Source organism: Trifolium pratense, linkage group LG2, assembly GCF_020283565.1.
Source record: "Trifolium pratense cultivar HEN17-A07 linkage group LG2, ARS_RC_1.1, whole genome shotgun sequence".
Classification (NCBI taxonomy): Eukaryota; Viridiplantae; Streptophyta; class Magnoliopsida; order Fabales; family Fabaceae; genus Trifolium; species Trifolium pratense.
In genome coordinates, this window is record NC_060060.1 from 53,687,846 (window position 1) to 53,745,298 (window position 57,453).

General features: G+C 33.2%; 6 protein-coding genes across 8 annotated transcripts; 4 read left to right on the forward strand and 2 right to left on the reverse strand.

Annotated features, from left to right (window-relative positions):
- Nucleotides 1–7,107: 7,107 nt before the first annotated feature.
- Nucleotides 7,108–11,473, reverse strand: LOC123906216 (E3 ubiquitin-protein ligase RGLG5-like). Its single transcript, XM_045956077.1, has 12 exons — nucleotides 11,041–11,473; nucleotides 10,558–10,905; nucleotides 9,576–9,660; nucleotides 9,351–9,491; nucleotides 9,140–9,253; nucleotides 8,959–9,056; nucleotides 8,562–8,641; nucleotides 8,259–8,364; nucleotides 8,031–8,158; nucleotides 7,732–7,927; nucleotides 7,554–7,610; nucleotides 7,108–7,451 (listed from the first exon to the last, which is right to left on the reverse strand). Exons 1-12 carry the CDS (start codon nucleotides 11,050–11,052, stop codon nucleotides 7,371–7,373), a joined length of 1,446 nt encoding a protein of 481 aa, XP_045812033.1. The 5' UTR covers nucleotides 11,053–11,473; the 3' UTR covers nucleotides 7,108–7,370.
- Nucleotides 11,474–15,206: 3,733 nt separating this feature from the next.
- LOC123906217 (serine/threonine-protein kinase AFC1-like) lies at nucleotides 15,207–19,164 on the forward strand. Of its 2 annotated transcripts, XM_045956078.1 has the most exons (12): nucleotides 15,207–15,438; nucleotides 16,001–16,190; nucleotides 16,722–16,748; nucleotides 16,844–16,997; nucleotides 17,089–17,137; nucleotides 17,234–17,348; nucleotides 17,593–17,684; nucleotides 17,892–18,048; nucleotides 18,236–18,300; nucleotides 18,396–18,493; nucleotides 18,585–18,687; nucleotides 18,763–19,164. In XM_045956078.1, the coding sequence occupies exons 1-12, from the start codon at nucleotides 15,352–15,354 to the stop codon at nucleotides 18,910–18,912; spliced, it is 1,287 nt and encodes a 428-aa protein (XP_045812034.1). In that variant the 5' UTR covers nucleotides 15,207–15,351; the 3' UTR covers nucleotides 18,913–19,164. The 2 variants fall into 2 exon arrangements, with proteins under 2 accessions (XP_045812034.1, XP_045812035.1); XM_045956079.1 differs by lacking the exon at nucleotides 15,207–15,438 and having other exon boundaries at nucleotides 16,055–16,188.
- An 8,450-nt stretch (nucleotides 19,165–27,614) lies between these two features.
- LOC123904939 (serine/threonine-protein kinase AFC1-like) lies at nucleotides 27,615–30,310 on the forward strand. The gene is made up of 7 exons (XM_045954545.1): nucleotides 27,615–27,673; nucleotides 28,755–28,830; nucleotides 29,038–29,194; nucleotides 29,382–29,446; nucleotides 29,542–29,639; nucleotides 29,731–29,833; nucleotides 29,909–30,310. The coding sequence occupies exons 1-7, from the start codon at nucleotides 27,615–27,617 to the stop codon at nucleotides 30,056–30,058; spliced, it is 708 nt and encodes a 235-aa protein (XP_045810501.1). The 3' UTR covers nucleotides 30,059–30,310.
- An 8,145-nt stretch (nucleotides 30,311–38,455) lies between these two features.
- LOC123906218 (protein-tyrosine-phosphatase MKP1-like) lies at nucleotides 38,456–42,223 on the forward strand. Of its 2 annotated transcripts, XM_045956081.1 has the most exons (2): nucleotides 38,456–40,857; nucleotides 41,730–42,223. In XM_045956081.1, exons 1-2 carry the CDS (start codon nucleotides 38,932–38,934, stop codon nucleotides 41,745–41,747), a joined length of 1,944 nt encoding a protein of 647 aa, XP_045812037.1. In that variant the 5' UTR covers nucleotides 38,456–38,931; the 3' UTR covers nucleotides 41,748–42,223. The 2 variants fall into 2 exon arrangements, with proteins under 2 accessions (XP_045812037.1, XP_045812036.1); XM_045956080.1 differs by having other exon boundaries at nucleotides 38,932–42,223.
- Nucleotides 41,633–48,545, reverse strand: LOC123906219 (coilin-like). The gene is made up of 13 exons (XM_045956082.1): nucleotides 48,243–48,545; nucleotides 47,236–47,300; nucleotides 46,892–47,152; nucleotides 46,329–46,508; nucleotides 45,934–45,970; nucleotides 45,227–45,364; nucleotides 44,797–44,968; nucleotides 44,647–44,678; nucleotides 43,600–44,007; nucleotides 43,311–43,382; nucleotides 43,062–43,223; nucleotides 42,234–42,429; nucleotides 41,633–42,125 (listed from the first exon to the last, which is right to left on the reverse strand). The coding sequence occupies exons 1-13, from the start codon at nucleotides 48,471–48,473 to the stop codon at nucleotides 41,935–41,937; spliced, it is 2,145 nt and encodes a 714-aa protein (XP_045812038.1). The 5' UTR covers nucleotides 48,474–48,545; the 3' UTR covers nucleotides 41,633–41,934.
- Nucleotides 48,546–50,146: 1,601 nt separating this feature from the next.
- LOC123906221 (protein PECTIC ARABINOGALACTAN SYNTHESIS-RELATED-like) lies at nucleotides 50,147–57,112 on the forward strand. The gene is made up of 11 exons (XM_045956083.1): nucleotides 50,147–50,660; nucleotides 50,824–50,874; nucleotides 50,958–51,048; nucleotides 51,552–51,628; nucleotides 52,310–52,398; nucleotides 53,833–53,952; nucleotides 55,252–55,368; nucleotides 55,477–55,620; nucleotides 55,711–55,834; nucleotides 55,934–56,125; nucleotides 56,365–57,112. Exons 1-11 carry the CDS (start codon nucleotides 50,370–50,372, stop codon nucleotides 56,722–56,724), a joined length of 1,656 nt encoding a protein of 551 aa, XP_045812039.1. The 5' UTR covers nucleotides 50,147–50,369; the 3' UTR covers nucleotides 56,725–57,112.
- The last annotated feature ends 341 nt before the right edge of the window (nucleotides 57,113–57,453 follow it).

The following is a 57,453-nucleotide window of genomic DNA, read 5'->3' on the forward strand; positions in this document are numbered from 1 at the left end:
TAAGTTGTATTAAATGAAGTCTGCTGCATACTCTTTAATTATTTGCAACCTGTCTCACTATCATTCGATTTTAATTTAATGCTTTTGGTACGCTGTTAGATTCATGTTAATAATGGTTTTTGTATAATTTCATGATCATTAATGAATAAGGTACACGTTATGAACTCTTTGCCAAATTCGATGAAGTTCGGGTATTCTCATACTCGCCACAATCTCGCCAAGGATAAAAAGTACAATTCTATAACTGATCGAATTCAGGTATCTTTGTTCAGCTACATCTCTGTATAAACTCATGTACTGAAATAGGGTAAAACCCAAATCTAGTCAATTTGAATTTTGTCCGTCAAAGTTAGGACAAATTCGATTGGATGCCCACAAATACGGGTTTGTTGTCAAACTTACTAGTGCCCCCTAAGATTAAGTTGTACACGAGAAAGATATTCGACTTCAAATCGACCACCCACTAACTATATTTATGGCTATGGGCAGGTTTGTTTTTTCAATCATATTTATTGGCATGGATACTCCTACTATAATGAAGTGCTCGTACTGGGTATGTGTATATGGTACGTATATGATACTAGTACGTATCAATCCATATTTATTTTTATTTGGTTGACACGGTAAAAATGTGGACTGTAGAAAAATAACAAAGTATTTTTTATTGAATTTCAATTCTCTCTTGATTTCGATGAAAATTATGCATGTTGGACAAAGCAAATATATATTGAAAGCATGATTAGAGAAGTGTGGTTAAAGCACATGGTCAATACTCAATACACAAATAGTTTGTTACTGTATTTTACTATTTTTTATAAATAATTGAATTTTTTTTTTTCAACATATATGTTTACACAACAAAAAGGTAGTAATTCAATAACAAAAATGTTGTAAATAAATAGTAAATATTCTATTATTAGGAGTAATCTTCTATTAGTAATTTGTATTTGGCCCATGAGCCCATTAGGTTAGAATAGCCTATATAAACACATTAGTGATTGTAAATTATTCATAACTTGAAATATAATAATATATTCAGTTTTCACATGGTATCAGAGCCTATCCTTGATCTATTGTTGGGCTTCCCGCATCGTCCACGCTTCAGGCCCATTGGGCCCGAGCGTGAGGGGGTGTGTTGGATATTCCGCCTTCATTGCGGTCCGCCCCCATCCGCCTAATTGCGGCATTTGGGTTGCCTTCATTGCAGCCTCCAACACCTTCATTGTGTTGGGTGTGAAGGGGTGGATTTAGTCCCACATTGCTAAGAGATATGGCCTGTGTAACGTTTATATAGCTTGGGCAACCCTCACCTTACAAGCCGGTTTTGTAGGGATGAGTTAAGCCCAATATAAAATCTCACATGGTATCAGAGCCTATCCTAGACCTATTGTTGGGCTTCCCGCATCGTCCACGCTTCAGGCCCATTGGGCCTGAGCGTGAGGGGGTGTGTTGGATATTCCGCCTTCATTGCGGTCCGCCCCCATCCGCCTAATTGCGGCATTTGGGTTGCCTTCATTGCAGCCTCCAACACCTTCATTGTGTTGGGTGTGAAGGGGTGGATTTAGTCCCACATTGCTAAGAGATATGGCCTGTGTAACGTTTATATAGCTTGGGCAACCCTCACCTTAAAAGCCGGTTTTGTAGGGATGAGTTAAGCCCAATATAAAATCTCACATGGTATGCTATTCTAACCTAATGGGCTCATGGGCCAAATACAAATTACTAATAGAAGATTACTCCTAATAATAGAATATTTACTATTTATTTACAACACTCCCCCTCAAGCTGGTGAATGAATATTTATCATTCCCAACTTGGAAACAATTCTTTCAAAGTTATTGCCGTTCAGCCCCTTAGTTAGAAGATCTGCAACGTTGCCTTGGGAAGAGACATATGGAGTGCAAATTAGACCACTATCTAATTTTTCTTTGATGAAGTGTCGGTCAACTTCAATATGTTTGGTCCTATCATGTTGCACTGGATTATGAGCTATGCTAATAGCAGATTTATTATCACAATAGAGTTTCATTGGTTCATCACTCTTTATCCTCAAGTCTTCCAAGATGCTTTTCAGCCATAGTAATTCACATATACCTTGTGCCATTGCCCTGAACTCTGCTTCAGCACTAGATCTGGATACCACGCTTTGTTTTTTACTCTTCCAAGTCACAAGATTTCCACCTAAAAAAGTGCAATATCCTGTAGTTGATCTCCTATCCACAATTGACCCTGCATAGTCAGCATCAGTATATGCTTCAAGTCCCACACTTCCATTTCGTTCGAACAAAATTCCTCTACCTGGAGTTCCTTTCAAATATTGAACAATTCGGAGTGCAGCTTGTAGATGAATCTCCTTTGGTTGGTGCATGAATTGGCTGACCAAGCTTACAGCAAAAGCAACATCAGGTCTAGTATGTGATAAATATATTAGTTTGCCGACCAATCTTTGATACATTTCCTTATTAACCGCAACATCTTCTTCTGCATTCCCCAACTTTATATTTGGATCAATTGGTGTACATGCAGGCTTGCATGCTGTCTTGCCAGTCTCTTGCAAAAGGTCGGTAATGTATTTTTGTTGGGATATGAAAATTCCTTTCTTAGAGTGAGCCACTTCTATTCCCAAAAAATACTTCAATTTTCCCAAGGTCTTAATCTCAAATTCCTTGGCTAAGTGTTGACTTAACATTTGCTGCTCCTCTTCATCATCGCCTGTTACGATAATGTCGTCCACATACACCAATAACACTGTGACTCCCCCTGACTTAGAGTGTTTAACAAATAAAGTATGGTCTCCTTGACTTTGTTTGAAGCCCAAACCAACCATAACTTTAGTGAATCTTCCAAACCAAGCTCGTGGTGATTGCTTTAGTCCATATAAAGCCTTTTTTAACTTACACACGGTGTTGGCAGCAATATCTTCACGATATCCAGGGGGTACATCCATGTAGATCTCCTCTTCAAGTTCTCCATGAAGGAAAGCATTTTTTACATCAAATTGCTGCAAGTTCCAATTGTAATTAGCTGCTAAAGATAATATCACCCTAACAGTATTCATTTTTGCAACTGGAGCAAATGTCTCAGAGTAATCTATTCCATAAGTCTGAGTGAACCCTTTGGCTACCAATCTTGCCTTGTACCTCTCAATAGATCCATCAGCCTTGTATTTTACGGTGTATACCCATTTGCACCCTACAGGTTTCTTTCCATTTGGTAGAGAGACCAATTCCCAAGTATTGTTCTTATCAAGTGCCTCCATTTCCAAATCCATGGCTTGTTTCCATTTCCTGTCAGACAATGCCTCAGACAAGGAAGTAGGTATTGTGGTAGTGTTTAGACTTGTGAGGAAGGCTTTATGGGTAGTTGATAATTGTTCAAAGCATAAGTAATTGGATAGAGGGTAAAGTGGCTTGTTGGTGCAGGTTCTAGTTTCTTTCCTATGGGCAATTGGGAGATGCGAGTCTTTAGAGTGTATTGGTGTTACTTCTCTTGATTTTGGTTTTTTATGTTTTATCGGGTTGGGTTCTTGTAAGGTTGAACTAGATTCTGGTACCTGAACAGGAGAAAATTCGGAAATTGAATCACTAGATGTTGAAGGGTCAAGGAAAGTTTCTTCATGTAATGTTGGATTGGATTCATGGATATGAGTAGATTCGGGAATGATATTCTTTTTCCTTGTGTATACTAAATTCTTCCCATATCTTACATCAACACCAACATTTTCATCTTTTTCGGAATCAATTTCAGTCTCAACATTGTCACCTCTAGTTTCAACATTTTTAGGATCAATTTCAGTCTCAACATTGTCACTTCTAGTTTCAGCCTCAACTTCTGGTCCGAGATTAAGGTCAGGAAGTATAAGAGACTCATCTTCCTTACTTGTGTTCTCCCCGTGAAGATGAGTTTGAGCGAAGTAACTTTCTTGTTCATGAAAGGTGACATCTCGAGAGACAAAGAATTTATTAGACGGTGGATGATAACATTTGTAACCCTTTTGGGTGGAAGAATACCCTATAAAGACACACTTTAAGGCTCTGGGATCAAGTTTCCCTCTACCATCACTATGGATATGGACGAACGACTTACACCCAAATATTCTAGGAATGAGATTACAAGAGGTGGACATATCAGGATAAAATGAGGATAGAACCTCCATAGGAGTTTTAGAGGCAAGGACACTAGAAGGTAAACGATTTATGAGATACGATGCGGTTAAAACCGCCTCTCCCCAATACTTCTTGGGAACCTTATTTTGGAATAATATAGCACGTGTTTGATCTAACAAATGCCTGTTTTTTCTCTCAGCAATCCCATTTTGTTGGGGTGTTTTGACACAAGAGGACTCATGAATAATACCCTCTTTTTGACAAAAGGAATTAAGTCCTTGATTGAAGTAATCTTTGGCATTATCAGACCTGACCCTCTTAATACTCACTCCAAACTGGTTTTTTACCAATGAGAAGAAATGTAGAAACACAGAGGTAACCTCGGACTTTTGTCTTAGTAAGTAGACCCATGTAACCCGAGTGCAATCATCGATGAAGGTTACAAACCATCGAGCACCCGATATATTTGGAACATTAGAAGGACCCCACACATCAGTATGAATTAAATAAAATGGAGAAGTACTCACTTTGTTACTGACCGGGAAAGAGGCACGTTTGTGTTTAGCAAGTTCACACACCTCACAACAAAGACTCTCAACATCTAAATTTTTAAAAAAGGAAGGAAATATTTGTTTCATGACTCTAAATGAAGGATGACCAAGACGACGGTGGTATAGAAAGACCTTATCCCTGTTGGTCTTAATTGATTCCGAAAAAAGTGAGTTGTTGTTGTTGAGTGGATTTGGGGGGAGATTTTGGTTATCCAAGTAATAAAGACCATTCCATTCTCTCGCATTTCCAATTGTCCTCCCCGAATGCTTATCTTGAAAAACACAAGCATTGTCATAAAAAATAGCATTACATGATAGGTTTTTTGTGAGTTTTTGTATGGAAATTAGGCTAGTAGACAATTTGGGAATGTGAAGGACATTTCGTAGGATTATAGATGGACTTATTTGGATATCTCCTTGACCTGCTACAGTTAAAAGGGTACCATCTGCTGTGGATATTTTCTTGTTATTGAGACAAGGTGAATAAGTGGAAAATTGTGTGGGTAAGGGTGTCATGTGGTCAGTGGCTCCAGAATCCAGTATCCAATATTGGTTATAGGGTTTATCCGAAGCATTAAATCCAACAGAAAATTGAGACTTACCAAGAGAAAGTGGAAACGGAAACATACCTGAATATGCCAGAGAAGTTGTAACCGTTGTTGGTGTCTCCAATTCACTAAGAAAAGATTTCAACCTCTTTATTTCATCTTGGTTGAGTGGAACAAATCCTTTTTTTGACATATTGACCGATGTCATGTGATTGTCTTAATAAGGAGAACAAAATAGCAAAAAAGCCAAGTTTTTTTTTTTTTGAATGAACAGTGACGCACAGTACGGTTATGAACAGTATGCGCGTGAACAGTGTCGTGGATGAACAGTGCCACGTGAACAGTGATTTCGCAACTGTTTGCTGAAACTGCAATAAAGGCAATAGTAACAAATCCTAATCCTGCAATGAAGGCAGTTAGGGTTTATGACCGCAATGAAGGCGGCTAGGGTTTATGCGGAAGCAAGGCCCTCAAAGAACGAGAGCTCCGATGCCATGTGAGATTTTATATTGGGCTTAACTCATCCCTACAAAACCGGCTTTTAAGGTGAGGGTTGCCCAAGCTATATAAACGTTACACAGGCCATATCTCTTAGCAATGTGGGACTAAATCCACCCCTTCACACCCAACACAATGAAGGTGTTGGAGGCTGCAATGAAGGCAACCCAAATGCCGCAATTAGGCGGATGGGGGCGGACCGCAATGAAGGCGGAATATCCAACAAAAAATATTTCTTTGATATTTATATTAACGTAATATTTCATTCTTAATTATAAGCAAAAATCAATTTTTCAGATTCATTGAATAATTTGTGTATTTGATTTATATTATAGACCTGATACATTAGTTATTCAATGGACGACGTGTTATTGGTACCGAGGTTTTGGTTCATTGGCTGGCTGTGCGCCCCTGGTGGTGTGAGAGTCCCTTTGGGATTTTGTGATTGTTTTTATAGCCTGTCTGTTGTTGATTGTTTTGCTGTTTTTTGGGTTTATTTTGTATGGCTTTTAATTGCCTCCTGTGTGCTGTTTGTCTGCTATATTATGCAGATTTTGTAACTTTCTCATCTTGAGTATCTCTTGTGCTTATGGATGAGTCACTAAATATATTAGCTGATTCAAAAAAGAAAAAGAATTATGTTACTGCATATACACCATTCCAGAGCACATAGTTTACAAAAAGGCATCTCGACTGAACTTGAAAATATTACTGATATATTCGCAATTTCCATGGCTTGCGAGAAGGTTAGATATGGCGTGCAAAGTTCTTGAGTTCTATGCCAGCCAATCAATATACAGCTGTTTCACTCAATGCATTCTTACAAGTAAGTGATGCAAAATATTGTGTTTCGATATATTGATCTTCTAAGAATAACTGATTCTGCTTTGTCTGCAGATGGGTGGCTCTGCTCTATTTAAAAGATATAAATCTCAGTTCATAAAGATGTTGAACGTCGTCTCAGTCAACTTTTTAGTTAATCTAAAATCACATAATGTACCAGAATCGAAGATTATTGCTGCGGATATACATGCTTATATAGAAGATTAAATGTTCCTTCCGGCACCAGAAGGAACGAACCTGTGTTTAAATACGTTTTCACGTGCCAGCATGGGATGATTTCCTATTTATGGATGAGTATGAGTAATATAAACTAATGTGATGTAAAGAATGAGGGTACCACCAAGTAGAAATTTTTTATTTCCTTCTTTGTTATTCGTTGAAGGCTGTTGCATTTGATTTGGGCAGAATAAAGTTTGAGAGCCGAGTTTGATTTCGTTCTTTCAAATATTTTCACAAACCTGAGCAAAGGCATATTTAAAATATACCGAAAGTGTGGAATGGTTAACTAACAAAATTAGGTACTAGTAGTATACTGTATATGATAAACAGATGTGAACAAGCTTCGCAAACAAAACAAAAAAGGTGTTCATTGAAAAAATCCAGACAATTCTTAGCGAGACAGTTTACTGAATAACATGATGCCTTCAATGCACACAAAAGGAAAGAGCGAGAGCGAGCACATATATACAAAAGGGTAACGCTCATTCTTTTATTCTTTATAAACAAAAACTCTTCCTTACTCTGATGTTCTAACCTTATCAAACCTTGATGAGTAACCTTAATCTGCCAATGAATGAAAATTTCATTGAAAGCAGCACATATAGCTAGTAAAGCTTTATCCTAGTACTGATTCTGCTCCGACAAATGGGACAAAATTCGAGGTCTTCTCCACATCCACAACAAGTCTGCCATGTGAGAAATACAAGGGAGAAGGGAAATAACTTAATATATATATTGACCCCTTAATATAGATAACTCAATATAGCAGCATGTAATTAAATTTTTACCTGATGCCCACAACCAAAAGCCATATCCTTCGCATCGGTAAGACAAATCGGGCAAACCTGCGGTCAACAATGATTATGAATGGTTGTGATGACATTAAAGTTGGAATTTGGAAAGGAAAACTATGTTTTAGTTAAATATGAAAGATGCTTCTCGCATTGGAAAGCATCGTCTCAATACCTTATTATCATGTAAAGAGCTTGTAGATGGTTGTGTGCGATTGTGAACACCGCTATCATATCCATAGTCAGTACTCCTAGGCACATTCTGCTGAAAACTGTTTGACCGAAAAGATTTTCCACTGATGCTGGAAGAAGTCCTATTATAAATTGGAGCAGGTAGAGGAACCCTATCTGGTGAATGTCCCCTCCGTGAACTAGTACAATGAAGACACGAGATTTTCAAATTCAGTTATAAGTTATTACACCAGTTAAACCTTCCTAGCAGATTTTAAGTGCCATATTTTAGTATTTTATTACCCCAATAGGCCAAGCTCTATGGTTGCCTTATATTGAGATGGTATCTCCATCAAAGCTCCAAGAGCAAACTCTGTCTCTTTCCGAGTTGGATTTACATTCTTCGACATTATCTTAGTAAAATTCACAAACTACATCCAGCCACAAACAAAATTATCACATCTTAACATAATAGGAAGAATATCATTTATATATGGCAGGTAAAAAAGGGTTAAGTGAATTGCACCAAACCTGGAAATTGTCAAATGCCCGAGAAGGGATGTTATCGTCAAATTCCTTCATCATCTCCCACGGTCCATCTCCAACTCCTACCAAAACTATTGACAGTGGATACTCACTGCAATTTAAAAAGAGTATAAGATTCTGAGAGTCTTCGGTACCGACATTCTAAGATGTAGAGGTTGAAACTGCTTATTATATAAAATAAAGGCCGAGACAGGGCCAAGCCTAATTCCATTGTGACAGGGTGCCATCCTGAAGGGAAGAATGCAGAAGCTGAATGGTTTCTACATGAAAGAAAACTAAAAAACTCACCTGGCTTTTACGATCGCATTTATTGTCTTCTGTTCCTGCGGACTTAAGTGGCCATGTTCTGTATCGATGCTTCTGGTCACCTGCGAAAAACAAGTCGAGCATCAGTTTTTGAAGCACTATCACTGAGCAGAAACAATGAATATCTACAGCAGACTAATTTCATTCATGAAAACGTTACAGAAATGTAAGCATTTAGTTTTCTATTGCAGCTAATAAGATATTGTGTGTAATATTATGAGCTATGAATGATATATATTGTTAGCATTTTCAAGGCAAACCTTGCAGTTTGTTCATATATATATATATATATATATATGAAAGTTAAGATGATTTATAAAGAAACAAAGACCTTAAAAGTGCACCTATGAACAATGTGAAATATGAATTCAAGAATTACCTGTCCATCTGCAATTATGAGAAGGACATGATATTGGCCAGCACTTTGTTCAACAATAGTTATGGCCATTTCAATAATAGGGGCAAACGAAGTCGGTCCTGTTTTTATGAATGCCACGCGTTATAACGAGTCTGATTAAAATAATAATCTAAGATAACAGGTGAATGAACAAAGGCAAAACCTGCAAGTTTGAGGTGAGGAACAATTTCTCGGTATCTTTCCAAAACTTCCTCAAAACCATTGCATAATTGTTCTTCTGAATAGAAGCTAAATACATCTTGATCATGTGTAGATGCTGAAAAATAACAGACAGAAATAAAACAATCATGTTTGCGCAAAGTGTAAAAAGAAACTACGTTGGAAAAAATATTTAGCTTCACATCCGTCGTTACCATCTCCAAATCCAAAACATGGAATTAAGTTATCTTCATCAAAAGTAGATAGAGTTTTCCCAATAATAGAGATTGCTTGTTCATAAGGGTTTTGACTACTTCCAATGTGATGTAAACTTTTTCGGTTGAATGAACTCTTCCCTGATAAAAAGAAGTATATATTTAGCTTAAAATTTACACACACAAAAAATATTCAAGCATGAAAATGCGAGTAAGAGATTACACCTGTCCACTCATTGCTCTTCGTGAAATCAATGCCGACAATGAGATTAGAAGATTCCAGCCCAGCATTTGCAAGAGCAGCAGTAACCTGTATTCAATTCACTTCATTATTTAACAATAATATCATGTATTTTCTCTCTAGAGTTGCAAAACAATAAATTTTGGTTGAAATGCTCAATGAATTATTTTCTCCTCATGATAACTTATAGAAACAAACAGCTTATACAAAATTAGTACAAGTTTATACTCATTTTCTTTTTGTTGATTATAAAAGCAGCTGATACATAAGTTCTTATATGATAACTATAAGAACTTATGAATAAGTGCTTAATTATGTTATTTATCCAAACACCCCTAAATCTTATATTATAAATTTTATTGCAAATGATTACAAGCTTAAATACTTCACTCCTCGCTGTTTAAGTGGCAGAAAATTGAACTTTGATTTCAGAAATAAAACTCAAAACATTTCCCTTTTACCCAATTATATTGAAATTATTAAATTGGTCCCCTTTTAACCAAAATATTGGGCACAAATGGTTAATGAGCTCCCCCTAGGACGAATCGTTCAGAAGAACCCGAGTTTGAGTCATGGTGGAAAAAATTCTTGGCCAGACTTTACTTACCTCGCGGCCCAACTCAGGATTACCGGGGGCGCTTCCCCTGGGAACCAGAAGGTTAAAAATCAATAAAAAAATTGGTCCCCTTTCCTTTTCATCTCAGTTTCTTTTTTTCCTTTTTTTTCCCCTTTTGCCTCTTATACCTAAACATCATACATGTTGCATTCACATTACCAAAGAGTATAATTGTTCAAGTCAATGATAAAAATTAAAAACAGTATCCAATAAGACTACTGATAATGATAATGACAAACAAAATCAAAGATCAAATCAAACAGTTCCTCTTACATACATATAACAAATTAAAAACAAATAAATAAAAACTACTACATGCAATGATAGAATTAAAATCTAATTAACATTACCTCATCCAGTGAATGATAATTATCAGCTATCCTTGAATACCTCTTATCTAACTTCTTTTTAGGCTGTGAATTCTCATAAAATGGAGCTGATGCAGCTTGATGGTGAGGTGTCTGATGATAAGGACTCTGTTGAGGATATGGTGATTGTGGTGGATATCCATATTCATCATAATTATTATTATTCCATGAAGATGAAGAATCTGAAGACCCTGAAGACCTATATGAAGAAACATGCTGCTTCTTCTTCCTAGAAGACCCTTTTGAACTACTCCCTCCCATAACAATCTCTTTCACAATAAAACAAACTATACACAAAAAAATTGCAACCAAAGCTGTCCAAGTTTCTAGCTGCAATTCATAAACATATACATGAATCAATGTTTATATAACTTAGGCTGAGAAATCAAAGTAAAATAACCATAAAAAAGGAAATTTCTAGGTCATTAGACAAAGAAAGAGAGTGAGTGAGACTTATTCATATACCTGATGATACATTTCTACAATAAGAAATTCAAGAGAAAGAAGAGTGTTGTTAGAAGGAACCCAGCAAGGTCAAGTCAACTGGTTTAACTTTTTCACTTCTTTCTTCTAGTTCAAACAAGTTTCAATTTTTTAAGATTAATCTATATCACATCACATAATCTATAAAAAAAGAAATTGATTTTTTTTATTAATGAGAAGTATTCACTAACTTTGTCGATAATTAATCTCTGTTTATAAACCGTGACCATCACTCCTACCATGTTTTTTTCTATCCACAATGTCCGAAGAACTTTACATAAGAAATTTGAGTTCAGTTCCACTTAGACAAACTTTAATTAAGAGATTTAAGATCAGTTTTTGTATAATTTTTATTTGTTTATGGGTGGGACACAATTTTTTATCAAAGAGTATATCCATAAACACATAGTGAATTAAATAATGTGTAGGAGAATGGTTGAGTTTATATGGACATTTCACATCTAAATGTTTGCAAGGAAAGGTTAACATGTATCTCGAATATCAGTTAAAGAATCAAATGTACTAAGGTTTTCTCAAAATTTGTGCAGTTAATTCTTCAAAAATACAAATAGTGATTTTCAAATATAAAAATTTACTTATTTTATTTCTTTAATTGATGTCTCGGAATACTAATTAGCATCAACCATTTTTATATATGAAGTTAACAAGAAACTAATGATTGTAATTAGAAGTAAGTAGTTTTGTATCATATCACAAAGTTGACATGGAATCTTCTTTAATCAATTTATAATAGATTTTCTCCACCGATGCTTCCTAGTAAATACGGTGCAATTTTGTACCATATCATAGTTGACAATGCCACACAATCAGAAACTACATAGAATGTGACCATGTTGGATAAAGTTTGGTTATTCTAGAACAAATAATATAAGACATAAATAAAAATTGCATAATATTATGTAGACTCAATGGATAATGACTTAGATCCGTAATGGTAATTTTCTCTCATGTCATCATCCTTCCTCCAAGTTAGGTTTTGATTTGGTTGGATGGATACAATAATGGTTTTGGCTAAAGCATAAAACGTTAAATTTGCTTATACTACATGAGAGTAACAAGAGCATACCTGTAAAAGTTGTAAATCTCAAATGTAAATGAATTTAATGAATATTGTTGTAGGTGGTTAGAGTGGTTCCCCTAACTCATTCCAGTTTCGAGTATATTGGTGGAATCAAAGAGTAGATCTGTTTATATTTAGGTTAATTCGGTATTTATTTGGATATGTATCCTTAAATCTTTGAGATTGATAATTCTGGTAGGTTGACAAATAGATTTAGTAAATTTTTTGATTTATCCACTCGACGTTATACCGATATATATCCAAATAATATGTGTACATGTATCAGAGTGTTACGAATATTTAACCAATCTTATAAATACTAGTGGGTCAGGCATCGGTGTCTAACTTATGTCAAAAAAAAATATGTGTTATGTTATGGTGAGTTTGTTAATAAAAGATTCTTGCTTCTAAAAAATATGTGTTTTTTTTTATAAAAAAATAATGTGTCTTATGTTATGGTAAGTTTGTTAATAAATTTTTTTGTTGCTACTAAGTAAAAAAATAAGGATATTGTTGGTATTATATATCAAAAGTCCACACTAAAACTCATGTATTCTCTTTATATCTAGTATAAATAAATATAGAATAGATACATTATCTTGTCTTGTGAAAATCAGAAAACAATGAGACTATAGATGAATCTAGAAAACTATTAAGCAAAGCCGAAAATATACACTACAGTTTGCCTATGTCGGCCGGAGAAGAAAAAAACACTACGGTTTACCCTCAACATTTAAGTGGAAAAAGTATCTCAACCATTCATTTTAATCTAACGGTTGTAATTTATTGCTCTCACAATAAAATATTCATCTCATCTAATATGTTCAAGGGAGGGAGGTAGGGTTGTAAATGGATATCCATGGTGGCGGATAGTATGATATTTGTGTGAATCCACTCCGGTGGATAAATATTTTATATGTGTTCGCTCCATATCCGTGCGGGTATCCACAGACTTTGAGATATCCGTGGATATTTTTAGATATCCATGGACGAAATGACAAATTAGGGTTTTTTATCGTAAATGAAAAGTTGCAAGTTGATGAATTTTTTTACATCAAAAGATGAAAAAATAACATGAAAAGTTTTCTATATTGAATATGAAGGGAAAACAAGACTATTTGTTTTAATAGGGACATTTAAGTAATTTTACTAATTTTGCGGGCACAGATAGTATTAAACCCGCATATGTATCCATTAGATACGGATAATTGAAATATCCATTTATTTTATCCGTGGATATCTATTAAACTATTTGCTCCGTGTTCGTGGCGAATTTTATCCGCAGATATCCACGGATACAGATATTTTTGCCATCGCTAAGGAGGGACCTGGTCCCCAACATGCCCCTCTTTAAGTTAGTTCCTGGACGGAATGAATTTGAAAGCTGTCAATTTTCCAAATTGTTTTTTTTTTTCAATATATTTTTGAGTTCTCAATATCCTAGAATTTTAGCTTTAACGAAATGAGAAAGAAAAAAACACTCGTAACAAAGTGGAGGACTATTCACTATCTTATTTTTATTTGTTCATTTACTTATTCTCAACATTCTATCCTCCATTTTCCACCAAACTCTCAAACAAATCTATAAGTCTCGGTACTTGACAAAAAAAAATTATAAGTTCATCTAAGTTGGACATGGACTCTTAGTTTGGTTATGAACCAAAAGATATCTTAGACTTGACAATGCAAAGGGCACTGAATTTCCTCCATATACATGTTCAAGTTGAACATGCCTTCTAATTAATTAATTGAGTTTATCTGATTGTGTATTCGAACTTTATAGGCATGAAAAACATTACAACTGAATGAAAATAATTAAAGCATTTTATATATATTCTCATGATTTTCTATACAAACATGATTGAGACAACACTCATTCTCATCCTCTTGACACAACAAAAAATCATAAGAATTTAAAGTCAGCCATCACCTGGCAACAACTAAAAACTTCAAGTGAAAAAGCAAAATGATAAGTCTAAAGTCGTCATCATTTAGACATCACATATGATCAAGGAAAGTCAAATCAACATTACACTCCATTGATTGGACATTTGCTGAAGACTTCACCCCGAAGTCAACAAAGATAATCTGGTAAAGTCAAGTCAACACTTCACTCATTCATCTATACATATGCAAGTAAATTTATGTCACCAATGAGTTAGTCACCCCCAAATAACTCTCAAGCCACAATCATATTGTGTCAGTTCATGATCTGCACGCAAGTTCAAATGGAAATAATTACTATCTCACAACGGCTATGTTGCAATGACTTTATTCATCTTCTGATAAAAAAAAATAATCCACTAAACTCATTGTGTATAATGTGTGCCGATTAGATTACAAGTGTAAGTCCAAGCATTGCATCCAGAGCTTCAAAGAGCACCAAAGAAGTGTGTTATCGTGATTGCTTGACAAGTGAGTATCATAAAATCTAGGTGTAAATGAATGAATATAAGTGCTTATGAAATGAACTTTTTGGATGTGAAGTATGCATCTTAGGATATTTGCCTAAGCAAAAGCACTTAGAAGAAATTTGAGGTCAAATGAATATGTTATTCTCTTATTCTATTAAAAAAAAAGCCTAGAATATTTTTTTTTACAAAGAAAAGAGCTTTGTGTTTTTCAAAATAATATATGATGTGTTGGTATATTATTGGATGCATGTGTAAAAAATCTTTACACTGACGGTACACAACAATTAAACTCAAAATATAATCTCCCCTAATTGAGTTAGTTCCGGGGTACAAGTGAATATGGTGTCATTACAGGGAAGTGTCGTAGTTTAATTTTGTCATTTGAAAACTGTAAGGTCAGTTATGTTTAGGAAACAGACCAATCGAGTAGCCGTGCCCGTGATTTAGCTCAAGCAGCTCATTTTAATGCTAATCACCATATTTTCAATTATTGTCCATCTTGTCCATCTTGTATCCAAATTACTATTATTATGAATAAAATGTATTAAGTTTGCTCTAGTAAAAAAAAAACAAATTTGGGTTTGCCCAATAATAATAGAATTCCAAACGGTGAGTAAATGGGGTATAGAAACGAACGGTCAAGATTAACCTAAGATGAAAAAATCGAACGACGTAGAGACGACTCAGGATGAAGAATGGCGATGATGGTGTCTGATTCCATTGTTACGACTCAAGTACTATACCAAAAAAATACAATCGATCGATCAAATTGGGATTAGGGTTTCACATTAGATTGAAATGGATTACTCTACAGAGTTTTCTATGGATCGTCGTCCTCGTAAAAGGGCTAAATTAGCTTGGGAAATTCCTCAAACCCACTCAAAGGTAACATCTTTCACTTTTTAGCACCATCATCAATTTTTGTTTTTTGGGGAAAAATCCACCGTCATAGCGATTTCAAAAAAAAAAAAAACTTATAATTTTGCGTGCTTTGAATCTGGGATTACTTTTATATTTCATACTGCATTATTTTGTTGAAGAAAAATTGGAAATTGGATTCTGTTTTTTTAGTGGTACATATCATGCATAGGTAATTAGCTGAAAATTGGTTCTATTTGCTTTATATTATTAATAATTAGCTGAAAATTGAGCATTAATTTTGTGCAAAAAATGTTGTTATGATTATGAATCTATTTTCATCCTGAAAAGAGTCTTTTTCATTATTACTTTATATTATTTTTCATTGTTTTTTTTAGCATATTATGGTGTTATGTAGCGCATAATTCAGTATGTGTTAAGAAGTTTTCTGGATAGATGTTCATTTCAGTAATTTTTAAACATTATAGAAAAAAAATTCTTAAAAATCAATGATTTAATAGAAAAGGGGTGGGGGTGCATTTTCAATTGCTGTTTCTGTAGTGTAGTATGAGTAAGTGATTATGTGTAGGTTCATTCGGGGATTTATTGTGGACAAGAGTTTGCTAATGCGACAACAAGCTATGGAACACTGAGGGTACTTCCTGACCATGCTGGTCTTGCGATAAAGGGATTGGCTGAAAGAGGTTCTCCTCAATGGCGAGATGATGACAAAGATGGACATTACATGTTTGCGCTTGGAGAAAATTTAACTTCTCGGTGTAAATGCATTTAACCGCTATTGAAATGTTTTTCTCTATTTTCGCTTTCCGTTAGGCGTGCTTTATGCTGCTTGCTGAACATTATATGCTTGTTATGGCTGTTGTTTATACAATCGGTGCAGAATTTTATCTATTATCACTTTTCCTACATTCGCTTTTTAGTTTCAAGACTATTTTATGATAAGTATTTTTTGTTGTATATTTATTTTGTTTTCTATGAAAGGATAAATTTTTCGACATGCATGCTCAAAATGTATATTTGAAGTTTGGTTAAGTTGCATGATTACTTTACCTTTTTTAGCCCCAAAAAACGTTTCATCTTCAATATGTAACTTTACTTAAATCTTCCTGTGATCTTGTATTGCTATTATATTAATAAAACCATTGATAAGATCTTTCCCTATAATTTTTCTTCTCACACTTGCCTATTATTTATTTTTTCAAAGGGGTTTTTTATCTTGATGTCTTAATTTGTAGTATTCATATTCAATATCATGTAATCCTAATGTGACTCTGTTTCTATACTTGCAGATAAGATCCTCAGGAAAATTGGTGAAGGTTATTATCATTATTATCTATACTTCTTTTCGCATTGTTTTGTATATAGAATTTCAGTATTTTCCCAACTTATGCTATCTGTTCTATGCTTTCAGGGACTTTTGGTCAGGTTTTGGAATGCTGGGATAGAGAAATGAGGGAGATGGTTGCCATAAAAGTTGTGAGGAGTGTTAAGAAATATCGTGAAGCAGCAATGTTAGAAGTTGATGTGCTCCAGTTGCTTGGGAAGTATGACAGGAGTGGCAGCCGGTAAGTTTTTTTTTTTTTTTTTCTGTGTATAATGTACTACTAGCTGTGATTTAAAGTTTGTATCAATTTTGATTCATTTTATCATATGCAGCTGTGTTCAAATACGCAACTGGTTTGACTACCGGAACCATATTTGTATTGTGAGTATCTTATTGACATATGACAACATTATTTCTAAACATCACAAACATTTCTGGGGGTTAAGACTTGTCAGTGAAATTTTAATGGTCTTACAGGTATTTGAGATGCTTGGACCGAGCTTATATGATTTTCTCCGGAAGAACAACTATCGCCCGTTTCCGGTTGATCTTGTCCGTGAGCTAGGAAGACAATTGTTGGAAAGTGTCGCATGTGCGTAATTGTTACTTTCACAATTTTTATTCTTTCCAATGTTGAGGATGGCCTACTCCAAAGTCATATAAATGACACTGTTTTTTAGGGTAGTTATGAACTTATGATGGTTACTTGGGGATTTAATCGATAAACTTCAACTGTTGACTTATTTGTCCCAATAATACTTTTATAAATCGTATGATTTATAATTTAAAACCATTTTTATATGATATTCATGTTGACTGTGTTGCTAAACTGGCAGTCGTGCATGATCTGCGCCTCATCCACACTGACTTGAAGCCTGAAAATATACTTTTTATTTCCCCAGAATATGTAAAAGTGCCTGACTACAAGGTATTTCTTCCTTCTCTTTTTTTGATTGAATTATATATTTTTTTTATTGATATTTCTTCTTTCTCTGTGGTCAATTTTAAAATTGTATTTTTCTCGGTTCTTCAAAAATGTGTTTGTGGTGGTGGAGCTATGATTCTGCTTTACAACATCACATGCCTAAACGTTTGCTAAAGCTTTGTCAAATTATCACAAAATCTTAAACCGCAGGTCATGTTCCGGTCACCAAAAGAGGGAACCTCTTATAAGAGGCTGCCAAAGTCAAGTGCAATTAAGGTTATCGATTTTGGTAGTACGGCCTATGAGCACCAAGATCACAACTATATTGTCTCTACTCGCCATTATAGGGCACCCGAGGTTATTCTTGGTAAGTTTCTATTTCTCCTATTTTCTTGGTAGTATGGCCTATATTGTCTCTACCAGGCACTATCAAACCAAGATCACAACTATATTGTCTCTACTACACCTATGATCTTCGTATTCACAATTTTTTAAAGCTTTTATTCTTTTGATACAGTTCAAAAGTAATTGTAGCTTGTTTAATTTTTTTCTAGGTCTTGGTTGGAATTTTCCTTGTGACATATGGAGTATTGGTTGCATTTTGGTTGAGTTGTGTTCGGTATGTTGAGGTTCTCAATATAGTGATTCATTAGCCATAAAATTTGATCAAAATATACTACATGAACAATGTTATGAACTGCAAAACGGTTTCAGGGAGAAGCTTTATTTCAGACGCATGAAAATTTAGAGCATCTAGCCATGATGGAGAGGGTTTTAGGCCCAATACCTCAGCACATGTTGAAACGAGTAGAGTGCGTACCATTCCAAATTAATGAATTAGTATTGTTTTGATTCATTTGTTGATATTCTCTAACTGCTCTGTCTCTTGCTTTCCTTGCACAGCCGTGCCGCAGAGAAGTATGTCAGAAGGGGTAGACTGAACTGGCCTGAAGGAGCAGTCTCTCGAGAAAGCATCAAAGCTGTCTTGAAACTACCCCGTCTTCCTGTCTGTAACATAATTTAGTTATCCAGCACAATTTTTTCTTATTTTCCACATTCTAAGTGTTTTTTTTGCTTCCAGAATCTGGTGATGCAGCATGTGGATCACTCAGCCGGAGAACTTCTTGATCTCTTGCAGGGTCTACTTCGGTTTGACCCCATCAGCAGGATGAAGGCTCATGAAGCACTCAGGCATCCCTTTTTTACCGGGGAGCATTACCCGAGGTATTGAATATAGGGTTCATCACGTCATCGGCAATAGATAATTGGTTGTTGTGTTGTGTTTGGCTATAGATAACCGAAACATCTGTAACTGTAAGTGTTCTTTGCTTGTTGGTTCTTTTTTCTTGATATATCACCGAGTGTGGGGGGTTAATTACCCCTTTATATTTGCCTACTTTTGTAGATAAATTTATTGTGGAGGATATTTCTCCATCTCCATTTTTGTACCATTAAAATGTAATTATAAGCATTTTATTTTCGACGCGATTCTGTTTTACCAACTTGACTGTGTGGTGATTGACTAGATATTGAACTTGTAATTATCACTTATTCCCTCTAGTTTCAAATATAAGCAAAAAAACGGTTTCAAGATTCATTGATTATTCAATGAATCTGGAAAGCAATTTTTTTTGCTTATTTTTGAAACCAGAGGGAGTAAGTCATTAACAAGAGATGTTTAAGGAGAATTTGGCTTACAAGTTACACCCAGGTCCCAGTGGCTGATCTTCAAGCTAAGGTGTGTTTTGTCTGTGCTTAGAGATTCTTACCTATTTCAGGAGTGTCATGTTATTTTACTAAAAAGTAAGAGTAATATACACATAGCACTGCATAAGTATTCCCCTTGCTAGATTTAAAATTATTTATTTTCAAAATTAGATTTAGATGATTTCAAATCTCTCTAATGAAGGATATTAGAATTTGAGTTGTTTTCATTAAAATAAAATAAAAAATGAGACATGTCTTGGAAAGTGTATTGCTAAAGAAGAGAAGCAGAAGGCTAATATAATACTATGGCTCAACAAAATGCATCAACAGGCAAAAGGAACATAGTTCTTGATTTAATGGTCTAATCAAAATTTGGTAATAATTGTTTTTCTTTTGAGCAAATTATGATTTTTTAAATATTTTATTATATTTTAAGTCTTCACAAATAATAATAATATTAAAAAATGGAAAAAAATTACTTTTTTTATTAAAGAAAATGTAAATAGAATATTAAATAATAAATATATAATATTGTTAAAATATAAATGGAATTGTTGTGCTTTTTCTTGTAAACTTATTTATTCAATTTTTTATATTTCAGTGACAAACTAGTTAAAAACCCGTGCGTGCGCACGGGACGCGCCTTCGGCGCGTTATATTGCGTCGGGGCGTTAGGTCGTAAGGGGTCTTCGGCGCGTTGCACGCGCCTTCGGCGCGTTAAAAAGTTGGTTTCAACGAAATTAATTTTATAAATAGAAAGAATTAGTTGATTTAAATTGTTGTGTTATAATTAATTGAGGAGTGTGACTTTAACCACAACAACTCACGTCATGTGAGAAATTTTAATGTTATAATAAAAAGTCATATTTTGACTATATATGTCATCATATTGCAATTCTAGTTTATAATAATACATTTATATATGTAGATTAATAAACTCAAACTACTTAAAAAGTTAATAAATTTATAATTTAATCAAAGTACAAATTTTAATATATGTAAATAATTATAGTAGTAAAAATATTATTCATATTAACTTAAATAGGCCGGCCTAATAGATTAAAAGATTTTAATGGCCTGCAACCTGACCTATATAACTAAATAGACTTATAAAAATATCTTGCCCTGAGTTTATGCTAGGCCATAGCCCCGTGTAGGTATATCGAGGTCTTATATTAATTATGACATCGGCATATTCCCAAATTTCTTTTTATATTATCAAATAATTTTTTATATTATTAACTTATGTGTATATTATTATTTTTAAATTCTTTTATCAAGAAATTTTTTTCTGTATATGATAAATATTTTAAATTATTTTTATAGTTAAAACTGTTAATTTCTTTATCGTTAAGCATGAAGGAGAAGGAGTGCGATGCGTTTTTTTAAGCAAGAAGGAGTGAGATGTTATCAATTTTGATTTTTCCTGTTGCAGGAGAGAGGAGTAGTATATACTGCAAAAGTGTTTTAGAGTGAGACTTTGACCGCAACAACTGATCACATCATGTGAGAAATTTTAATCTTATCATAAAAGTCATATTTTTACGATATATGTCATCATATTTCAATTCTAGTTTATAATAATACATTTATATATGTGAAAAACTTATGTAGATTAATAAACTTAAGCGACTGAAAAAGTTAATAAATTTATAATTTAATCAAAGTACAAATTTTAATATATAAATAATTATAGTAGTAAAAATATTATTCATATTAACTTAAATAGGTCGGCCTAGGCTAAAATACTTTTTTAATGGCATGCAGCTTGATCTATTTAACTAAATAGACTTATAAAAATATCTTGGCCTGAGGCTATGCTAAGCCATAGGCCCGTGTAAGTATAATGAGAGCTTATATTAATTACGACATCGACATATTGCCAAATTTCTTTTTATATTATCAAATAACTTTTTATAAAATAATTCTTTCTTTTTTTATTATTAACTTATGTGTATATTCATTTATTTTTTAAATTGTTTTATCAAGAACAAATTTTCTGTGTATGATAAATATTTTAAAATTTTTTAATAGTTACAATTATTAATTTCTTTATCGTTAAGCATGAAGGAGAAGGAGTGCACTGTGTTTATTTTAAGCAAGAAGGAGTGCGATGTTATCAGTTTTGTTTCTTCCTGTTGCCGGAGAGAGTAGTAGTAGCTACTGCAAAAGTGTTTTAGAGTGAGAGTTTAACCGCAACAACTCACATCATGTGATAAATTTTAATCTTATCATAAAAGTCATATTTTTACGATATATGTCATCATATTTCAATTCTAGTTTATAATAATACATTTATATATGTAAAAAACTTATGTAGATTAATAAACTTAAGCGACTGAAAAAGTTAATAAATTTATAATTTAATCAAAGTACAAATTTTAATATATAAATAATTATAGTAGTAAAAATATTATTCATATTAACTTAAATAGGTCGGCCTAGGCTAAAATACTTTTTTAATGGCATGCAGCTTGATCTATTTAACTAAATAGACTTATAAAAATATCTTGGCATGAGGCTATGCTAAGCCATAGGCCCGTGTAAGTATAATGAGAGCTTATATTAATTACGACATCGACATATTGCCAAATTTCTTTTTATATTATCAAATAACTTTTTATAAAATAATTCTTTCTTTTTATATTATTAACTTATGTGTATATTCATTTATTTTTTAAATTGTTTTATCAAGAACAAATTTTCTGTGTATGATAAATATTTTAAAATTTTTTAATAGTTACAATTATTAATTTCTTTATCGTTAAGCATGAAGGAGAAGGAGTGCACTGTGTTTATTTTAAGCAAGAAGGAGTGCGATGTTATCAGTTTTGTTTCTTCCTGTTGCCGGAGAGAGGAGTAGTAGCTACTGCAAAAGTGTTTTAGAGTGAGACTTTAACCGCAACAACTCACATCATGTGATAAATTTTAATCTTATCACAAAAGGCATATTTTTACTATATATGTCATCATATTTCAATTCTAGTTTATAAAAATACATTTATATATGTGAAAAACTTATGTAGATTAATAAGCTTAAGCTACTGAAAAAGTTAATAAATTTATGATTTAATCAAAGTACAAATTTTAATATATAAATAATTACAATAGTAAAAATATTATTCATATTAACTTAAATAGGTCGGCCTAGTAGGCTAAAATACTTTTTTAATGGCATGTAGCCTGATCTATTTAACTAAATAGACTTATAAAAATATCTTGGACTCAGGCTATGCTAAGCCATAGGCCCGTGTAAGTATATTGAGAGATATATTTGAAAAAATAATAATAATTGCATTTAAAAATTTGTAGAGGGTTTATATATTTAGGGATACTTTTTTTATAAAAGGTTCCCATAATTAGGAACAGAGGGAGTAATATTTAATACCAAACATAATTACAATATCAAAATATATGGTTAAATCTAAAAGATTACTTCAAATATTTAGTTATATTGATAAGTCCAAAGTTGGTATTTTTTTAAACTCTACGTACTTAGAACATCCACAATTGAGCACTATAACTTTGAGTACTTAAATGGGTCTCATATAGACACATCATTAATTTATTATATTTTAATAATAGTACCTAATAGGTACTCAAACCCTCCAATGAAGCACTCCTTAAAAAGTTCTAAAATGGGTCTCATCAATAACCTCACATCATTACAATAACTTATTATTTAATTATCTATTTTATAATATAAATTGATTGAATGATAAAATTACAAAATTAGTATGTACTATTTTTTTTATAATTCAAAAAAATAATTAAAATTTGAAATTTAATTTAAAGTAATATTGTCAAATTTTAAGAATTACTCAATTAAAAAATAATTTAAAATAACATTACATAATTTCAAAAATTGTGCTTTTGTGATGTACCAAAAAAAATTGTGTTTTTTTATAAATATTCATTAATTCAAATTGAATATATAAAATAAAGTGGGTCCCATGAAAAGAATATTTTAATGAAAAATAAGATGGGTCCAAGAGGAGATAAAGAGTTCTTATTTTAGAAGTGGTACATAATAAATACTCAAATTGGTGGTACTTCAATGGTAGTACCTAATAAGTATCATAAGTACCTAATAGGTACTACACCATTGAAGATGGTCTTATTAGCTAATTTTTATTTGTGTGTTTCCAACACACACACACACACACACACACACACACATATATATATATATATATATATATATATATATATATATATATATATATATACACACCGTAAGTTTGTATGATTTGATTGAAGTTCAATATTTTACCATTCCTATTTCTCAAAATTGGCACCAAGCTCAACTCTATCCGACCTAGAAGTTAAAATGAGTTGTATTAATATTTTATTTGCTTATAAAAAAGTCACTTTTATTTAGTTACAAACATTGTATTTAAAAGTCATATTTCAAGTAACACACATTGTTCTGATGAAACTTATTTTAAGGAAAATACAAAAAGTCGTATTTCTCATTATTATATTTGACTTTTATTAATAATTGTGATTTTTTTGTTTATAATAGAATTTAATTTATATACACCATCGGTATAAAATTATCTTACACATACATTCAATAATATATTGATATCTCATATAATGTGTTTTAAATCACATGACATATAACATTCATTAAACGACATGACAACATATTATTATATACATGTATAAAATAATTTTACATTAACAATGCACATAAATTAAACTCGGGATGGAGGGAGTAAGCTTTTTTTTTAAGTAGGAGTAAGTTTTTTTTTACAAAAGAATTATGAGTAAATTATTAGTTTTTTTTTTTTTGACAAAAGAAGTAGGAGTAAGTTATTGGAGATTGGAAAAAATCAAATAATGGAGGGAACTTTGACATTTTTTAATTTGGCTCTTCATAGATGATTTAGTGGTTCAAAGGTTGTCCTTGTGCCTTGAATTGATCAACTAAGGAAGGTAATAATTTACGTAAAGTAATAGTGCTAAAAGGTGATTGTTTTCTTCGGTAACCGAAGCCTGTGATCAAGGTAGGGGTAAATCCTAATCTGCTTTTATTAAATGCATAGGAGAGACTGGTGTGACTAATGTGAAGTTGGTGTGGAACAGGGACAATAAGTCGTAGTTGAAGAAATGAGAAATTGACATATATAAAGGAGGTTAACAAAATAAATTAAATGAGAAAATGTAAATTTGAAATATACCTAATAGAACTTACTTGATCATGCCAACGAACAATTGAACACGTGTCTCTTTCGGTATTTGAAAATAGAGGGATTGAAAAACCAAAAAAAAAATAGTAGGATTAAATTGGCCATTTTTTAGTAAAGACCCTTATAATTGAAGTTAATATTGTTGGATGTTAAGACCCTACTCGAGTTGCAATTTATGGAATTAGATTAGGTGCATTCAAATTTTTAGTGCAGTTATTTGATAGGCGTCCGATCACGATCGGACAGTTTAAATAAATATTGTAAAAAATACCGTTGTTAAATCATGATCGTCCGATCTTGATCGGACGATCATAAAGTGATTGACTGCATGACTACACAGAATCCGGGTCCGCAATTTATAGATAATGTCTTGTTGTAACTAATGTAAAAAAAATTATTTTAAGAGTTTTTTAATTTTTATTGTTTAGGACATATGTTTATAGTTTAATTGTTGTGCACTTAAATATGTAGAAAGATTTTTTACACATACATTAATGATGCGTTGCCACATCATGTGTTTTTAATTACCATACATGATGTGTCGGTATATTATTGGACGCATGTGTAAAATAACTTTACACTAACGGTGCATATAAATTAAATTCATATGTTTATTAACGTGAATGCAATATAACAAACATTGAAGCCCAATTATTTACCATTCGTCTACCACTATTGCTCAAAAACATGTAGTGCATGTATCTAGTCTATAATAAAAATGATCAGATATATCGGTTATTCAATGAAATTTGAATGTGAACTTTTGATTATAATTTGTTTATTAACAATAATTTTAAATTTATATATGCGATAACTTGTTTCGTCGCGTTAGTTTAAATTATAATTAGTCCGATACGAATTAGTAGTATTTAGCTTTTCCTAAATTAAAAAACACTGTAGATCGGCATGCTTCAGCAGGATTAGATGAATATCATGTAAATGACATTTGTTGTTGTCTTTATTGCATTGGATAAGTCTTATCAACTTACTACAATTATTTAATAAAAAAAATATATGTTTACTTTATAAATCACAAATATCTTAAGTAATTAAAAAATAGAAAAGTTTAACTATATTATTATGGCACATGTTAACAGACTCGATAAAATAAAATCTTAAAAATGATACATTCAATTTTTTAAAAGTCAAAATAATATTTCTCTTTCCAATACAAAATTTTCACTTTTAGATTTCTTAAAACAATGATTATATATTGAGTAAAAAAATTGACTATATTGATTCAAAAACAAAAAAAATGAATTATATACAATTTAGATAAATTAACATTTAAATTAGTTAGGTAAACTGAGTTATATATTTATATTTGAAATTTAAACGAAATCGAATTTATAGGGAGAAAGTGAGGGAAAGGAGAAATTTGAATTTTAATATGCAAAGTAATTAAAATCAACGAAGTAGTGTTCAAGAAAAAATGAAAATAAATAATGAGATTGGATGTGTTAGAGCATAAAGTATGTGTTTGGAACAACTTCTATATCACCTATACGCACGTCTAAGTTCTTGGAACGTGAATTAGTAGTAAATTGAGATGTTTGGCTTTAATATATATGAATTGCTTTTATCCTTGAACGTGCGTTTCCGTGAAGCTTCAATTCCTAGCTTCTCCGTTGGACCAAAATCAATTATCTTCTTTATGCTACAGTGCTTATTATATTTTTACCAAAATACCACATAGTACTATAGTAGTTGTTTGAAACTAATATATTTATTTATCTTTTATAAAAAATTATTAAAATTTTATATTTTAAAAATACTCGTCGAGACAAATTGAATATCTTATACGATAATATTTATTTTTATATAATAGTAGAAAATTACGACCAAAGTAGATTATATAAATAGTGCGCATGATTCCCAAACGACAAATAAAAAGAAAGTATTTTTAGTAAGTATTTTGCCAATTTATTAAAAAAGTTTTTTTAGTAACCTAGTGACTATAAATTTCATCTTAAAGGTGAATAAGTTGAGTGTTCAGACTTTAAATCCCGACTTCCATATAATATATGTAATGTCCCTAACAACTGAATTAAGCTCATGGGAACTATTAAAAAAAAAATTCTAAAAATAATTATATATTAAAGAAGAAAAGTTGCATTAAAAAGTCCCATTTTTTTATATAATTTTGTACCACCTATAAATAAATTACCAGAAAGCAAAAAAGAAAATACATATACAGACAAACATGAAATTTATAGATACACTTATATAAAACCCATTTTGGTAATTAGTCACCCTAAAAGCAATTTTGATCTAAGTTAAGCAAACAGTATAAATTGGTGAAAATCACTTTTACTGAATGTATCCAAACATAAATCAATTCTGTTCAACTCACTTTTAACCAAACTCAATTTTCTTAAACTCAATTCTATCAAACTCAATTCTCTTCGCCGCCAAACCAAACATACATAAAGTAGTATGCTATTTTTCCATTGGGTTTGTTTCATTTGCAGAAAGTAGTACTTTTGGAATGGAAATTGGACATAGTAAGACTTGTGGAGTGATTTTTTTTACTGTGACAACTCAAATGTTGCAGGAAAAAGGGCATAGGGAAGGTCAATATTCTGACCTTGATTGAAGTAAAATAGAATAAGTCAAAAAGATATTCCTCTTTGGAGTATAACAATAATTCAAAAATTTGTAAGGTAATTTTAAATTGGGTGCTGTTAACATGTGCATATAGGGCACATGTTAAGGTTTCTATAATTAGAAATTTGCATTTAATATTATAAACGAAATTAATGCTTAAAAGATATAATACACATGTTTCGAGAAAATATTTCTATACATGTATTCTTAACATGTGCCTTAGGTGCACATGTTAACATTTGCCTTTTAAATTTTATCAGCTTCTCCTGTAAATTTTATCGGCTACTTTGACTATCTTATTTTATAAATATATAAAGATAAATATTAGTATATAATATTTTGTTAGATTTGTATCGATATTTCAAAATATCAACTTTTAATAATTTTTAATAATACACAATGAAAGATAATAAAGTTCTAAATTATGGATCGGCAGGTGTGCACCAATACAACTTCGACACTTACTTTGGGATGGAGGGAGAAGTAAAATACTCACTATGTCCCAAAATAAATGACCTATTTTGACCACCTTAACGTTTGCCGATGTACAAAAATATTTAATCATAAATATTTTAAGCTATCTATTATTAAAAATTATATATTTTAGAAATATTCATCGAGATAATTCAAATATCTCATATGCTAATATTTGCATATACATATTAGTAGAAAAATATCGTCAAAGTATATCATATAAATATTAATCGTCAAAGTTATGGATCGACGTGAAACGATCAACTGTGTCACTCTTTGTTGGGACATAGGGAGTAGTACGCAAAGTAAATATTAGGTCATTTATTTTGAGACGGATGAAGTATAAAAAAAAAAGTAGTTTTTTTTTACATAAAAATAAATTAAATAAAAGTCAACCTCTTTTATTACTTTTCTTTTACGGTTGGTGAACCGTGAACCTGTTTTCACTATTACTACTATTATTTATTTATCCCTTAGAGTAGGAGTACTTACTTTAGTACATGGTTATAAATTATAATAAACTTTTACATAGGATTAAACAATCTGCACTCAGTTCGTCAAAAAAATAAAACAATCTGCACTTTAGTACAACAGTGTGATGTATATCACACTTCAACATTTAACATTATCTCTTTCGTTTTTCTTTCTCAACTCAAACGCCTTCTTTCTCTCTTTCTCTCTTGGATATCTCCAAACTCAACCCAAACACCCAATTTCCGGCCAATTTTTCCGGTCACCTTTATGCAAAAAAAATTACATAGTTTTCATCTTCTCATTATTCTCAATATTTCTGTCCAAATAGATTTTTAAAAGGAGCTTAGCTTGAAAAATGGTTCATTCTCCTCTTCATGTTTATTTCAAATAGATTTTACACATTACAATTTGATTGAATTTATGTACTCCTTCCGGTCCTAAATATAAGAGAAAATTTACTTTTTAGATACATTGAGAATGCAATGTATCTAGCCTATAATATAAATCAAATACATTAAATTCTAAATAAATCTAAAAAGTAAATCCTCTCTTATATTTAGGACCGGAAGTCCAAGTACGCATTTTATTAGATACATTGAGAATGCAATGTATCTAGCCTCATCCACACTGACTTGAAGCCTGAAAATATACTTTTTATTTCCCCAGAATATGTAAAAGTGCCTGACTACAAGGTATTTCTTCCTTCTCTTTTTTTGATTGAATTATATATTTTTTTTATTGATATTTCTTCTTTCTCTGTGGTCAATTTTAAAATTGTATTTTTCTCGGTTCTTCAAAAATGTGTTTGTGGTGGTGGAGCTATGATTCTGCTTTACAACATCACATGCCTAAACGTTTGCTAAAGCTTTGTCAAATTATCACAAAATCTTAAACCGCAGGTCATGTTCCGGTCACCAAAAGAGGGAACCTCTTATAAGAGGCTGCCAAAGTCAAGTGCAATTAAGGTTATCGATTTTGGTAGTACGGCCTATGAGCACCAAGATCACAACTATATTGTCTCTACTCGCCATTATAGGGCACCCGAGGTTATTCTTGGTAAGTTTCTATTTCTCCTATTTTCTTGGTAGTATGGCCTATATTGTCTCTACCAGGCACTATCAAACCAAGATCACAACTATATTGTCTCTACTACACCTATGATCTTCGTATTCACAATTTTTTAAAGCTTTTATTCTTTTGATACAGTTCAAAAGTAATTGTAGCTTGTTTAATTTTTTTCTAGGTCTTGGTTGGAATTTTCCTTGTGACATATGGAGTATTGGTTGCATTTTGGTTGAGTTGTGTTCGGTATGTTGAGGTTCTCAATATAGTGATTCATTAGCCATAAAATTTGATCAAAATATACTACATGAACAATGTTATGAACTGCAAAACGGTTTCAGGGAGAAGCTTTATTTCAGACGCATGAAAATTTAGAGCATCTAGCCATGATGGAGAGGGTTTTAGGCCCAATACCTCAGCACATGTTGAAACGAGTAGAGTGCGTACCATTCCAAATTAATGAATTAGTATTGTTTTGATTCATTTGTTGATATTCTCTAACTGCTCTGTCTCTTGCTTTCCTTGCACAGCCGTGCCGCAGAGAAGTATGTCAGAAGGGGTAGACTGAACTGGCCTGAAGGAGCAGTCTCTCGAGAAAGCATCAAAGCTGTCTTGAAACTACCCCGTCTTCCTGTCTGTAACATAATTTAGTTATCCAGCACAATTTTTTCTTATTTTCCACATTCTAAGTGTTTTTTTTGCTTCCAGAATCTGGTGATGCAGCATGTGGATCACTCAGCCGGAGAACTTCTTGATCTCTTGCAGGGTCTACTTCGGTTTGACCCCATCAGCAGGATGAAGGCTCATGAAGCACTCAGGCATCCCTTTTTTACCGGGGAGCATTACCCGAGGTATTGAATATAGGGTTCATCACGTCATCGGCAATAGATAATTGGTTGTTGTGTTGTGTTTGGCTATAGATAACCGAAACATCTGTAACTGTAAGTGTTCTTTGCTTGTTGGTTCTTTTTTCTTGATATATCACCGAGTGTGGGGGGTTAATTACCCCTTTATATTTGCCTACTTTTGTAGATAAATTTATTGTGGAGGATATTTCTCCATCTCCATTTTTGTACCATTAAAATGTAATTATAAGCATTTTATTTTCGACGCGATTCTGTTTTACCAACTTGACTGTGTGGTGATTGACTAGATATTGAACTTGTAATTATCACTTATTCCCTCTAGTTTCAAATATAAGCAAAAAAAACGGTTTCAAGATTCATTGATTATTCAATGAATCTGGAAAGCAATTTTTTTTGCTTATTTTTGAAACCAGAGGGAGTAAGTCATTAACAAGAGATGTTTAAGGAGAATTTGGCTTACAAGTTACACCCAGGTCCCAGTGGCTGATCTTCAAGCTAAGGTGTGTTTTGTCTGTGCTTAGAGATTCTTACCTATTTCAGGAGTGTCATGTTATTTTACTAAAAAGTAAGAGTAATATACACATAGCACTGCATAAGTATTCCCCTTGCTAGATTTAAAATTATTTATTTTCAAAATTAGATTTAGATGATTTCAAATCTCTCTAATGAAGGATATTAGAATTTGAGTTGTTTTCATTAAAATAAAATAAAAAATGAGACATGTCTTGGAAAGTGTATTGCTAAAGAAGAGAAGCAGAAGGCTAATATAATACTATGGCTCAACAAAATGCATCAACAGGCAAAAGGAACATAGTTCTTGATTTAATGGTCTAATCAAAATTTGGTAATAATTGTTTTTCTTTTGAGCAAATTATGATTTTTTAAATATTTTATTATATTTTAAGTCTTCACAAATAATAATAATATTAAAAAATGGAAAAAAATTACTTTTTTTATTAAAGAAAATGTAAATAGAATATTAAATAATAAATATATAATATTGTTAAAATATAAATGGAATTGTTGTGCTTTTTCTTGTAAACTTATTTATTCAATTTTTTATATTTCAGTGACAAATAATGGTCTCGTGTATAATTTTTAATCAAAAAATTGGAAATTTTATTAGAAATATTTAGGATAATTTAGTAAATTTGATATTTAATAGAAAGATATTAACGATATTCTCATTTTATGTATTCATTTTATGTTGGCGGGTTTCTTTGTATGTGTTGTCCGGAAATAGGAGGACTCAATGATTATTCGTTCGTCATAACCAAAAGAAAAAATATGATGTAACATTGAAGGAATCACTTGTAGTTTATAAAACTCAAAATAGAGTATATGAAAAAGACCAATGAATATACTCTTAGTAATTTGTGACTACTTGTAACTACTTTTAACAGACTCCAATTAATTTTAATAAAGTCCGATTTATTTTTAAGATTTCATTTTGAATTCTTATTGATCAATAAATTTTAGGCTATGTTTGAAAGTTTGGAGAGAAAAAGAAGAAAAGATTTCAACCGGAGTGCTTAATAGCTTGGATCCCTATAATAGAGATGGCAACGGGCGCCCGTGGGTGCGGGTGTGACACTTACCAAACTCACACCCGAAATCATCACCCAAACCCAGAGGTTGTTCGGGTGGCAAAACAACACCCATGCCCACATCCATTGGGTTCGGGTTTTTTCCACCCAAACCCGCAGCACATTTGAAAATAATTTGCAAATTTAATAAATTAAATTTCAACATAAACTTTAAATTAAATTACAACTAAAATTAAGGTCTTCCAAGGAAATTCAAACATAGACTTTCAAGAAATTACAACACAGACTTTCAAGAAATTAAATTACAACTAAAATTTAAGGTCTTCCAAGGAAATTGAGGGAGACTATGGGGGTAATTAGGTAATTATAAAATATTTCGGGTGGGTGTATGAGTTTCGGGTGTGGGTTTGACTGATACTAAACTCACACCCATATTATCGGGTGTCACCCGAACCCAAACTCAAACCCAGTCAAATCGGGTTTCGCCCGTTGACTTGGGTTTAGGTTTGGGTAGGTCTCTCGGGTTTGAGTTTTTTTTGTCATCCCTAGGTAGTAGGTAAAACATCTTCTATTATTATTATTATTGTTGTTCTAATAACACACATCATTCAATAAAGGGTAAATAGAGTTTTACCCCCCTGCAAAATACGTGAGATTTGCTTTACCCCCTGCAATTTTATTTTTTTTGATTACCCCCTTGTAATATCAAGATTCCATCATTTACCCCCCAATAGACACTTAGGCTTTAGAATCTTTACTTTTGATGATGTGTCAAGCTTAGTTGGAATTTAATTTTTTATTATTAATTTTTAATGCCACATGCAATTTATTTTATAAAAATATAATTTTCTTAAAAAATCAAGATAATAAGTTATATATTTTTTTCCCTGATTTAAATTTGTTTTAACTAAACTCAAATAATATTTTTTTAGTAAAAAAAAAAAAAACTAAACAAATTATTTTCTCACGCTAACTTGTCTCCTTCACTTCACCTTCATCTTCTTCTTCCCAATCTTAAAAATCATTCCTTCTTCCAATTCTCAAATTCAATTCCATCATCGCACCACTTTTCCCCTCTCTCATAATTTCTATTCAAAAGATAACTTAATTCAACCAATCAATTTTCAATCACCAAACCCTAATAATATTGGAAGGTGCGAGCGCCACTTTACGGCGACGACAATCTTGGATTTTCTGTTTCACATTGTTGTTGCTAACATCTATACAAAACAAAAGTTTGATTTTATTATTGATTATACTGCAAAACTTTTGCTCCAACTTCTTTGTGAACTATTGAGATTTTTTTGTTACTATATGTTGTGCAGAATGAGGGGAAAAAAAGGGGAAAGTGAAATCCAAAAATAATTGAGTAAGAACAAAGAGAAACTCTTGGGAAGAAGAGGAAAAGTTTTGTTTACTCATTGGAAGCAGAAGTAGGTTTGAGTAGCAGTTTTGATTTTTGGGTTTTTTGGGAAGAAGAAGCAGATTTGACGTTTGAGAAGAAGCAGGTTCTGTATTTTTTGGGAAGAAAAAAAAGCAATTATCAGTGAACTTTGATTTTCTAGATTTATGGGAAAAGGAAAGAATTATATTTATAATTGGATCTTATTATGTCTTCAAAAAAAAAATTGGATCATATTATATAATTATATATTTATATTAATAATTTTTTTAATTTCTTTTCTTTTAAAAAAATAATTATTAAATTATGTGACACAAATTATTTTCATAAAAAATGAATGAAAAGCCACATAGGCGTGCTACATCATCAATTTTGTCAAGTCAGCGTCCAACTAAGCTTGACACATCATCAAAAGTAAAGATTCTAAGGCCTAGGTGTCTATTGGGGGGTAAATGATGGAATCTTGATATTACAAGGGGGTAATCACAAAAAATAATTTTGCAGGGGGATAAAGCAAATTTCACGTATTTTGCAAGGGGTAAAACCCTATTTACCCTTCAATAAATTCAATAAGATATGCCCTATTTTCACTTTCACCCATAGTTATGTTCCTTACCTCTGAGTAGTAGGTCTGAATTTTTATATGTCTGTATTATATACAAAAGGCTTTGATAACAAAAATATTTTTAAGGATTATAGCATATATATACTTTCAAAATATTATTCTAATTAAGCTAAATACTAGTAAAATAACATGCCAGATTTTTTGTAAAAAGAACGGTCAGATTTAATATTTTAAATAAATATCCTTTAAAAAAAAAATCGAGTAGCCTAGTAGATAATTGAGGTGTCTTAGGTTCGAATCTCGATTCTTACATATAAAATGTAATGTCCATATCAACTGAGTTAAACTTATGGATTACATTCTTAATTCCTCTTTAGTTGTGGAACAAAGGTGTTATTTTGCAGTTACAAAAATAACTCAAAGGACAATGCAAAATGAACATACGTAAAAACTAATTGTGCAAATTAAATGTAATAAAAAAAATATCAATTTGAGGAGAAAAAAACAACTTATAATAAGACCAATCCAAAATGAAAGTCAAACTTAAACATAATTTTGTCTTTATTTAAGAAAAATTTCCTCTATCCAATCTACCTCTTTTTTTTGTTTGTAAAAGAAATATAAAATATCATAGAAATTCATACACAATACAAAATTTCAATTTCAAATATAGGAGAGTGGAACGTTGTAACAAAAAATAAAGTAGGAGAGTGGGTGAGCTTTGGCACCGTATAATGTTGTGGACACGAGAGAGTGAGTACCTAGAAGGAGACTTAGTAGAGGACAAAGTAAGGGTTGTTGAATAAGTATATTAATATTAATTATACTAAAAATAATAATAAGGTTGTAATGTAGAGGAGTGCTAGTAACACACTCTTTAATAAACACACTCTAACACACTCTTTTTTATTGGTTAAAATTTATATGGGACCCATAAAAGTTATATGGGTCCACATTTTTTTATGGGACTCATGTGAATTTCAACCAATAAAAGAGAGTGTGTTTGTTAAAGAGTGTGTTGCTAGTATTATTCTTGTAATGTAATAAGGATGTAATGAAAAATATGGGATGATGTGAAGAGACGTGTTTACGAAGAAGATTATTCTAAAGGCGGCTTCTAGTTGCATCGCCACCCTTTTTTGACCCTTTGTTATTTTAATTCATTTTCATGCACTTCTTCTTAGTAATAGAGTTAGCAATTTCCTATTTTATTTTTAAATACTAATATAATGTTTATTTCTTTGAACCGAAAAATTCACTCACACAAGAACAACCCTCCCTCCTTCCTTGACCATACATGAAAACGACTGCATATTTATATAGTTTTGGCATTTGCCTGAAAACTACGTACGATATGTATATGTATGATAATGGTTATGCTTTTAAGTATTAGTAAGACACCCTTTCATAAAAAATATTGGTACGACACAAATATATATAAACCATTAATCTTGACCGGTCTTAATAACATGTCAAACGATTTTAGATTTTTATAAAACTTAACATAAATGATCTATACGATATAAGTTTTCAATCCAACGGTGGATTTTGTAAAATTTGTATTCGTTAAAGCGTTATTGAGCAGTGTAACATTACTCAAATGTTACAACGATGTAATTTGATATCTCCCCATATATATATATATATAGGGTAAAAAGTGTTTTTCGTCATTTTAATTCGGGTAAATTTAGGTTTTAGTCTCTAAAAAAATATATTTCGTTTTGCCTTTTTAATACAAGATTCCTTTCATTTTAGTCTTTCGTTTAGACATGTCACACAAAAATGATGACATAGCATGCATTTAATCTGCCACGGGTACAAGGAATGATGATTTTACATATATATTTTTCGGGCAAAGTATGATTTTTGTCCCTGTAATGTGGGTGAATTTGGATTTTAGTCCCCTAAAAAGAAAATTTATTTGTTTTCCTTTGTAATATTAGATTTGTATCGTTGTATTCTCTCTCATTTTGACACATCACACAAAAAAGTTGACATGACTTCTATCTATTGACTGGACCACTGTCATGTCTGTTTTTAACACTGATTCAATATTTTTTAAATATGTTCTCTCTCTAAACTTACCAAAAGGAACATAGATTTTTCTTCTTTTGCCAAGAAAAGGGACATAGAATAAAATTTCTTCTCTCAGACGACCCTAATATACTTGTAGAGAGTTTTCATCTTTTATAAAACGATTTTAGGTCTTTGAAGTTAAACCTTCTTATAGACTGTTGTTCACTCCAATGCGCCTCTAGGGCGTGTCTATGTTATAGTCCTCCTTTGTGCTAATGACCCATATGGACCTGATCCATTGCAAAATGAGCCTAGGTCGAATCCAAAACAAAGTCCTTCGAAAAAACCTACAAGTTAAACATAGTAAAAAATCATTCTAAGATGTATACATAAATTTGTGGAATAATGAAAATTGTTTCAAGAAGAAGTTCTCACTAACAAAAAATTACAGGGTGCAACACTCTTTGTTCATATGTCCTATGATTCAAAGATCAATTGCATTGATTTCATCTTCTTCACTCCAAATTTGGTTCGTATTTCATGCCCAGAGTTTGTTTTAGCAAATAATATGTCCTTGCAACACAAACTCTAATATATATCGTCTTTCATTTGAGTGCAACAGTTGCAACCTCGTTGTGTACCTCCTCACGACTACTTGTTTTTTGTGGTTTTGTGAGTTATTATTGAATTATTATTAATTAATTATTTATTTTGCTTTAAATGTTTTATTATAATATCTAGATACTTGTAATTAATTAGTTTGTTAATTGATCTTTTTTTTTTTGATAAGATAAGGAATATAAAAAACTAAGGACCGACTACATAGGAACAAGCTTCCCTTAAGTCTTTATCAAAAAGCAAATTAATACCAGGACTAATAACATCTAACATAGAAGGGGAAAAATCTGCTTGATGATCCCTTAAAGCAAGAGCGTCGGCACAAGTGTTTGCTTCACGATGAATGTGATTTATACGAATAGTCGACCCTGAGAGGTTGATAAGGTTTATGATCTCCTGGAGTAGAGGTTGGAGATGAAAAATGGAGGTATGACGATTCTGGATCATATTGATGGCATGTATGGAATTTGTTTCAAGAATGACATTTTAAGTTGCATCTCTCTCATTATCTGAAGACCAAGGAGAATTCCTTTTAATTCTGCAAAGAGAGCATTTCCTGACCCAAGCTTACACATGAAACCTTTAACAAAGTTTCCATTGTGATTTCTGATAATTCCTCCGCAAGCCGCTTGACCGTGTACATACGATCCGTCTGTGTTTATTTTGAAAAACTCAGGAGGAGGCTTTGACCAATGCATGTATTTCCGGCACGGGTTTAGAGATCGAGATGCAAGAGGGGACTTCATCTCTTTTTCAATCTGATAAGCTATGTCTATGATTTTTGAAGTGAGATGCGTTGCAAGCTCTGTCTCTCTAGAAAATACTAGTTTATTGCGATCCTTCCAAAGAGACCAAACCGAAACACCAAAAAAAGTAGGTCAATCCGTGTTGCTAGCTCCAATATGTTTAGTAGTGATGTTCCATTCCAGCCAACCGTACAAGCCAAGACTGAAAAACTTGGCCCAATTATCTTCCGTGATGAACTGGTTCCAGTAGTTTTGAGCGTCCTCACAATCTCGAAGCATATACATTATGGTTTCCGGGTAAGATTGACATCTGGGACATGTATCATCTGTTGTCATCTGGCGGTGTGCTCTGACTACATTTGTCAGCAATGATCCATGGGCTAGCTTCCAAAGAACAACGCGAATCCTATTTGGACCTCGCCACTGCCAAACCTGATCAAACAAAGGACTAACATTAGTATTGTCATTATCATTACTACTAAGAAATTTATAAGCTGAGTTTATACTAAAATTTCAATCCGTGGACATATTCCAATTGGGAATATCACTATTTCCGACAATAGGTGGCTTCAATTTTGCAATCAAATTACAAATAGACTCTGGGAGACGAGTGGCCAACATATTCCAATTCCAATCCCCGTCTATCACATAACTAGATACAGAATACTCGATTTCACCGATAGGAATAAGGTTTGAGTATTGATCCTCCAAGACACCACAATTTGGTATCCAAATGTCCTTCCAGAAACGAGTTCCATGACCATCATTTATCATCCATTTGATGTGAGGGTTGACATGCTCCCATGCTTTAACAATAGCTTTCCAAATGTTTGAAGAGTTACTTCGAGCGATAATATTATGGATAGACAGGAAACCACAATTATATTTGGCTCTCATAACTTGAACCCAAAGCTTATCAGGATCCGCAAATCATTAGTTTACTAATTGAGTTCATATATATGACATCCAGAGCTTAATACTGTAATTAATATATTTGACATATAATATAATAAAAGTTTGATATATTAATTACTCAATATATTTAAAAAGTAATCATTCTTTTATATTAAGAATCGAAGAAAGTATAATAATATTTCATGTACTAGTTTATGATCTTTCTTAAGAGAAAAATATGAATTCTAATAAAGTTTTCTTTCTATCAATCTGTCATGCTTACTCATTCTAAATCCTAAGAGATGGAATATTCATCTCTTTTCTTTTTATGACATTTTACTCATCGACTTTTCCAAGTCTAATAATAAAAATCGCATTGATTACCATTTTTCATATGTGTGCATTACCATGCTGTTACTACTACTAAACGATGATGACAATGAAATTAGAAAAAAAATGAAAAAGTAGCCATGAGGACATGGCACTTTGACTCATTCCATTGCATGTGTGTGTGTGTAAGACCATGACTGTTGACTGTTAGAAATTCTTAGGTGGCATGGCTATGGTTTCATGTGGTCTCCACTTAACCAAACTATAAACTATAACTACAACCAAATACTTATACAACTATAACATAACATGATACTCTTTGTGCTCTCTTTGTTTCTTTTTATGTTCTTGTTCTGTTCTGATGGATTAGACAAGTTCCTAAAAACAACATGATCCTAAGCAACAAGGTCATTCTATTTTTGTAGCTGGCTATTGTTGTGTGTTTGTTTGAACTTTGAATTTTCTTATTCCATTTGTAGAAGAATGAGTCAGAGTAGACAAAAACAAAAACAAAGACAAAAACAAAGACAAAGACAAGGTCAATTGTTTTAGGTGGGAATATGGAACACAATTGTAGACTCAAAAAAACTGCAAATAACTAATTTCCATTTACTATGTATGTCTATGTCTATTACCAATCTTTTGAACCACCCAAATTCATTACCTACTCAATAGTCAAAACTATAGCAAAAATGCTTTAATGGGTTTGGATCAATTTTCAATCTTTTTCATCACCCTTTTAGCAATATGTTAGGAGAAGAAGGAAAAGAGAAACCTTCCCCTATCAGGAGAACCTATTCACGTTCAGTTTCATGGACAGATCGTTCTCCGAATAGCCGTAAACCGCCACCTGGAAATAGTAAACCAAGACCACTTTTACCACCTCTTCAACCTCTCTCAATCAACAAACGTAGCGTTGAAGAATGGCCAAGTGCTGGATCTGATGATCTTGGTGTTTGGCCTCTTCCACAAACTCCAAGAGGTTCTATTACAATCAATGAACCTACCAAAGATTTTCAGTTCAAAAGGGATAAGTTAGCTTTCTTTGACAAAGAGTGTTCAAGAATTGCAGAACATATTTACTTAGGAAGTGACACGGTTGCTAAAAACCATGAACTTCTTAGACAGAAAGGAATAACACATGTGCTTAATTGTGTTGGATTTGTTTGTCCTGAGTATTTCAAAAGTGATTTTGTTTATAAAACACTTTGGTTGCAGGATAGTCCAACAGAGGATATAACATGTATTCTCTATGATGTGTTTGATTACTTTGAGGATGTTAGAGAACAAGGCGGTCGCGTTCTTGTTCATTGTTGTCAAGGGGTTTCTCGATCGACCGCTTTGGTGATTGCTTATCTCATGTGGAGGAAAGGACAAAGCTTTGAAGATGCTTTTCAGTTTGTGAAAACTGCTAGAGGAGTCACAAATCCAAACATGGGTTTTGCTTGTCAACTCTTGCAGTGTCAGAAACGTGTACATGCTATGCCTGCAAGTCCTAGTTCTATTCTAAGGATGTATCGAATGGCTCCTCACTCTCCTTATGATCCTCTTCATCTTGTTCCTAAGATGGTTAACCAACCAGGTTCATTAGCACTTGATTCTCGCGGTGCTTTCATTGTTCATGTTCCTTCTGCTATTTATGTGTGGATTGGGAAAAATTGTAACTTGTTTATGTCATGCAATGCAAAGAGTGCTGCTTTTCAGGTTGTGCGTTACGAGGGAGTAAAGGGTCCAATTCTGAGCATCCATGAAGATCAAGAATCACCCGAGTTTTGGGTTGCTCTTTCTGACGAGCAGCGTTTATCAGATGATTCTGATAAACAACTGGTGTTGTCTTCTGAAAAGATGGAGATTGCTAGTCTAAGGAAAGTTGATGCTTATGATTTGGATTTTGAGATTTTTCACAAGGCAGTGTCTGGTGGGGTTGTTCCGCCTTTTTCTGTAGCTAATGCTGGATCAGAAACTTGTCTTCCTGCTAAAGAACATGGTTGGGCAAGATTGAGGAAGAAATTTGCCAGTGGTGACATGAAAGAAATCTTAACCTCCCCTAAGTGGAAGTGTGATGTGATTATGGAGGAAGAAAAACAAGATTTTGTAGATGATGATGATCCTTTGTCAGCTTCACCGTCATCAAATCATCCCAGTGACTGTGGTTCCCCGGATTCCTTTGAATGTTATCCAACCAGCTTAGGCAAAGCAAAAGATACTGTTGAAGACATGGACTTGTCTGATCATGGTGTTGCTTCTTTGCTGCCACTATCTCCTTCTTTTCCTTGTTTTCTAAGCAGCAGCCCAAAATTCAATTACAAGTCGCCAACACTTTCACCTTCAAGTTCTGATTATGCAAGTTCATTTACATTTTCACCTTCCTCTACCAATTGGTCAGACCTGTCATTCATGTCTTCTCGGCAGCCATCCCCATCTGGCCACGAATCAGTTGAACCATTTTATGTTAAAGATGTGTCTTTCTCAACAAATTCCTCTTTACTTAACAGAGAAGTTCTCTCTTTGCCGTCAGAGTCATTTTCAACTGATCACACCTTGGGAGGGGAAAACTCCTATTTGCCATCGAAAGGATCTTTTCTCTCTATTGCAGCACGAAGAGGGAGTCATATACCACCTCCGATGTTGCTAACCTCTGTCAATGAATCCTCTAAAGTTCGTAAGAACCTGGTAAGATCACAGTCATTCCCTTTGCCTGATTTAGATGTTAATGTGATGAAAGATGGTAGTTGCAATAAATCTGATAATGAAAACAGTGGGAAATGGCTAATAGCAGATGATGCTATCATTAGTTCAGGTGCTGAACAACAGAATGAGATTAATAATAAAGAGGATCATGGTATCATGTTGTGTAACATGATGGCTGAGCTTGAAGTACTGGAGAAAGTGAATGAGATCAGTTGAGCCAGAATTGGCTAATTTTTATATGTAAATTTGGACTCATGCTCAGACTCTATTCAGTGCATGCCCAATAAAGATTCTGTGTGCTGTGCACTGATTCTGTTGGAAGTACAAAACAATATATAATATATAAACAAATATTAAATTTAAGTGGAGAGCCTATATTTCTTTTGATTTTATACTGTTTCATCTGTTTTCCTATTCTTGTTGTTCATTCATCAATCCAGCATGAAGATCTTGCTAGTAATGATGAGACAAAGTTAAACATCAATTCATCAAGCACTAATATTGAATTTTATGTATTATACAAGCAACTTATGAAGGAAACGATAGCAGAACTAGGTTGTATAAAGATCCAGTTTTGCAAAATGTTAATATCAATCTGTTACTGATCACTGTTTACATTGATAAACAAAATGAAGTTTCAGTTTGATTGATTGGAACAATTGGTTTATTTTAACATGCTTGGTCTGAGGCACAGTCAACTATTAGTTTGTCTAACTGAAATGCGTTATATGTATAAATACGGTAGACAAACTAAATATACACAATATTAACAGCAATAAATTATGTGCCACTAAAGAAGCGACTGTGTCCAAATTTTGTCTAGCAATTGATTTGATTTTTTGCTTCATTTTCAGGAGGAATGCACCTACTAACACCAAAAGCTGGACTAAGAATAAGCCCCCGAGTATTTTTCCCACTAGCATACTGAAATCAGGACATGTAGCTTGCATTACAGATGGAAATATGGGTGATTTGTTCATATATATATATACCCCCAAAAAACATGTAATACTAATCCGCGGAAACGGGACATGCAGTAAACAAGGATCAGGTGTATGATTATTTCTTAAAGCCATTCTGCGACCTTAAAAGTGCCATTGTGGGACCAAGTGCGCTGCATCTCGCTCTCTGAGACCATGGCCTATTGCCTGAAGTGTCATCTTTCTTCCAGCGATCCTCCTGTGCCAGCCTGGCCTTCTTTGCTTTTAATGCCTCGTTGATTTCCTCCCAAACGTTGACTTCTCCATTTTCTGTATATAGAGAATCAACATATGTAAGTGTAGTGCAGGTGCATCAAGATGCTTTCATATTTATATACAATAAACCGTGTATTTTAAGAATCATAAAATGTACATTACCTTTAGTAGGGGCATGGCCCTCCATTTGTGGCTTTGAGCTTCCCGCAGCAATTTGATTACCCGCAAGTTTTTCATCAGTGCTATTGTTAGTTGCTTTTGTAGGAGTGACAAAAGCATTGCTAGAAGCAACTACAGTTGCCAAATCAGAGTGGCCATGCTTAATAATTCGAACATCAGCTAGAGATACATAATCGATCTGTAGAAGTAAAATACTTTGTCATTTTCATGCAAATACATGTTTCTTTTGTCAATAGACAGGTCTAATGGACATTGATTGTCAATAAGGCTTTTATGCTATGTCAGGATAGAGAGAGTAATATAAAATTAAATTATTTAAACTCAGAACAAGATGATGGTAATCTAAGGAGGAAAAATTTCTGGTAAGATTTTCAATACATCTTCTCAACTTCTGGTTTATAAAAACATAAGGACAAAATTTAGGTGTGGTTCCTAGAGTGATGTTTCGTTTTTACTATTCTTTAATCACAATTCAACTCATGAACAGTATAAATAAAACCATTTTAAATTTACATTTAACTATAAAAATTAACCCACGTAGCATTTGTTCTTAACATAAACCTTGGTAGTATTTGCGTGCTATATCGGGCAAAACTCACATGCCAATTGGATAAACTTGTAGAAACCTTTCTAAATGCGCTTTTTTTAAGGGAAGAGATAATAGAATCTTTTTTTTGTGGCACTGGTGTCAACATTTGTTCATCCAGTGCATAAATTCCAGTACATCTTTTTCAAGAATTCTACCCCATTAATTAAGCTACTAAGCAAAATGATTTGAAGAAAACAAAAATTAAAATGGAGTTACTTTACCTCTAAAGAACCATCTTCCTGATAAGGGGATGGATCATACTGTGCAGGTGATATGTCGTCATCTATGTCATTTATTTTCTTCCTAAAATCAAATGGAAATTCAGAAACTTGCTCCAGCCATATCTTGTTTGATTTACTATCATACTGCGTTATTTTCCCAACCTACAAGGACATGAAAGTAGTACATCTTACTTCTGATGCAAATAGTTTTGTACAAGATAGTCCAAAAGCAAACTTGATAATAATTACTCTGAAGGAGGAGATCTCAGGAGTCCAAGATTCTGACAATTCAATCAATCTATAAGCAATAACATTGCCTTCCTGCAGTATATGAAGAAGCTAATTAGTAGTATATCAAAAGAATAAAAGGAAACACAATTTACAGATTCATAGCACTGAATAAAATTAAGAATTTGAATGGTATGACCAAAGCAGCTGAAAAAACTTCAAACACATAGTTGCCGGTTGATTAATTTCTTGGGTACTTAGAAGCATGAAACATGCCACAAGGACACACTTAGAAGAAGAAAATAAATACCTTAGGCAAGTCTGTATAAGGTGTAAGCTTTTCAAAATCTACGGCATCGAATGTCTGTTTTTTCCCATAATTCTGAACAGTAGGACAGTTTTGACTGGGTTGCTCATAGTCATCCTGTTTATGGGATGAGGTCAGCTCTTTACCCCATTTCTGGCCCTTATTGCTGGTAGTACCATTCCACTGAACAGCAGAACAGTCTTGACTGGACTTCTCATAGTCATCGTGTTTATGAGATGAGGTCCTCTCTTTACCCCATTTCTGGCCCTTCTTGCTGATAGTACTATTCCACTGAACAGTAGAACAGTCTTTACTGGACTGCTCGTAGTCATCCTGTTTATGGGATGAGAACTCTTTACCCCATTTCTGGCCCTTCTTCTTGCTGGTAGTACCCTTCCACTGAAATGTGTCCTGAAACATACATATAACATATACACATCAACAGGCCTGCTATGATCAAATGGTAGCATACCTTTTGAAACTCAAAAATCAAAGACAAATCCTTGCTTTCCGCAAGGTTTTGACCTTATGGTCAATCAGACATGGAATTACCATTATGAGGTAAATTCTTGAGTAAATAATGAACATGGCCAGTTAAACTATCTGAACTATTCGGGGCCCTTCAGTTAGAATTAAGATATGGATTATGGATTGCATGAGCTGTTTTAAATGAACTAAATCAATCAAGTGCTAAAATAATGATATTAGGCAACAGTTTGATTCTTTCCGAGGTAAAGAATTTTAGCTGCTCCCAACTCTCTCCATTTACCCATTACGAACCTAGAAAAGGAACTAAAAGTAACAAGAAGTCTATTTTGGAAATTTTGTACCACGAGATTTCAAGTCACTCAAGACTGGAACATTCTGTATCCTCCATCAAGCTATAGTCTAAAAAACCCAAATAAATAAAAAACAAATGATGATACTAATGTTCAGTACAATTTTGTGCAGATTGATTATATCACATAAACATATTTGATGTTGACTCTTCAGAATAGTAAGTTAAACACAGCCAAAATTGTATATGTTACAGAGGAAGGTCAAACAAACCACTGGGAGCTGATTCTCTGGCATTGCAAGATCTGCATCAAATAGACCATAAATATGTATCATATAATCAGATCATGAAACCAACTCTAAAGTCGAAAAACACAGATACTAGTTTATAAATCTATATAGCAAAGAGGGTTCTTAAAAAACCTTTTCCATGGGGAAGAAACCGAATGTGCCCTGGCCTGATTTCCACAGGAACCATGTCATCCTCTGCTCCGCTTTCTTCATCAGATTGTTTATGCACATCAGAAACTATGCAATCATTATCTTTGGTAGGTAATTGATGATCATCTTTTTCAAGTACCTGACTCGGATGAAGCTGAAAATGTAGAGAAAATATTTTCTTTCAAACAAGTGACATAAGACAAGTGACCTTAAGAAGACTGATGTATAATTTCCACCCTTGCAATATTATGAACTGGGCATCTTACTAACCAGACTATACACATATAAACCAACGAGTAAACAAAACCATATACAGCAATTATCAGTAATAAGTAGTATCAAGAGTAACCCATTTCCAATCTCCATATAAAAGGGAAATGACCTCAGCAGTAATATTACTAGATCAGATTACCTTCTCCTTCTGCTTCTCCTTATCGTTATCCTTCTCCTGATTGTTATCCTTATCCTTCTCCTTCTCCTTCTCCTTTAATTTTAGTTCCCTCAACCATTTTCTCTTGGCTTTTTTCCGTCGAGCACTTCTGCTAGGCAACTGAGAAAATAAAATAAAATCAATAAGTTAAAGCGTATAAATTTGAACACCCCCTCATTCTGTGAAGGGATGGGCTGGCAAATATAATATGAAGTATCTAGGAAGATGGTCCATGAAAACATAAATAACTAATTTAATAAGCATCAATAATCTCCAAGTGCCATAGTATACTTGCTTGAACTAAATATGAAATACTGCTTTTATTATCTCGGGAGATGAGTATTTTTACTGGACTAAAATTGACCCTCCATATACACAGAGGACATCCAGTCTCCGAACGAATTTTAGATATCAATTTGGTCACTCAATGTTTCAAATGGAGATCAATTTACTCCCTTGTTATCTCTTATGATATCAATCTAAGCACCGAGTTAATGGTGATTTTACACTAGAGGACAAAACTTGTGTTCAAGATCTTTGGAGTCTTGATGCCTTGTGTGTCTTTGAAGGCTAAATTTCAATTTGAATATTTACTCTATTTTATTTAAGACCCATTGATCAACTAATCAAGGTAATAGAAGCTTAGTTAAATGTGTATCAAATTTCAAAACCATTAAATAAAACAGTACCTTTTTAGTTTCACATTCATCGTGGGGCTGAAGAGACCTACATGAAATATAGAAGAAACAGATAAGGTCAATCTTATTTTCTACTTTCAATATGCTGGAAACATACATCATCATTGTGAGGAACAAGGGTCTAAATTTGGAAGAAAACAAAGGATTCAATAGGAGGAATCCAGGAATAAAACAGCTTATACATGAAAATCGATTTCTTACTTCAAGAAAGCACATCTCTCAATCTAAAAACATAGATAGAAAAACAAGCACGCAACAAATTGCCCGTGAAATTTTATCAGTTAACTATCTTGCCCAAAATGGACCAAATATACACTGTAATTCACAATTAGAAATGGAATATGTGTGTGTGTGTGTGTGTGTGTGTGTGTCTGAGAAAAATGCACCTTGTTTCATTGCTTGTTGACCCATTTTTGTCTTTTTTCTGACTAGATAAAGTGGATGACTTGTCAATGTCCTTCTTGGCACGACTCACTTGGTGGTGAGAACAGTCTTTAAAATTTCCATTTTCCTCCTCAGGAAGGACAGCTGTGTTTTCGGTAGTAGACATCTTAATCTTCTTCTGACTGAATAGAAAAAGAAATGGAATCAAAGTATCAAACTAAGAACTCGATAGTGTTTACATACACAAATAACTACTTCATAAATTCCAAAGTCTAAACTAGCGATAACTACAAAAGGGAGATGCGAAAGTAATGTATAAACTTAAAACTTGAAAAAAAATTAAAATAAAAGTGGAAAAATAATGCCTGCTGCTCAATATATCCCCCAAACCCCAGACAAAGAGATTGGCCAAAACATGTTACATAGCAAACATATTATAAAAGCATCCTTACAAAATTCATCACTTCAATTAAAACTAGATTCTATATAAAAGATGAAACTCATACAGCTCGACAAGTCTGTAAGCTTGCAGGCACTAACAGTTAGAAAGTGCAAGGAAACAAACCTAGGACTCTTGAGTTTCTTCGACGCTTTTCTCTTCTTTGAGTTTGCATTCTCATCCGGTTTAGTTTCCACATAAACTACATCTTCAGATTGATCATTGTCACCGTCATCATCTTCGGAAAGACTTTCATATTCTCCCTTTTCCTCTTGAAACCCCTCAATTGCGAGAAGCTTTGGACCCTCTATAGATTGATTCTCGTGTGTGTCAGATAACAGCATTGCAGATTTACTAACAGTCAACGAGCTTCCTTTTCTTTTCACACTACCATATTCATACACATACATGCAATAAGCATTAAAACTATATAGACAGCATAAGAAATCCAACCATTCAATAAAACTCACCACACAATGTCTTTATCCTTCAAAATACAAGTCGACTCAAATGATGGTAAAACAAAGCCATCCATCTGCATTAAATTTTGGGGGTAAAAATATAAACAATAGCCAGTTAAAATGACATTTTTAATCATGAAGGTGTTTTATTATCCAACTCATTTAGGGCGTTTTTAGATAAACAACTTAATCAAGTGTTTATTACTATAAACGCTTATCATATAGTAAGTGTTTGTATATAAAATGTTTCCATAACAAAAAATAAAATAAAGTATACTATTTTCAAATAAACTGGGTGACCTATAAACTATAAAATGTTTTTGTAAGCTATCTTAGGCTTTGTTTGGCAATGCCAAATTTTGAGCTTATAGCTTATAAGCTCATTTTGAAGAAAAATAAAAACTTGTTTAGTAAATTTTTTTCTCTCGATCTTATAACTGTTTTTTACTAGCTTATAGGTTATAGCTCATCATTTTTCCTTCCAATTTTACCCCTGTCATCTTATTTGAATTTTTTTTTTTTTTTGTCATTTCATATTTATAAGCTAGTTCAACCGTCAGTTTTACCAAACACTACAAAGGGCCCGTTTGGAATAGCTTATTTTTGAGCTTATGCAAAACAGCTTATGCAAATAAGTAAGTTTTTGAGTTAATTTATAAGTTCCTACTAAGAAAAATTGTATTTTTATAAGCTATTTTTTCATAAACTTCTTTGAAAAACTTATATATTTGCATAAGCTATTTTGCATAAGCTCAAAAATAAGTTGTTCCAAACAGGCCCAAATTCAACCAGCTGGCTTATAAGCTATCAGCTATTTTTTACCAAACAGGGGCTTAGAGAACTCATAAAAAAAATAAGCTAAATGTAACTTATGACAAGTCATAAGCTATCACAAACAATGAAATAGATACTTATACTAGTAAATAACCTAAAAAAAAATTAAAAATTAAAACTTTGAGTTGTGATGAATAAAAGATGAATGAATAGGGCATGCAAGTATGAGGAAAGAGATGTACCGATAAGGTGATGCCATCGGGACATGTGCGGTTGAGACGGAAAAGGTTTTGAAGATGAGAGGTGAGATCGGAGATGGTAGTGAGATTGGGTTTTAGAAGAAACCAGCAACGCTTTAAACCTTCTTTCTTCTTTGATTTGGTGAGAATGCGACGATCGTCGAATAGTAATCGGAGTCTTACTTTGTCGGACATCGTGGTGAATGTTGCGGCTTTGTTAGTCACAGTCACCATTTTTCTTAAACCCTTGCTTGATAACACTGCTCTTTCTTCACTCTTTTTCGGTTGAATTAACTTTTTTTTTTTTTAATCAATTTATAAATATGAAAAATATAAAGTATATTTAATTTTAGAGGAGGGATCCGTTAACTCAAGAATAAATATTAATTAAAAAAACAAAATGTAAGATGACAAAGATAAAATTAAAAGAAAAATCTATATTATAAGTAAATCGATATTATTGTCAAATATATCTCTAAAATTGTAAAACGTCTATCAAATACTTTCTTGTTCCGTTAACTCCGTTTGTTTTGATGACGTGGACGTTAACTGAGTACATGACAACTGCAACCTAGACTCCATGCCACTGAGTCTGCTTTGAGTGAATAGCCACATCATATGGGGTATTTGACCGAAATTCGTAACAAATATAACATTCTAACAGTCATCTTTATATTCTATTTGTGAGTTTTGTTCATCACTTTAGTGGTGTTTTCTTCTCCATTATTCTCCATTCGAGCATAATGGATGGTGGAATTGGTTATTCAAATCGCACGAAAGTGAAAGAAACAAGAAGCTCTTCTTCCATGGGTGAATCTAAGAACCCTAATTTTCTTGTATTTTTTTAGTTTTGGAATCAAAACTTTGGCACCCATTAATTAATGTGCATAAGTTTGTATTACGTTGTCTGCATTCTGTTGTATTTTAAGCATAATTAGTGTTATTATGAAAATATAATAGTCAAATTAGTCTCTGCAATTTATAACTTATTGTCAAATACCCTCCTCAAAATTTACAACTTAAATGCAAAATCCCCCAATGAACAATTGACGATGACAACGACTGAATGATGGACGATTGACGACATTATTCTCCTATTCTTCATATGTGAAATAGAGAATAAGTGAAGGGTACGTTAACATGGTACTATGCAAAGGTTGCAAAATGAGTCTCGTCCGGGAGATGAGTGTGGGAGAATAAAAATGAACACAAAACATATTGAAAACGGTTGTGCGGAAGGAAAATTACACAAGATGGCTAAGGTTTATTGAATGTATTTTAACGTTTTTGGTGGAAGCAAAATTTACGGGATAAAACTGAAAAAGGGCAAAAAAAAAAAAATTGGTTTAATCCTTCGAACCAAACAATTTGCTCAGAAAACTAGATATAGTTCAACAAGTTTTCCTACCTAGTTTTTTTTTATTACTTTTTCCACCCCTTTGCGCTAACACCAACTTTAATTATCGCTCTAATCGATCGACCGCAAGATTTTGTTTATGAATTTTTCCACTAAGATTGAAACTCGAATTCTCCCGAATAATTTATCTTAGGGGAGACTCATTAACCACCTGAACCCAATATCAAAACTAGATCTTTTACTACTATTTTTGTTCTGTCATCCCTGTTGAATGATTGATAGTAAAATAAACAGTTTTAAAGAGAAAAAAAAATCATGAATGAATAATAACATCACGAACAAGAGGAGTTTCATAGCATCTAAATCCCCAATATCTTTGTCTATTTTAAAAGAACAAAGAAAAAAGATCTTAGGCAAAATTGAGAAACAAACATGAAAAATGTTGTGTCAAAAAACAAAAAAAAAACATGGAAAACGTGAGCCTTGAAATGACCACAATGCCCTAAGTGAGATTAATTAATTACACATTGAGTACGTAATCTTACACGATTGATCACAATGTATAGGGAATAGTGGTTGCTTGTTGTGGAAAATAATCAACTGGATCTGAACTCACATGGGATGAGACTTCCCCAGAAAAACAACAAGCACATAACGTTGCTATTCTCCATGTTAATTAGGTAGTAGTTATACTTCTTACTAAACTCACGTAATAATAATAATAATCATATAATTAATCATAGAGAGAGAAAGATAAACAGTGTTCTATTCCGATGGCGGAGCTCCGTCACTCATCTTCACTCGGCGCCCGAGCCACTTCTTCTCCGATGAAACGCGACGCCGCCGCCGATTCATCTCCTCTCATTCCCGCAAACGACATCTCCGACGATCGTCACTCTCCTAAAGACCGCGACCGTCCTCTCTGCTCGCATTTCCATTACGTTTGTTCTTTCTTCACCGACGACCCTAGGGTTCCTCTTCATAACTCCAGGATCTCTATTTTCATCACCTTACTTCTAATCCTTGTTGGATTGATCTCATTGTTCACAATCCTACATAAATTGGTTAGCACTCTCTCATAATTCTCGCTGTGGAATCTCAATTTCGATTACTTTTTTTTTTGATTTGGTACTCATAATTGAATTTCCAGCTTCAATAGTAGTTATGCATTGAATTTTCAGCTTTTTATGATAATTGATTTTTTTTTTTGGTTTAATTCATTTGTAGAATTCTCCTTACTTGTGTAAAAAAGATGGGATTGTTCTTCACTGTCCACATGTAAGTTATTCAAAAGGATCATAGTTTGGATCATATTGTTTTTTCCATTACCATTTCACTAAGCATTTTGGTGTTTTTTGTAGGTCAAAGAATCAGCATCTCTTTGGGAAAATCCTTACTCATCCACAACATCCTGGAAGCCGTGTGCTGAGCGTAGGGATGCTGCCATATCAGGTTTACTTGAGTTTTCCGTTTTCATGTCCCCTAATTTGTCTCTGCATTTACCATCTCATCCGCATTGTGAACTATGCCAAAAGGGCTATTAAACGGACTAATACTAAGAATTAAGAACATATTCTTCACCCAGTAATTATGACAATTTAACATAAGTATCATTTGTCAGTAGCATTGGCAAACCACAGTTATGAATGGTATCTTAAGATATAGATATTTGGATTGGACTAATCGCTGTGTATGTACGGACCCTTCAAAAAAAAAATTCTCTTTATTGACCTCTTCTTTCTTTAACCCCCTCCAACGGTCTTCATGGATCAATACTGTCTTTAAGATCAAATTATGCATGTCTACATTCTATAAACGGGTCTTCAAAATTTCCTTTTCGGTGTAGTAATGCCTAACAATATCATATATGTTAGTGTGGATATGTTCATATTAGTGCTATATGTTGTTTTTAATAGTAATGCTATTGCTGATAGTACTTTTATACTTCCATGTAGAACTTCCTCATGAAAATAAAACGAATGGCTATATATTCATTCACGCCGAAGGTGGTCTAAATCAGCAAAGAATTGCGGTATGAGTAGTTCTTTTAATTGCGATATACGGTGTAGTCTTGACTGTTTTCCTTTTCTGAAATTTTTGCATTTTCATGGTCACTTGTTTTCTTTTCCATTGCCATCATTACCTGGTAGACCCTGTACACTATAGTTGTAGGATTTTATTCCTGCTGTCCAATATGTGAACTCTAAGTGCTTTGAACCGATTGATATAATTGAAAAGGAACACCGTGAAGATTTTAAGGACAATATTTATTTGCATACTTGTTCAATAGTATACTTCTATTTCATGGTGCCTTTTTTAAATAGAATCAATTGAGTGATATGTTTGACTCTATGAAGACAAGATTTGATGCTCAGGTAATATTTCCAGAAAGCCTCTGTATTCTTATCTGGTTTTAAAGTGCCATCCTTAAACTGTGATGTTTCCAATTTGATGCACTAGCAATACCACTATAATTGTTATTTATAATTGAGTTTTGACTCTGGTTCAACTATGCATTTGATCCATAATGTTGATTTTACTGTTGTGTACATAACAAAGGGCTATATGAAATGACACTTCGCATTTGTAGAATCATTATATTGTATAAAACTTATCTATGAAATGACACGTTACGTTGCATAAAGTTTTGTAGAATCATTGCATAAATATTTATCTGTTGATGATTTACTTTGGCCCCTATTCCAAAATGCAGATATGCAATGCAGTGGCTGTTGCAAAAATAATGAATGCCACTCTCATTTTGCCTGTATTGAAACAGGACCAGATTTGGAAAGACCAAACGTAAGATCTCTTGTCCAAAACTTTTCTCATGTTATTTTGATTAGTTAGATTGTTGGCACAATTTTGCATAGCACATGTTTGACCTATCACATCATAAATATAATTATATTTTTTACCCCAAAATGTCAATAGTTTTTGAATTTCTAATCACTCTGGCTACACTTTTTATCACCCTACTACTACTTTCCTCCTTTCTCACTAGTAGATTTCGTCTTGCCCTTTCCTGGAACAAAATTGGGGATGGGGAATTTTTTTATTAAATCAAGTGGCACTAAAACTAGTGGACATTTTACAACTGTCCCCGAGGGGATTTGAACTCTATACCTTGAGGTTACAAGGCTAAGCTCTCACCACTGAGCTAGCACCTCAGATGTAACTATTGTCAGTGTAGAAGGATACAATACAAGGGAGTTAAAGTAGTTAGAATTATTTAGGTTGGTTTGTTGAGGTGACTCATTTAAATAAATAAAAAGGGGATAGAGGATTGAGTCATTGAGATGGGTTAGTATGAAATCTAGAAGGGGAAATCTTTAGAGGACAGATATCTCTCCATGTTCTGTTCATTTTTCAGTTCAACAAAATTATTTTTCCTTTTCACTACTCCCAATTTCCCATTGTGAATTCTTAACAAATTGTGGTTCAACCCACCTCTGGGGAAGAAATAGAGAACGAGGGCTGTGTTTGAAAGGAGGTTTAGTGATAATGGATTACAGCCTCAGTCATGATTTAAATAAGAGCCCCCTAAAAGACTTAAAAAATTTCTCAATAGCAATAATCAGGTCCCAACTTAAAGTCTTAGTATCAGGTTTCAGACAGTAGACAGGTGAGGAGATTTTAACCAAATGGGAGTTGTTGGAACAACTTTTGTTGGTTTTCTTAGCCCATTTCAAGGCCCAAACTTGTTGGGCCCGACCAAAATCATATCTGGCCCAACCCAGAATTCAAACAGGGGAGCATCGGTAGGGAGTCAGACCAGGTTTCAGTCTAAAGCAAAGCTACAGAAGTATTCTGGTGGAAGATGAGTAAGGGGATGAAGAGGGGTACTGTGCGGCAGATTTTGGAAAACTAGTAACTTGTGCACTTTCAGCTGGCTATTTTCAACCTTGGGGACAAGGTTGAACTTGAAGGGCATGGTATTGTTACTTGTTAGGATATAAGGGTAGAATAAAATGGAGTTAAAGTAGTTTCGATTTGGCTGATTAGATAGTTGACAAGACTCATTTGAATGTATAGGGGGGAATAGTAGACGAGGACCGAGATTTGATTAATTTAGAAAGAACAGAACAATGGCTCAATTGTAGAAGGGAAAACCCTTATAGGAGAGAATTCTCTTTGTTCTGTTTGTTCTTCAGTTTTTCAATAAAATCATTTTTATTTTTCTCTTGTTTGATTGTGGAATCCTAACAAAACTGATGATGCATTTCATAATTACAGGAAATTTGAAGACATTTTTGACGTGGATCACTTCATTGACTACCTAAAGGATGATGTCCGTATTGTCCGTGATATCCCAGAATGGTTTACTGATAAAACAGAGCTATTTTCTAGTATAAGGTTTGATCGATTCTTGTCCCTTTGAGTAGGCTTGTAGAAAATCCAAATCCCAAGTTGGTGTAATTGATGGATAACCATATTCCTTTACACATACACACACGCGCACAGGGGATATATCATGTATCTAGTGAGAGGAGTAAATCTTGGCCATATAAATGTTTATGAATGGTCAATATTGAAAGTTTTTCTATGGTCTCATGAGTCATGACTACTTAAAAAGTTCATATGATTCAATGTTCTAACCTTGACCTTTCATGGTCTATCTAAGGGCCCAGTTTTATTCTTCCACTCTCACGTAAAAATGGCCTCTCACTTTATATGTGTCCACCTACTCTAGTAGTAAATTGCAATAGTTATTCTATTTATAATTCATTGTAGACATTTAAGTTTATCAATCCAACTATCACACTAAAAGTTATTAGTTCGCAATTTTTCATGGAATTTAAATAATAATATTTGATATTTTATCAAATAACTTCAATTGAATTTGACTCTATAATGTACTTTTTATTAGAATATAAATAAATATTGACTATATGGTAACATACCTACATATGCCCCAATTATCTAAAATTTGGTGTGTATAATTGATGAAATTATATTACAATGTTCAACGATTTGATTGATAAAATTTAATGTCTACAAAGAAGTTAATAAAGTAACTATGACAAAATTGACTTTTGAACTGCGTTGATCTCCATCTTATGTATAAATTTATATATTTGATGGATTGATTAGTATGTCCAAAGTCAGTATCATACTGGTTTTGCTGTTTCATTTGTGAACTGATTGACATAAGGTTTGATTGATGTGCTGCATTTTGTTACCAATCGGCATGATACTTTTGATTTTGTAGTTGATTCCCATGCCTCCTATTTGTCTGTTGAACACTCAAATCCCTAATTGCTATGGATACATATGTCGAAACCAGTTTTTATGTTGGTTTTCTGTTTTATCTGTGGATTTATTAACATGAGATTTTGATTTAAGTGCTCAGTGTTTGGATCGAATAACTTGACTATTACGAAAATTTAAATACGAGTTCACTGAGAATATCCTGCATTGATGTTGATTTTGGGGCCAGGGGTTGTTGTGAATGAACAGAGAAGACACAAACTTAATCTCATGTGTATATTTTTTTATGACGGAATAACCTGTGTGTATGTCTTTTATATCTTACTTTTGCATGTTACTCTTAGCTTCACCAAATTATTACCACTGTTATCAACATTTTCTAATAATTGTTCAATATTGATACCTTTGACTTGACTAACAAAGCAAGAATGTGTTGTCTTTCAGACGGACCGTGAAGAACATTCCAAAATATGCACCTGCACAATTTTACATCGACAATGTTCTGCCCCGCATCAAGGAGAAAAAGATTATGGCTCTGAAACCTTTTGTTGATAGGCTAGGGTAGGCCAAGGATGACAAATGCTAGACTCCACTCTTTCTTTTTTTTTTCTTTTTTTTTTTTATATATATGTAGTTGACGTTATCATGATGTCCCTGTTCTTATTTCAGATATGACAATGTTCCTCCAGAAATCAACAAGTTGAGATGTAGGGTCAATTATCACGCTCTGAAATTTCTTCCTGATATAGAGCAAATGGCTGATTTACTAGCATCAAGGATGAGAAACCGAACAGGCAGTTCAAATCCTTATATGTATGTGATGACATTCGCGATCAAGGACTTGTAGCAGAATTTGGGTGCATTTTTCGATTGCCAATAATTTAACAGTTTTACATTAAACAGGGCACTGCATCTTAGATTCGAAAAAGGAATGGTGGGCCTATCGTTTTGTGATTTTGTGGGGACACGAGAGGAGAAAGCTGTAATGGCAGAGTATAGAAAAAAGGAGTGGCCTCGACGGTATAAGGTGCCATACTTCTACTTTTATTGTTAATCAAAATGAGAGCTAGTAACCATTCAATTTTATTGGAACATTTTGGTCACACCATTTTTGTTGAAAATGCAGAATGGTTCCCACTTGTGGCAATTGGCTCTGCAGAAGCGAAAGGAAGGACGGTGCCCTCTAGAGCCTGGAGAAGTGGCTGTTATTCTTCGTGCTATGGGCTATATGAAGGAAACTCAAATTTATGTAGCTTCTGGACAAGTTTATGGTGGACAGAACCGGATGGCTCCCCTAAGGAATATGTTCCCTAATCTGGTAAGACCTTTCCACTTCCATGTGAATTATACTATAAAATGAGCATGGTGCTGCCTCGAAACTCTAAAATGATTAGAAGCTTTATTGGTTTCTTTTTCTGTCAATAAAAAGCTATCAAGCTATGATGCAATGGTCTCTTGCTCTATGTTATGTTCAATTTGATTCATCAATAACTTAAACATTTGAATCCGTTGGCTACTTTTGCAATATGATTAATGTTATTCACTTCTGTGTAACAGGTTACAAAGGAGGAGTTGGCAACTAAAGAGGAGTTAGATGGTTTTAGAAAGCACGTGACGAGTCTTGCAGCTCTTGATTTCTTGGTGTGCTTGAAGTCAGATGTATTTGTGATGACTCATGGAGGCAACTTCGCTAAGCTGATCATCGGTGCCCGCAGATACATGGGTCACCGTCTAAAATCAATTAAGCCTGACAAAGGACTAATGTCCAAGTCTTTTGGGGATCCATACATGGGTTGGGCTCCTTTTGTTGAAGATGTTATTGTTACTCACCAGACGAGGACAGGATTACCGGAAGAGACTTTCCCTAACTACGACCTATGGGAAAACCCTCTGACTCCTTGCATGTGTAAAGCCTGATCACATCTATTTTTATTGATACTTCTCACTGGGACTTTCACATTTCCAAGAATTATGCCATCTAAGTTATGAGTTTAATATATCTCCATGGCAAACGTGAAAACATGGGCTACAGTTAATTCACCCTGAGGTAGGAGGGACAGTAAATAGAGATTTGGAGCAGAGGTAATGGCTTGCCGGAAATGAGGGTCGACTGTTGGTTATCATTATAAAGAATAGATTTCCTACTACTGAGTGTTCTCTTTGCTGAGACACCTGTGGTTTTTTTTTCTTTTCATCTAACATGTAGCAATACCTCACGTCCACTTTTCTTCCTCTTGAAAAGAAACTGACAATTTTTTGTAAGAAAAGAGTGCAAATCGTTGATGAATTAAATGGTGTTGAGTTCCTTTTGTTGTTCAAAATATGATTTATGAAATAGCCCTTAGCTGTAAAATGTGAGGGCGAATTAGAGACTTCCAATGGAATAAGCTTATAATAGGATTAATAGCATAGCATATATACTTGTACTTTTCCATTCTGAAGCCCTTCCTTTGCTCCGGGCATGCTGTCGGAAAATAACCTGGAAACATTTGGGTGTACTCCACAGCCAAGAGAAACTTGTTGACGATCATTAAAATGTTAGTTTTGAGATTAACTATCAAGTTAAAACATTATAATAACATCAATAATGCTAGCAACACACTCTTTAACAAACACACTCCAACACACTCTCTTTTATTGGTTGAA

Excerpts from the sequence above, each read along its gene's own strand:
- LOC123906216 (XM_045956077.1), bottom strand. Across the intron at positions 9,057-9,139 it reads TCCTCACCTCAAACTTGCAG|GACCGACTTCGTTTGCCCCT; the intron begins GTTTTGCCTTTG and ends TCATAAAAACAG. Across the intron at positions 8,159-8,258 it reads GGGCATTTGACAATTTCCAG|TTTGTGAATTTTACTAAGAT; the intron begins GTTTGGTGCAAT and ends GGCTGGATGTAG.
- LOC123906217 (XM_045956078.1), top strand. The coding sequence starts at position 15,352 with ATGGATTACTCTACAGAGTTTTCTATGGATCGTCGTCCTCGTAAAAGG. Across the intron at positions 17,138-17,233 it reads ACCGGAACCATATTTGTATT|GTATTTGAGATGCTTGGACC; the intron begins GTGAGTATCTTA and ends ATGGTCTTACAG. Across the intron at positions 17,685-17,891 it reads TAAAAGTGCCTGACTACAAG|GTCATGTTCCGGTCACCAAA; the intron begins GTATTTCTTCCT and ends CTTAAACCGCAG.
- LOC123904939 (XM_045954545.1), top strand. The coding sequence starts at position 27,615 with ATGGATCGGCAGGTGTGCACCAATACAACTTCGACACTTACTTTGGGA. Across the intron at positions 28,831-29,037 it reads TAAAAGTGCCTGACTACAAG|GTCATGTTCCGGTCACCAAA; the intron begins GTATTTCTTCCT and ends CTTAAACCGCAG. Across the intron at positions 29,447-29,541 it reads TTTTGGTTGAGTTGTGTTCG|GGAGAAGCTTTATTTCAGAC; the intron begins GTATGTTGAGGT and ends AAACGGTTTCAG.
- LOC123906218 (XM_045956080.1), top strand. The coding sequence starts at position 38,932 with ATGTTAGGAGAAGAAGGAAAAGAGAAACCTTCCCCTATCAGGAGAACC.
- LOC123906219 (XM_045956082.1), bottom strand. The coding sequence starts at position 48,473 with ATGGTGACTGTGACTAACAAAGCCGCAACATTCACCACGATGTCCGAC. Across the intron at positions 45,365-45,933 it reads ATGAATGTGAAACTAAAAAG|TTGCCTAGCAGAAGTGCTCG; the intron begins GTACTGTTTTAT and ends TTATTTTCTCAG. Across the intron at positions 44,679-44,796 it reads GTTTCTTCCCCATGGAAAAG|ATCTTGCAATGCCAGAGAAT; the intron begins GTTTTTTAAGAA and ends TATTTGATGCAG.
- LOC123906221 (XM_045956083.1), top strand. The coding sequence starts at position 50,370 with ATGGCGGAGCTCCGTCACTCATCTTCACTCGGCGCCCGAGCCACTTCT. Across the intron at positions 50,661-50,823 it reads TCACAATCCTACATAAATTG|AATTCTCCTTACTTGTGTAA; the intron begins GTTAGCACTCTC and ends ATTCATTTGTAG. Across the intron at positions 52,399-53,832 it reads CAGATTTGGAAAGACCAAAC|GAAATTTGAAGACATTTTTG; the intron begins GTAAGATCTCTT and ends TCATAATTACAG.